Source organism: Lolium perenne, chromosome 7 (genome assembly GCF_019359855.2).
Source record: "Lolium perenne isolate Kyuss_39 chromosome 7, Kyuss_2.0, whole genome shotgun sequence".
NCBI lineage: Eukaryota > Viridiplantae > Streptophyta > Magnoliopsida > Poales > Poaceae > Lolium > Lolium perenne.
Window position 1 is genome coordinate 209,349,484 of NC_067250.2, and position 72,089 is coordinate 209,421,572.

General features: G+C 45.9%; 1 protein-coding gene across 1 annotated transcript; it reads right to left on the reverse strand.

Moving 5' to 3' along the window:
* Nucleotides 1–420: 420 nt before the first annotated feature.
* LOC127314353 (replication factor C subunit 1) lies at nucleotides 421–15,391 on the reverse strand. Its single transcript, XM_051344809.2, has 22 exons — nucleotides 15,249–15,391; nucleotides 15,011–15,151; nucleotides 14,106–14,816; nucleotides 13,963–14,030; nucleotides 13,744–13,819; nucleotides 13,602–13,663; nucleotides 13,364–13,515; nucleotides 12,965–13,125; nucleotides 12,696–12,884; nucleotides 12,472–12,593; nucleotides 12,175–12,382; nucleotides 11,750–11,803; nucleotides 11,401–11,570; nucleotides 10,433–10,523; nucleotides 9,526–9,707; nucleotides 9,404–9,443; nucleotides 9,194–9,318; nucleotides 3,225–3,297; nucleotides 2,414–2,506; nucleotides 1,484–1,727; nucleotides 1,015–1,074; nucleotides 421–921 (listed from the first exon to the last, which is right to left on the reverse strand). Exons 1-22 carry the CDS (start codon nucleotides 15,249–15,251, stop codon nucleotides 791–793), a joined length of 3,156 nt encoding a protein of 1,051 aa, XP_051200769.1. The 5' UTR covers nucleotides 15,252–15,391; the 3' UTR covers nucleotides 421–790.
* Nucleotides 15,392–72,089: the final 56,698 nt, after the last annotated feature.

Genomic DNA, 72,089 nt, shown 5'->3' on the forward strand with positions numbered 1-72,089 from the left:
CTTCGTTGCTATGCGCCAGGAAATTCGAGACTCTACAATGCATCAACAACTGCAAGATGATCTGGTGGAGCACATATGGACGCTCCAAGGCAGCGCCAACGCGGACGCCAACTAGTCTATCTTAATTTATTTCAAAACTTGTGAAATTGTGTGCTTCATTTGTTTCAGCACTTGTTAAACATTGTACTGATTTTCGCCGATTTTGTTTCAGCAATTTTCTGACTCTTGTTCACCGAACTTGTTAAATTTTATGTCGAATTTGTTTGAAATATGTCAAATGGCCGAGGTTGGGGGTATCCTGCCGGGGGGACGGCTAGAACTTCAGCGCTCCCCAGGCCAAATTTTCCTCCAATCCGGAGGAAAATTTCGCCGAATTTGGACGTAGGGAGCGCCAACGAGTGGAGATGCTCTAAGGACCTGTTTGGTTTGTGGCCCCAACTCACCCTAACAAAAAATTGGTCATGCCAAACATCTTTCCACATGTTTGGTTCATTACCAATTATTTGGCTGCCTTTGGACTACTTGTAGTTTTCTTCATTGATTCTTGCCAAAATTTTGGCAACCTGTGGGTGGCAGAATTCCACGCCAAAAAATTGGCTAACCAATTTTGGTAGGGCAGCTGTAGGCACAATCCAAACACACCCTAAATGCCAATACAGTGAAGCACAACTACTACGGGCCGAGGTAACGAACATCTGGAGCAGATACACCGTTGCCTACTCCCTACAAGGATATGTACAAGACAAATTTTGAACCCCATCCTGCTCCAGCACCTCAGACTCGCTGCGGACTACCTCTTTCTCTTCCCGGCTGAGCCTCCCGCAGCCTTCCCTGCAGACCCTGAAGCTTTTGATTTTGCTGGCGCCTTCTTTGCGCTTGACCCGTTGCCATTGGTCTTCAGGTCCAGCTGCACTTGAATTCCTATGGGAGTAGGATCAAAATTACAAATTAGTTAGAGCCACTTATATGCCGAGACAACACTGGCGACAAAAAAGGCAGAAAATGACAAGTAACCTTTCTTCTTATCACTCTGCAGGTCCAGTGTCGGCTTCGAGTCACCAGGAGCAAGTTCATCTGATAGACAAACAGAGCAGCGGTTAAACAACAACACACGCTGCAGAAATTATTGATCAGAACAGCATGCTGCTACTTGAATCACAACAGCAGCTCCATTGTAGTTTGGCTGGCTAAAGGCCTACATGCCATGTTACAGATTAAAGAACAAAAAAATGTTACAGATTAGTGTACAGATACATCCAAATTTAGACAAATCTAAGACATCCTTTTATGGATGGAGGGAGTATACAATGATGGTATGGCAGTACATACTGGCACCAAATGCATGTAAAGATATAAATTCATCCCTGGTCAAACAGATTACTCAAAGCATACAAGTGTTAAGCATCAACAATTCTACTTATGCATTATGTTTATCCTTACCTTAAAATCCTTATCTGTTTATTGACCAAGAAGAAAGACATACCATCATTTTCAGCATCAGAAGCTTCGTCTTCATCACCTTCAGCTGATGCTCCATTTTCTTCAGGCAAACTCTCATCCAATGGCTCCAAGATTGCTGCTACTCGTTTCTTTAATGTTTTTTTCATGCCTGGGATATTTATTTGATCTGCTGATCGAATAACACGACAACTACTTCCTTGTTTGTAAGCCTTCGTCAAGGCACTTTTAACAGCTGGTTGAATACCATCCATAGGATTTGGATGACCCTGCCAAACAAAAAACATATTGAGCAGCACCATCAGAAGGAAAGATGGCAACACCAATTATATTCAAACAAGTTTACTCAACTAAGACATTAGCCTGCATGCATGCTCACAGTTTGAGTATACTGAGTGTTAGTTATAAACTTCTAAACTGAACTTTTGTAACGAAACTACTTTTTAAATCACCAATACAACCCTAGAAACAGGCTACAAGTCTGTGGACCTAATACCCAATTACCGTGACACTACACATGCACGATACAACCAAGAAGATTCACGGTATCGTTATTGTATTTTACTTTTGCAACCGCATTGTCATCTCTATTGCATGAGTTTTCATTTCAAAAGCTTAATATTTCATTGATGTACTCAAGCAATTTTCAGTCCATATGATGAACTTGAATACACACTCACAGGCTTAATATTTCACTGATGTACTCAAACAATTTTCAGTCCATATGATGAACTTGAATACACACCACAAAAGATAAACGCAACAGTTGCAACTATCTCAAACAAGTCATCAAAATGAATTCAGAAGTCCTCATTGGCACAATGCAACATATAGAGTTACAGAAAAGCTACTCGCAAAACTTATTTGTATTATGTAACATTGCCACTCAAAGAGACGGTTAATGAATACCATTAGATGGAGGAAAACATCAAGAGCTTTTAGAATAATCACCAACCTTAAATTTGGATAATTCAACAAGTGTGTCAAAGTCTTCCTGGGTTAAACAGTAAGTATCCATAAACTCCACCACTTTTTGGACAGCTTCATCCTGCACGAATTAACAAATATGAGATCACCACTAGAGTTATAAAATAAAAGTTCCTGCACAGGAAATGCACTGCACGATTACTGCACTACAAAAAAAAGGTTGGACTACAGCACTAAGTTGTTAAACTAAAGTGTCAAGTGCATGTAGAGTGTGGAAAAATGTTCCCCATACTTTGCCAACAAACAAAGCCAACAACAACAACAACAACAACAACAACAACAACAAAGCCTTTATTCCCAAACAAGTTGGGGTAGGCTAGAGGTGAAACCCATAAGATCTCGTAACCAACTCATGGTGCTTGCACATGGATAGCAAGCTTCCACGCGGCTCTTTCCAAAATCTAAGATGGTAATAGTTGAATTAAGAAAGCACATGGGTGCAAGCCGCCTTTGTGTCAAATTAACCAGCTCTTTGCCAAAATTATTAAATAAGAAAAAATATTACGTTTAAAAATGAGCTAATTCATCACGCAGTATTTCCTCATGAGAAGCACATCTGTAAGATATGCAATTCAAACAATATGCAACAGTACGTTTGAACCAGCCCAGCAGTTGACAGATAATACTTAATGAATCTTCTATGGAAGCTTTGAACAAAAATCTTTTCATGCTTCACTAATTCAGTGAATGATCACGATAAGTCCGAAAAGGAACATTTTAAGTATACTGGAATACAATGACAAATGGAGTCTATTCATATAGCACATCATTAACAATACCTTAGGCATTGTCTTCAGTGGGCCAGTCAATTGTCTCAAGAGAAGAGTGAGATAATCCAGCCTCAACGCCTCCCTGCAGTTGCCAACAATTATAAAACTTAGACTACAATAAAACATAGCACAGATCCAGTTTAAGATCAAATTATGTTCTTTCAAGTTAAAACATTGTCAAAAGATCCCAAGTTTTGGTCAATGCTTGCCACACAAACGATGAGCGCCATGGTTTGAGTAGAAAAACATGATCCCTGATCCCTCTGATCCATATGTATCAGATGGAGTAGTTTTTATCTTTTAAATGCCAGCTAGGCAGGTTAAGAGAAGGGTAAGGCACCCTTTAATTCGCTCACTATGAAGGCAATTGTTCAAAAGTAATTACATCAGGAAGGCCCGTACATTTTTCCTAGCAGGTGACACTATGGTCCTGATAGTTTCATTGTGGTCCCCGGTGATAAAGCAACCGATCAAGAAAATAATCGATATATTTTTGATTTATCAATGTTCATTGAGTTATTACTCCCTCCGATCCGAAAAAGCGTCAGAACAGCGATTTTGCAAAATAACCCATGAGGTTTTTCTTTATCGACCCGCACTCCACTATAACGTCCGCCGCGCGAATGGAGGCTCGGGGCCGCGCCGTTTCCAGAACATGGCGACGAGAAAGCCTGGGTGGGGGATTGGAAGGAGCTGGACTGCGGCACAAGTGCGAGAGTCCCGGCGGCGGCGGAGAATGGGGGCAGGGAGGGTGTCGCTGGAGGTCTGGGCTTTTCCGGCTTCAATGGGAATGCGGGGGACGTCTCCTTCTGGCCGGCCGCGTCGGGAGCTGAAGGGAAGATGGCGGCCGGAGTAGGATTCAGGGGGTGCCGAGTGTGGAGAGATGGCGGCAGTGTGCGGGATTGGGACGAGGGGAGTGGGGTTAGGGATGGGGGCCCAGGGCAGATGGTCTGTATTCATCGGGTGGTGACCTGTGGTGCGGCCTGGTACGGGATTAGAATTTTATTTCCTGATTTGAGAAGGGTTAATTAGAAAACGCTAATTGTACTAGCCATCCGACACTTTTTTCGGATTGGAGGGAGTAATAATTTTACAAGCAATGTACATAAGTAGCATACTTTTACCAGTGAAGAACATGGTTTCTTGTGGTTAAAGGAAAGAACAGATTTTATGGTAGGGGCTAGGGTCCTACCGGGTCTAGGGCGGAGATTGTAAGGGTGGAAGTGAGGGCGGAGAGGCTGGGGAGCTCGGCGCCGGCGGCTGGGCGCCGTCGCGGAGGAAGAAGGCGGCGGCTAGGGTTGGTGCGGCGGGGGCGCAGGGGTCTCCCGTCTCCCTTCAGGAGACGAGACAGTAATGATATTGAATATTGTCTGATTAATCTCGAAGGGGTACAAGTGTTTATATAGGAGGACGGCCTCCTCTAAACCCAAATTTACTTGGGCTAAGCCCCTAATTTACTTGGGCTAAGCCCACAACTAGCCACTAGTGGGCTTCCTGCGTGTATAGGTCAGACCGACCATAACATCTCTCCCCGCCTTCTCAAACAGCTCGTCCTCGAGCTGAACTTCTAGAAACTGCTGGCGGGGATCTTCAAGGTTCTCCCAAGTCGCCTCGTCCTCTGGCAGGCCTGTCCAATGCACCAAGACATGCCAAACACCACGGCGCTGCTGGGCCTTCAACACGCGAGCCACACTCGCCGGGGCAGGCTCGAGACGCCCATCCGAAGTAGGTGGAAGAGCTGGTGGTGCAGAAGGAGGGTAGCCCCTGTAGGCCTTCAGAAGGCCGGCGTTGAAGACGTCGTGGAGGCGCGAGCCCGCAGGCAACTCAAGGCGGTAGGCGAGCTTGCCGATGCGCTCCAGCACACGGAAAGGACCGGCGTAACGAGGTCCCAACTTGCGCCTGGAGCGCGGGTCCAAGGACTGGGTCGTCCGGTGAAGAAGGCGTAGCCAGACCCAGTCGCCCACCGCAAACTCCGCCTCACGATGATGTGCATCATAGTACCTCCTAGCTAGCTGCTGAGCCTGAAGAAGTCGCTGGCGCGCCTCAGCCAGTATCTCGTCGCGGGTACGCAGCAGGTCATCCGCCGTCTCAGTACGGGCCGTGCCAGACGCATAGGGAAGCATCGCCGGTGGTGGCCTCCCGTAGACCACCTCAAAGGGAGTAGCGTGCAGCGCAGAGTGGTAGGACGTGTTGTAGCAGTACTCGGCCCACGCCAGCCAGTCCACCCAAGCTCGTGGACGATCCCCGGTGATGCAGCGCAGGTACATGGCGATGATCTTGTTGACGACCTCGGACTGGCCGTCCGTCTGAGGATGAAACGCCGTGCTCATGCGGAGCTTCACGCCCGCCAACCCAAAGAGGTCCCTCCATACGTGACCCGTGAACACAGGATCACGATCACTGACGATGGAGGACGGAAACCCGTGGAGGCGAACGATGCCGTCGAAGAAGGCGCGTGCCACGGACGCCGCCGTATAGGGATGGCCGAGGGCGATGAAGTGCGCGTACTTGGAGAAGCGGTCAACCACCGTGAGGATGACGGACTTGCCGCCAACCTTCGGCAGCCCCTCGATGAAGTCCATGGAGATGTCCGCCCACACCTGGGACGGCACGTCCAGCGGCTGTAGCAAGCCTGCCGGACGGAGCATCTCCGTCTTGTTCCGCTGGCATGTGACACACGCCCGCACCCAGTCTCGCATTAGGGCTCCATCCCCTGGAATGTAAAAGTCAACGCGGAGACGGTGCAGGGTCTTCTGGACGCCCTCGTGACCTGCAGAATGCGCCAAGGACAAGGCCTGGTGGCGCAGGTCTCCATGATCCGGCACGAAGATGCGGCATCCATGGAGGAGTAGTCCCTCGTCCAGGCGCCATGGCGCGGCCAGCTCGCCGTCGGCCAAGCGCTGGCGCAGCTGCTGCGCATCCGCAGCCGTGGCAGTAGCGCGGCGAACCTCGTCGATGAAGGCGAAAGATGGCCCGGAGTGGATGCAGAGGGCTGCACCGACTGTGGGCGCGTCCGCAGTGTCGTCAACGTCTCGGTGGGACAGGGCGTCGGCGACTGTGTTGAGGCGGCCGGGGCGGTACTCGACGGTGAAGTCGAAGCCGAAGAGCTTGCTGATCCACTGGTGTTGCGGCACAGCTACGGGTGCCGTGTTTGGCAGCAGGTGGATGCGGTGGTCACAGGGTCGCGAGGGAGGGAGGCCCGGCGGCTCGTCGAAGAGGTCGCCGTGCTGCTGCAGTAAGTCGGCCAGGAGCGGATGCGCCTCGTCTAGCGCGGCGGCCATCAGGTGGAGCTGCGGGGATGTGCCAGTGCTGCCCACGCTCGTCCAGTGAACACGGCGGCCGCCCTCGCGCCAGAAGATGAGGGACAGCACGTCGAGGTCCCACAGGATGGGGCCTAAGGTGCTCAGGAAGTCGAGGCCGAGGATGAAGTCGTAGCAGCCCAAGTCGATGCCGACGCAGTCGATGGAGAACGGCTCGTCGCCCACGAGCACGGGAACCTGTCGCGCCACGCCCTGGCACGTAAGACGATCCCCGTTGGCGACGGTGACGCTGTACTTCTCCGATCCCGCCGGCTGGAGAGCGAGGCGGCGCATGGCGATGTTGGACAGGAAGTTGTGTGTGGAGCCCGTGTCCACCAGCGCAGTAAGACGCTCCCCATTGATCGTCACCGGGAGTAGCATCGTCTTTGCCGTCTTGATGCCCGCCATAGCATGAAGAGACGACGAAGGCAGACGCGTCGACTGGCGCGTAGGTCGTGACACCGGCCTCAGTGACGGTGGCGGCTGCGAGCTCGGCGGTGAGGGCCTCAACGTCGGCGTCGTCGACGGTCTCCAGGTAGAAGAGGCGGGCGCACGTGTGGCCCGGTGCGTACTTCTCGTCGCAGTTGAAGCGCACGGCCCACGGCGGCGCCGCTCAAGCTGCTCCGCGCCGTCGCCCGCTTGAAGGCGAGTCGGCGCAGAGGAGAACTGCGGGCGCAGCAGCCGGCGCGGGGCGCGGCGGGCGGTGGGCGTCGGGAGGGTCGGGGCGCGGGACGAGCGCCGCCACGTTGCGCGTAGACCCGCCGCATGGCGAGGCGCGCGCCGCTCGTAGGCTCGTGCGTAGTACATGGCCGTCTGCAGTCCGCGGCTCGCGCATCTCGACGTCAACGCGGATGTAGTCGGGAGGCCGCCGACGAAGAGATCGGCGCGCCGCCGCACCGAGACGCCGGGGCATGGCACGCTAGCGCTCGAAAGCGGTCGGCGAAGTCCGGACCGTGGTGGTGAAGGCGAGGCGTCCCGGCTCGGCGGCGGGCCGCCGCGGAGGGTTGGCCCAAACCGCCGGAGGCACAGGGTCGCGGAAACGCTCCTGTGGCGGCATCCCGCCCTCGTCCCGCTCGAGGGCGTAGTACCAAGTCTGCGCGGCGCCCGTAGGTGATAGGAGGCGATCCACGTGCGGTCGGCGCCGAGCGTCCGCTGCCCCGAAAAACCGCTCACACTAGTTCGGCCGATTCAGGGATCGGTGGCGCCGTCGTAGGTGGCGAACTCCGCCTTGGTGAAGCGGGGCGGCTGCGTGCCGAGGCGGGACCTCGGGGCGCCTCCTGGCGGCCCGGGTTGAAGGACGTGCTCGCAGCGAAGGGGGCCGCAAACCCGCCAGGACCGCCAAAGGGGTGGGCGGGCTGCTGAACCGTCGTCCGCGCCGCAGTCTGAGTGTAGACGAGCGACGCGTCGATCCATGTGGGAATTGGCGAAGGCGATGGCGGCCACCACGCGGGGCGGCCGTTCTTGCGCGAAGGCGGCCGGTGGGGCGGTGGCGAACGGCGGCCGGTGGGGCGGCGGCGGAACGGCGGCCGGTGGGCGGCGGCGAACGGCGGCCGGTGGGCGGCGGGTGCGGCCGGCCTTGATCTCCGCGAGCTCGAAGCGGATGGCGCGGAGATCGCCGGCGAGGTCCGCCAAAGTGGCGGGCAGGAGGTCGAGGCCCGTGGGGGCGGCGGCGGCCTGGTCTCCGTTGGCGGCGGCGGCGGCCTGGTCTCCGTTGGCGGCGGCGGCGGCCCCTGCAGCGCGTGGGCGCCTGTCATGGCGGCGGGGATGGTGTTGGTGGCGGCGGCGGACGTGGTGGCGATGGGGTCGACGGGGGGGCTGTTGGAGCCCATGAGACCTAGGCAATCTGATACCAAAGTGGTAGGGGCTAGGGTCCTACCGGGTCTAGGGCGGAGATTGTAAGGGTGGAAGTGAGGGCGGAGAGGCTGGGGAGCTCGGCGCCGGCGGCTGGGCGCCGTCGCGGAGGAAGAAGGCGGCGGCTAGGGTTGGTGCGGCGGGGGCGCAGGGGTCTCCCGTCTCCCTTCAGGAGACGAGACAGTAATGATACTGAATATTGTCTGATTAATCTCGAAGGGGTACAAGTGTTTATATAGGAGGACGGCCTCCTCTAAACCCTAATTTACTTGGGCTAAGCCCCTAATTTACTTGGGCTAAGCCCACAACTAGCCACTAGTGGGCTTCCTGCGTGTATAGGTCAGACCGACCATAACATTTTACCATTAATACATGAACTTAAGTAGGATTCAGCAGGACAAGCTGGTTATGGAATGAAACACTGAGTTATGCTTCCCCTATCATGCAAAATATCAATGTGAAATGATGCATTCAATGCCGATAATGACATGAAGTGTGCCTGCCTAGTCAAATCAGCAGTCTCACTTCTTACTTCTGGAGTTCGTAAAACTTAGTGGCTAACCTTAATTTATTTCAGCTCATTGACAGCCACAAAGATTAAAAAGGTTATTAATTTCTTAGCAAACATAGAAGATAGGGTTCACCAAACGACTAATATGCAAAATTAAGATTGGGCATATTATTCATGACAGGTTACCAGATAAGAAACAAGTAGGCGGCCTGTCTTAACCAACAATTACATAATACATTGGAAATGAGAATATTAAAAGAAAGCCGCAGAAGACCAGTCAAACAGTGGTAAAACTCAAGTTGTGTAAAAGTACCCACCTGTCCACATTTGCTTGCTGCGATGCAAGAATATGACTATGGACATCTTCCATTAGTCTTTTGTTTTTGTTGGTAGTTGAGTACTTGCCCAACCATCCACCAAACCTATTAAAGTTCCGTTCACCCTGCAAAAAAATCCAATTCATTCTTCAAAAAACAAGAAAAAAAAGTAGAAATAATGATAATGGATGGTTAGGGTTTGAACTTTACTGCTTCAAGGACTTCTCTATTTCCATGCATCAAAGCAGCACTGGAATTGTTTTAAAGAGATTAGTAATCTTGGTTGGAACATTTGGATAAATCAAATCATCTGGATAAATCAATGTACATACGGTACTATAGATGAAGCAAAACAAGCAGCTTGGGACAGCTGCCACTGCCGATATCTTCTTATTTGTACATTAACAATATCACCGTCTGCTAGAGACTCAGCGGCACGGGCAAGATAGTTCATTCTTTTAACTCCACTATCATCCTTCCCCACAGCGCTAGGCCGATAATTGATATAATTTTCCTATAACGGGCACATGTTAGCACATGAATGTAGTCGGGCATACCACAGAAGCAACAGAGAATGGGTGCATCATCAGCTTTGAATTGGGAAAAAATAACTACTGTCAGGACAATTAAAAGACAAAATCAGCCTTAGAGCATAAATTTGTACGCAGCTCTAGCACACACCAACTCAGCTAAATATTTGAGTTCAGTACAGCCAACAATGGCGGGAACTTTTCTTCATATAAAAACTGGGATGATAGAAACTTGGAAGCAAGCATCCAGCCTTCCAGAAGAAAAAGTCTAGCCTCTGATGGCACAAACTTAAGTTATCTGATTCTCAATTCGTTCAGAGGCGCGATTGTGGGCTTCAGCAGGAGCAACGGGCCTCCAAGCGTCACTGCCAGCTAAGCTTAGCACTTAGGGGTGTGGCATGTGGCTGCCTACTTGTAGGATTGGAAATAACTTATTCTGTCAGGAAAATAAGTGATTTGATTCACAAAATATGAAATTTGCAACAGAAAACGTAGGATGCGTTTTAGGCTTATCACTCAAGGTAGGATTTGATTGCACAAATGAGAGTTCAGATTCTAGATTGAAAGCCATGATACACTATTATTATTAATTAATAGCTCTGCATTAAGTATGTAGAAAAGAAATCCATAGAAACCCAAAATCTCATGATGCAAACAAGGATGCGCTTGTACAGATGAGTAAACAAATTTGCACTATCGAATTCCAAACCTGTATAATCAAGGGAACTAAATCAGGATCGCTCATGCTCAAATCCATTCTCTCATCCATCCTTAGTCTCCCACCATTGAAACCGAACAGCCTGGAAGTTCAATATATAGCCATGAACATAAAGGCGGCATGCAAAAAATGCTAATTAACCAATTATAACCGCAAATATATTTAATCTGGTAGGAGCTAAAAAAAAACAGCTGATTAAATCCCTATCAAATCCAAAAACAAATAGAAGTGAACGAACGAATTACAGGAGCAAACAATTCCAACTTCGAGTGTCTATAATTGGGAAATTACACGTTAGCCGCTACAAAACTAACAAATTGCAGGAGCAAATAGTTCCAACTTCGAGTGTCTAAAATAGTTGGGAATTTGCATGCTTAGCCGCTACAAAAAAAACTATTTTAAAATATTTTTATACTACAATCACCAAATTCTCTAGGGCTACAACTCAGTACATGTACAAAGGTCTTATCCTAAATCTATTTAGCACGGAATGAAACCGTCAACTGAATTTTATCATACGCAGCAGCATTATGTGTTTTTGCAATGGATAAACAGTACGGACCTAGAAAAGGGTGAACTTTGGTTCAAAACTCAATAGAAAATATTTCCATATAAAATGCAAAAACATGAACAATATAGTTTCATTCTTCCCTGAAACAAAGAGCACAAAAGCATGAACAAACTATACCCATCTACCCTGCCATTATGTGATATAGTTTCCAACCCAAATCAGTAGTCATCCCTATAGGATATTAGAAATATCAAAAAAAGAGCGAGCAGTAGAGTAGAGTAATCAGGAACTTTGGTCATCTTTAATACTTACCAAATTAGACAGGACACTTTTATGACACCACAGGCATATTAATCAATAAACATGAACAGATCATAGAAAAACTGACTATAAAAATACTAAATAACTCCATAGAATACAATCTGATACACTAAAGAAGGGATCATACTTGTCCACAGCCGTGAATGGAGAGATATCTTCATCTTTGGCACTACTATTAAGGCGTAATCTTATATCATCATATTTGACCACAGACTGTGAGAGACTCATGTATTGCAAATGGTTGAGTGCCATGCGAATATCTCCATGTACTCTTTCTGCAAGCTCTTCCATCGCATTCTAGCAGATGAGAAAACCATATATTAGCAACTGAAACTGAAAAGCATAGTAATGGAAACATACACGTAAAGGAAGCTATATTTAATTTAAGTTCAAATTAATTGTGATACTATTCATGTGTTTTTGAAGTTTTGATCAATGATTGGAATAACAGAACTCTGAGAGCATATTGAGCACACCTCTTGAGCTTGAATACCTTCTTTTCTGGCAATCTCCATCAACCTCTTACCCATCTGTTGAGTATAGAAGTTAGAACCAACCCCAAAGTACAAGCTTTTGTGCAAATAGCAGTAAGCATGTTCCATCTTAATATATATAGTGTGAGGAGATGGAAAAATTAAACCAGGAAGAACCTTTACATGAGATAACCATGTTTTCTTATGTTCAGGAAAACAAGATTAAACAGACGATTTGTATGGGATAAAATGAGTAGCAGCACGCTAATAACATCTCTGCCTAGATATTGCAAGCAACTTAGAAGTGAGAACAGCATGTCACTTGTCAAAGTCAGCAGTAAGGGCAATAACAAGGTAATAGACAACAGTAGGAAAACTAATAATACTTTACAGAAATCATTATTAATACCAATGTGGCATGAAATAACCTGTTGCTTTGTTGGTTTCCTGAAGTTGAGTAGCAAACAGTAATTTACAAGGCTCTTCAATTTCTGGCTAAAACGGTCATTGCAAATGCAAACTATAGGAATCTTGGATATCTTGATGCTGGCAATAAGATCAGCAACTCCACCCCTATCGCCAGCAGACATACCGTCAACTTCATCCATGATTAGTACAGCCTTAGGCTTCTTTGTCCTGTGAAATTGTTCGACACTTTATTATCACAAAAATACAATCAAGGGTCAAGGGTACAAAAAGTTCATCATATGTTCTATGGTACAGACCGGTTGTCACTATAATTGAGGGTGGCATTGCTGATAAGCTCTTTGATAGAATTTGATGTGCTCCCCCCAACACCTTTCTCGATCTTGGAGTCTGCTTTACCGCGGCTATCACTTGCATTAACCTGTTATGAATACATCATTTTAATTTATGTCTCAGAGGTAAATAAAGAACAAATAGTTGTCCGAAAGATAAATAAGTATTATAGGTAAGAACAAAGACAAACCTCAATGGCCTGCAATCCAAGCATCTGACTGACAACTTTTGCAGTTGTGGTCTTACCAATACCTGGAGGTCCACTCAGCAATACAGCCTTTTTAGCTCCACCATCGGTTTGCTTCTTTCCTTTACCCTTTTGGCCAGGATGGAGGAATTGTTCCTCCCAACTTTTCAACCAATCATGAAGTTGTTTAACCTATGTATCAAAAGTTTATTCAAACTAAGTTGCTTGTCCATACATGTACATGACCAAAAACCAAAAGCGAAACTTCTCACCATTGATTGGTTGCCTACTATGTCGTTCGGAACTTTTGGCCGATATTTTTCTGTCCATTGCAAAGAACCACGGTCAACAACCTTGGCCTTTTGGTTGTTAGTGGAAGCAATTTCACTCTTTGATGCAATACTCTTGTCCATGGTACTGACTTGCTCAACAGCTGAAGATTCAAAAACCATATTTGCATAAGCATTAACAACATGAGAAGTGATAAATATGAAGAAAAAATCATACAAATGGATATGGTATTTGTAAGATCAAAGTAACATACACGGTGTTAGAGAGAAAGAAGACAGAACAAACACTACAATCACGTTTCAAGTTCATGCAACTAAGCAGGAATGTGTATGTGCAATATAGAACTATAGATTCATTACAATTCAGAAGTTCCTGGTTACCTCTTTTTTCAACTTTAACTGGAGAGCTCTTCGTCTGTGATTTCTGTAGCTTCTCAGAGTTGCTGTTATTTTCATGTTTGTTTGCAGGAGCCTTTGCAGGCTTTGATTTCCGGATCATATCAAATAAACCGTCTTCAGTCAAGAATGGGACCCTGCAACAAACGTGAGCATGTATGAAGAGGTGACAACTTAAACAAGCTCGCAGCATTCTTTTCAAAACAAAGCTATCAAGTAATACCCCAGATCTTTTGCTTTGTTAGATTTCACACCACCAACGTCTTCATCAGCCAACAGGTAATTCTGTCAACAAGCAATGTCAACACTCAGCAATGATAGACAATTAACACTTACAGCAGCTAGCTATATAGTGCTACACATACCGTCTTTTTACTAATAGAGCCAGTCACACGGCCACCATAACGCTTTATTACATCACCTGCTTCCTCCCGTTCAAGACTGCAAAAAAAGAGAAGTATGATGGTTTATTGTAAGTATGATCTCAATCAGGAAAGCTGGAAGTTCTAGAATAGTTATGCATACTGGTAGTTGCATGATCATAAGACAAATCACTTGATATCAACGAAGAAAGTAACCCGCACCTGTCAAGAGTGCCACTTATGACAAATGTCAGACCAGCTAAACAGTCAGGGGCACCCTCTGGGACTTCCTACAGAACATGGAATAAAATGTTTGCCGTTGGGTTTATTCAGAAACTAGTGATGTGACAACAATTATGATTTACCTTCTCCCCTTTGTGAGGAGGATCCTTCCTTTCACCAAAATTCATGAAACCTCTCCCGCCCCCTCCTCTCCCTCTTCCCCCAGGAGTAGATCCTGCTCCTCTTCCTCCCCTTCCCCTTCCAGCTGCTTTGGAAGGGGTCTTATCATCTTCATCCATCCTGTCCTCCTCGGCATCATCATCAAGACCAGTAGTCTTTCCATGAGCTGTTCCTCCGCCTCTTCCACCCCTTCCCCTTCCTCTTCCCCTTCCAGTTGATTTGGAGGGAGTCTTAGCATCTTCATCCATCCTGTCCTCCCCACCACCAACATCATCATCAGGAGTAGCAGTCTTTGCATGGACTGCTCCTCTTCCTCCCCTTCCCCTGCCTCTTCCCCTTCCAGCTGCTTTGGAAGGGGTCTTGGCATCTTCATCCATCCTTTCATCCTCGTCATCATCATTAGATGCAGCCTTCAACTTCTTTGATGGCGGTGGCTTCACAGGGGTTTTCCTTTTGGAAGGCGTCACAAAGTCATCATCATCGTCGTCTTCTTCTTCATCCTTAGGGACTCTGTTAGCTGCCAAAGGCTTGCTGTCATCCTCAAGTTGGTCGCTGCTTTTGTGAAGTTTTCTTTTAGGCAAACTCTTGCCGGTAACATCTGAATCTTTTTCTGTTTTGGGTGCGAAGTACTTGCTTGTCTTCCTTCTAGCTGAAGCATCTTGACTGCCAGACACCTGCACAATCCAGTATTCATCATCCTCGGATTAATAATGATTCACATGAACTGAGAGACGTCAAACATCAAATGTGGAAGCCAATTCATGAGCTTTATAGTGTGTATAATGTACTACTCCTAACAACTTTTAATCTAGAATCCTTGCATAGTCTGTAAGCGTAAGAACATTATCAAGGGTATGAAGCATTGTACCGAAGATGGCGCGGGCTTCTCTGGAATGCTGAGCACGGGCTTCTTGGCCGCGGCGGCGGCGCCAGTACCGGTGCCGGATGGCTTGGCCGCACCAGCATTCTTGTCGTGCGGCTTCATGAACCATTTCCTGATGTCCGACGACTGCGCCACGAGGAAAGCAAGAACGGCGGGAAAAAAAAAAGGTCAGGCCCGCATCGAACCAAGAACCCTCGGGGGAGGAAGAAACCCAAGAACTCACCATCTCCTACCCGGCGAAATCCCGGATCTTTCCCTCTCTGGCCCCGGAGCGCGAATGGGGCCCAAATTGGAGGAGGGCGGCCGGAGTGGGGCCGGAGGGGAGGAGGAGGGCGGAGGAGGGCGGCCGGAGTGGGGCCGGAGGGGAGGAGGAGGGCGGAGGTGGGCGGCCGGAGTGGGGCCGGAGGAGAGGAGGGCGGCCGGAGTGGGGCCGGAGGAGAGGAGGAGGGCGGAGGAGGGCGGCCGGAGTGGGGCCGGAGGGGAGGAGGAGGGCGGAGGTGGGCGGCGACGTATCGACGGGGACGGAGTTTCGCGAGCCACGCTCGGTTCGGGAGAGGAGAGCGAGCAGTCGCTCGATTCCGAGCGAATACGGAGGTCCAGACCTCCGAATTGGGCTACGGGTTAAGTTGCCCCGCGCGGACCTCTCTTTAGAATTGGGCAACAATTTCAAACATCAATATCTAGCACATCCAAACAGCAGAATTGGACCCTCAATTCTAGATTTCCCAATTCAGAGCCCAATTCATTGCAACCAAACACAGCAGATTTTTTTTGTGCGTAGAAACAATATTCTTGCCCAGCTTGCCCATACACCAAAGACCCACTTTTCAACTATGGAATGCACTTCTCAACGAATTTGCCCTAGTTGGCCACGTGATGAAAAGGAAACACTCCCATAAATTTAAAGATAGGCTAAGCACGACGACAACTAATATTAAACGGAGAGTAGCTTTCTAAATTTCTTGGTAACATTGTCCTTTGTAAATGACTTATTTCTTCATTGTACTTCGTATAAAATTTACAGCGGGAAACTCTCCCACCGTTTTCCCCTAAAAAAACATTCTTGGTTGTGCAACCAACAGGCTAAGCCCAAAGAAAAGAAAAGGTACTCTCTAACTCTGATGCTCCTAGCACGAGCAGACCCTCCACTGTCCTAAATTCTCTATGATCTGAGAAATCAGAGCTACCACGCTGCGTTGTAGGGACACATCGTGAAAAACTCCAGCATTTCTCGATTTCCAGAGACTCTGTTTGTTTATGCTTAAACACCGGAAGCACACATAGTCGACTGCTTGCTACCACGCCCTCTTCATAGTGTGACGACAAAACAAATCCATATCCCAATATTTGTTCCCTGCGCGAAACGGACATGCGGGTCGGTCACCGGTATACCTGGGCATACTTAGGGCCAGGCCGGGCTTCGGCAGGGCCTTACGCAAAAACCCAGGCCCAGGTCCGGCCATCGGGCCTGAAATTTTGGTTCAAGCCCGGCCCATCACATGAAATACCCATCGGGTCTCGGGCTGGGCATTTTCCTTATTTGACGCATTTCTCGAGCCCAGGTCTGGCCCAGCACGACCATCGGGCCTAAATATGTGGCCTAGGCATGTTGGAGCTGGCCCAAGCTTGGGAATTTCGGGCCGGGCCGAGCCGGGCCGGTCGGGCCGGGCTTTCCATGGTCAGGTATGGTCACCGGCCAGGAACCTAGCAGAGCCTTTTTTGTTTTTCTTTTTTGAGCTCATGGCATTGACGCGTTTGATTTCAGATACTAAATGTATTTGTTTTGATTCGTTACATAAAATAGGTTGTCCGATCAAAAGTGTCTGTTTAGGCCGGGTAGTCCAGCGACCCGACGTATTTGGTTCGACCTACACCTGGGCAAAGTTTGGGCCAGGCCGGGCTTCGGGCCGGGCTTAAAAAAGCCCGCATGTAAAAAAGTCAGGCCCGAGCTCGGCCCGACCCAACCATCGGGCCTATAATTTAATCCCGAACCCGGCCCAAACAAGCAAAAAGCCTGGCCTGGCCAAGAAGCCCGGCCCGACCAGGCTAAAATGTGCAAAAATGAAGGCTCGAGCTCGGCCCAGCCCGACGTTCGGGCTCAGATTTTAGGCCTGAGCCTGGACCGAAGTGCAAGCCCGACCCGGCCCGGCCCGGGTTTTCGGGCCGGACCGTCTGGGCCGGGCTGCCCATGCCCAGCTGTAGTCCGACCTAACCGGTTTGTAAGTTATTTATCAAAGTTCACTAAATAGGCTAATACATGAGGAAAAGAGGGCATGCAAACCGAAAATATAGCAAACCAAACATGGCCAAATTTAGGGAACCACATAGTTCACATGCATTAGTATCGAATAGTGTTAAACAATAAAAGTTTCATGCGAAGTAGAAAGATACGTGAGAAAGACCACACATCGCGTTGGAATATGATGGTTCGCTTCTTCTCTAACCAAGCCTTTGTTCCAGCTCCCATGAGGCTCAAGTCCACGAGCATTATTTGGCTCTCCTCCGTGAGCAAGTTGGCATTGGCCTCATTCTTCTGGACTTGCATGGATTGTTTTGTTAGGTCGATGAAGGTGGCGCATGTGGCCTCTTTGTCTCGGCGCCGCTTCTCCTTCCTCTTGACAATGTCCTTCTCCTTATCAGCCATCATTGGCTTCAAGGTCCCACTCAATGCAAGTGTCGAAGCATCGCGCTTGAGATTGTCTATGGTAGCCTTGTGGCCTCATGGCCGAGATGGAAGGGCACTATTGCATGGGTCTTCCTCTGCAAGATCAATGGCCATTGTCACTCCCGCATTGTCGTTCTTGATTCTTAGTTTGTAGGCCTCATAGTCTGCCCTCTACTTTGGGAAATCCTTGAACTCCCTCCAACAATGAACCATGTGGTATCCCCTTTTCAAATAACCGAGAAGTACTCCAAAGCACGGGGTACCTACACATGCACAAACCGTTAGATGCACTAACATGTGAAGCCATGTACACAACCGGATTGGGAATGGCCTTACCATATCAACAACGTCAAGGCCACTAACGAGGCAGGAAACCACATGATCGATCATTGCATCTCTTTTGGATTGATATTTGGTGCCGATCACTATGGATTCAGAAGGGAGCATGTCGCCGTTGTTCATGGAATTCTTGGGTGACCTTTCTCCAATAAGAATTGCCCTTCTGCTCGGCACCGCGAATAAGACCGAGCAAAGCCTAGAGTTCACGCTTTCACCACTCCCTATGTTTTTCACTTTCTTGTTTTGGTTTAATAAAGTTCGAGCTTTGTAAAATTTAACCGAAAATATAGGAGGATATATCAACATCCACAATATCAAAATCATACAATATGAAATCATACTTCATAAGGATTCTAATATTATAGATGTTATATTGTAGATGCTGGTAATTAACTTTACCAAGTTTGACTTTGACTAAACCTATGAGACAAAGTAATAACAAAAAAAGTACTATATGTGGTTAACCGTCTAGGTGTCGTCGCATGCGCTCGTGGAACTCTGCTGATCCTTGGTCTCAAAATAAAAGCCTCTAGTAATCCTTCAAGAGTAGTATCCGCCAAGGCGAGGGCGCCGCATCGCCAGCGCCAGTCTACTCAGCCGTCCCGCCAGAGCGCGAGGCTGGCTAGGTCTCGCTCCGGGACGGAGGCGGTGGAGCCGACTGTGGTAGAGCAGGCAGAGATGCGGGCTGCGGCCCGCAACCTCGACTCAGGTACCCGTCCTACCTCTCGCCCCCCTCCCTCTGTTCCTCCCCCCTATGGCTCCCTTTTTCTGTTCTTTCCACGGCGTCGCTGGACCACCTTGGTGAGATGGCGTCGGATTGTGGTGTGATTTTCAGGGGGGAACGCGGCCCTCGGGTTGAACAGCTGGCGGCGATTCAGGCCAAGGAGGTCTATGATGGCGTGCTCGCAGCCTCTCGTGCTCAGCTGGAGCACGAGTGGGCGACCACCGCTACCCCGACCGACCCTGTTCAGTTGGCACCTGGGTCTGGTCCGGAGGCCTCCAATGGCACTAACCCCCTGGAGGGGTCTGCCGCGGCCCCTCAGTTGGGGGGGCGTGTGGGAGACCTCCTAGGCCCCCGTACGGACCCTCGACGCGTAGTAGGGCTCGTTCGGTTCCCAATAGGGGAACCACCAAATCTGATGATATCCAATGAGTGTTCCCTTCTTTTCACTTATTTGGAACATCAGGAGGTTCGAGGCCCCAGGACGCCAACAACAATTGAAGGAATACATGCGGCGCGAGAATATGGATATTGTGGGGCTCCAAGAGACGATCAAGGAGTCGTTCCTCCTTCACGAGCTGGAAGGCATTAGTAGACACAAGTTTGCCTGGCATTGGCGCTCGGCCTCGGGCCACTCTGGCGGCATTCTGAAAGTGCATGGAACCCCCATGTGTGGTTTTGGTAATTAATGACAATCCCTATGGACTAATGTTTGCATTGAGTTATATTTGTAGGAGTTGTCCATAGGCAATTCTTGAACCATATGTTGGCTTCAAGGTTGCAATAAGAAGAATTTGATGAAGGATATCAAGTGTCAAGTATGTCTTGAAGATGAAGATGAAGTGAGCCCTCAAGTTACTTCAAGACATCAAAATGTTTGTATTAGGTTGAAATAAGAAGAAATTGATGAAGGATATCAAGTGTCAAGTATGTCTTGAAGATGAAGTGAGCCCTCAAGTTACTTCAAGACATCAACATGATGAAGAATGATGAAATGAAGTGCAAGTTCAAGATGAGCCATCTCGAAGAGATCCTTTGCTTGAGTATTGCCATCCAAATGAACAAGATCAAGTCTCAAGTATGTCTTGAAGATGAAGATGAAGTGAGCTCTCAAGGTTAACTTCAAGACATCAACGAAATGAAGTGCATGTTCAAGATGAGCCATCTCGAAGAGATCCTTTGCTTGAGTCTTGCCATCCTTATGGTGATCATGGATATGTGAAGATGCGCCGAAGAAGAAGCTCTCCCATGGTGGATTATGGGGGAGCAATCCACAAGACTTCATCAAGCAAGCACAATCAAGAAAGGCGTTCCATCTTGTTGAGGTCAAGATCGTCGTCATCGAGCTCAAGTGGAATGTGCAACTATAAGGTTTGCTCTTGATAGGGTTTCTTTCTCACCGGTCTCATAGTGTAGTTGGAGACCGGTTTATAGTTTAGTTGCCGTACTATCAAGAGGGCTCTCGAGTGAGTAACTCGATCGTATTGTTCGGAGAGAGCACAAACCTTTGCATCATTGCATCATCTTTCTTGGTTGTTATTTGGACCTTATCCATGTGATGTTTTAGAGCTTGTGCTTATTCTCATGACAAGCTCTAGTTCATCGAAAACGGATTTCGCATAGATCACTTGTTGCGTTTTCGAGTTTGGTTCATCATCTTTCTTAGTTTTAGTTGGATCTTATCCATGTGATGTTTTAGAGCTTGTTCTTATTCTCATGACAAGCTCTAGTTCATTGAGAATGGTTTTTGCATGGGCAACTTGTTGCATTTTCGAGATTGGAGGTTTTACCGGTATGTCTTTTTTAGATAGGTCAAACTGTCGTTGCCTAATCGACGGTACCTCGGAGGAGGGATCCTCACGAGGGGAAGAAGAAGTAGGGGCCATAGGGCGGAGTGCACACGGGACGGTGGTACGCGATTTACCCAGCTTCGGAACACCTGCATGATGACAGGGCCTACTGTTGCTTGTCTGGAATTATCTGGGCGCTTTCGCGTTGTTACAATGAGTTGTGGTTGTGCCTCTAGGGCTCCCGGGATCCGGCTTATAAAGGTGCACGGATCTAGGGTTTACATGGAGAGTCCTAGCCGGATACAGGTTGCCTAACTACGATACAATATCTTGCCGTGCACGTTAAGGATCCGCCTTCCCATCTATGTCGTACCGGATCCGGGTTCCTTAATGGGCCTTCATGGATCCGGGTTCCTCCTCAAGGTCGGTCGGATCCGGCTCCCTCTGCCTGGGCCGGACTTCATCCGTCAGGATCAACAGCAACTGGGCCACCCGATGGGCCACATGCCACATCACCATCTGTGGGCCACCCGGGCTTGCCGGATCTAGGCACTTTCGATGGTACACCCATGAAGTATACCCACAACAGTAGCCTCCAGAGTTCTCTGAGTTTCGCCTGCTGTTTCCGCCTTGCTAGCCCATCATGGTCTCCGGCAATGTTGGTAACGCGGAGAAATTTGAAGAACTCCAGCCTCTTATTTTCTTCTTTCTCAACCTTTAGTCGGAAAAAATATTCCCATCCTGTGGGACTTCATCCATCGACGGTTCAAGACACGTTTCCGGGTTACTTCCCTGCTTGCGAACGAGAACTGCTTATCTTCGCGTGATTACCCGAAATCTTAAAAGACTCAAACGGTTCCGCCAATTCTGGCGCCATTTTCGTGCAATTTGCGCGGTAACTTATCCTTAGCCATTTTTACCGTTTAGGGTTGGGACACGTGTCACGCATCCAACGGTGCGACGCTTGCGTTTCGACCACAGGATGCGGAGCACGAATCTCCTCCCTCCAGCCTATAAATATCCACCGTCAACCCTAATTTCCCATTCACCCCCCTTTCTCACCTCTCTGCGAAGCGCCGCCCGCGAGCTCCTCCTCCGCCGTGCCGGAATCTGCCGGAAAACTCGCCGGAGCTTCGCCGGAGCGATTTCACCACCGTGGTGTTCATCGAGTTCTTAACTCCGGCGAGCCACCGTACGAAAACCTCGTCGCCGGCGACTCCGACCACCGCGGAATCCATTACGGTAAGTTCTCCGAGCTTCGACCCTTCGCCATAGCTGGTAGGGGTGATCCTTAGGACGAAGACGTGGATCCGACTAAGTCTTGTTTTTCCGCGACTTCTCTGTCTTCAGATGTCTTCTGCGACTCTGCCTCCAACCTCCGAGCCGATCATGGCGACGCCACTCTCCTCTGCCCCTCCTCCCTTCGTCCCAGTCCAGCTGGATCCTACAAAGGATTCCGGCAAGGACGCCGAAGGCACCTCAGCTATCCCGGAAAAAACCTCCGTGGCGGAGCAAGCAGAAAAGAAGGCGGAAGAAATCGCCGCCAAGAAATCCAAGGCCCGCCAGCGAGACTCGGAATCCAAAGGGAAATGGTGGCCCTGCACCACCACAGAAACGGAGCTGAAGAACTTGGAGGGGGAAGGCTTCCTGCAACCCGGAAGCTGGAGGACAGTTCCGAATTCCTTAGCTCCAGCTCCCCAAGACAACGAGATGGTGCTGACTAAAGCGCTAGTGGAGCGAGGCTTCTCATTTCCACCTTCGGACTTCTTCTCGGAAATCCTGAAGGTATATGGGCTCCAGCCCCACAACATCTCTCCAAATAGTGTGCTAGCTATTAGCAATCACGTCACCCTCTGCGAGGGCCATCTCCGGGTACTTCTCGAACTCTCTCTGTTCCAGTATTATTTCTCCGTCAAGAAGGAGAAGATCCGCCAGACCTCCGAGCTGGCGACGTGCGGATCCATTACCTTTATGATCCGCCCTGGCCGCGTCTACCCACATACCGACCGCCACGAATCCTCGCGGTACTGGTCAGGGGGTTTCTTCTATTTGAAGGACGTCTCCAACCCGGCGAGCGAAAGGAAATTGCCGCCATTCAAGAACTGCCCCGCCAGCGAGACTCCGGCATGGACGCAGTGCCCCCATCTCTCCGAGTCGCCCGAACTGACCCGCGCCGTTAGGCGGATCTGCAAGCTCACGGAGGAGGGGCTGACAGGGAAGGATCTCACCTTGTCCTGGTTCACCAAGCGGATCCAGCCGCTCCAACACAGGGACCGCCTGATGTTCCACTATACAGGGCGCGACGACCCAATGCGCGCCACGAAAGACAATCTCTCCGCCGACGCCATCGACAAGAGGATCCGGCTCCTCATCAAGATTCCGCGTGAACTTCATGTTCACGTGTGTAACAAAGACATCAACATCAACGGTTCCGGAACCGCGGTATGTTATCTCGACTTGTCCATTGTTTCCTTTGCATTCAAATTTTTGTCTAAGTGTTGGCTCTGTGTCTTAGCTCGAAGCCCTCGAGGAAGGTCAACTCGGAACCCTCGTCAGGGTCCCTTCTACGGGCAACACGGATCCGGAGGCCGGATCGGAGGCGGAAACTCATGACGCTCCGCGCCCTTCCAAGAGGAAGAGGGCTGCTCCCTCCAGTCCTGCAGCAAAACGCGCCCGCGAAGTGCTCAGCACTGCGGCTACTCGGAAAGCAGAGGCGGAGAAGAAGCACCTCAAGCTTATTGATACCAGCAACAGAGGCCAGCCTGACATCCAACAATTCTTCAAGCCTTCCAGGTAAGTGCTTGGTTCCCGGAATCCAAAATCTTCTGTTTTCATGAGCAAACCCTTACGTATTTGCTATGCTTTTTCCTTTTACTGAAGTTCCGGAAGCCAGCCCCCCAAGGCTCCAAGAGCCCTCAAGAAGAAGGTCAAGCCGTCTTCGGCTTCTATCCCCGTTACACCTGAGGTGGAGGTTCCGCCCAAAGCCTCATCTGCCAGCAAGCCGGATCCCAAGGATGTCATCAACATCGATGACCTTTCCGAAGACCCCGCTGGCGATTCCGGCAAGGGCGCCTCCTCGTCTGCACCTCCGCCTGATCAACCGAGCGCCACCTTTGCCGAGCCCACGGCGAAGGAGTATGAGCAGAAGGTGCAGCTTATTCATGCCTCCAGCACGCTTCAAGCTAACCCTCAACCAGCTCCATCTCTGCAAAAGCTTTCCCTTGCACAGCGCCACGCGGAAGTTTCCGCCATGATGGACAAGGTGTGGGGGACGGCGAACACGGAGATGCAGGAGCTCACCGACCTGGAGAACGACCTCAAGGTCTTTTTCGCTAAGCACAAGGACGTGCGCCAGGTAACACTAGCCCCCAAGCATTGGGTCAGACATTTTTTCTGTGTAACATGTGTTAGCAGATGCTTTCTTCAATATGTACCTTTAGGCGGAAATTTAAAATTTTATACCTCCAAGACTTTGAATTCCTCGCCAGCCCCCAAGATTTTAAATATCCGACTAATTCCTGACTGCTTCTCAGACCACGCGGAAACTGCACGAAGATCTGCGCGTTCACGTGCTGGAGCAGATAACAGAGATTGAGGGGCTGCGCCAGAACGCGGAGAATAGCCAGAAAGCTATCCAGCATCTGGAGACCCGCCTTCGGGGTATGAAATCCGAATTTTGATCTGTATGTTGATATAACTGTTCATGATGCATAATATGTGCGACTTTCCACCTGCAGAAGAAACTGCCAAGCGCTCCTCCTTTGATGATCTGTCCGCCAAAGTCAAGGTGCTCGAGGCGGAGAACGAATCCCTCAAGACCTTTATCAAGGAATCCTCCGACAAGGAGAATGAGGCGAGGAAGGAGCTCTCCGAGAAGCATGCCCGCGACATGGCGGAACTGAATGATAAACTAAAGAAGAGCCAACAACGGGTAACTTCCTTAGTGGCCAAGAATAAGGTTCAAGAAGCGGAGGCGGAAGCCATTGACAAGCTCATCTTCCGTAAGCGTTTTTTCCTTGTTGTTGCTCCGACTACATCATATGCTGTTCTGTCCGCGAGGGAACTGAACCCCATTTTTCCACAGCGAGCCTTGGCTTCGAGTGGACGAAAGAGTCAACCCTCAAGAGGACGGAGGCATATGACGAAGCGCGGAGTTCCATCGACGCGCTATTCGCAGCCTGTCGCGGAATCGCCAAGACCCTGTCCTTGAAGAGGGCCAAAACCACAGTTATTGACACAATGACCAAGCTGATGGAGCAAGTGCCGGAGTTCATCAAGGATTGGCAGGAGTCTTTCGCTCGCGGAGTCGCCTCCCTGGTCTTAGCCACTTGCAAGGCTCACTTTCCTTCGCTCAATTTCGCGGATGTTGCGCGTGGCACTCCAGAGGGTTCCGACATGCACGCCATCCTTTCGGAAACCAAAGGATTTGAACAGCTGTTTGTCAGGCGAGTTAACCACTCGTTCTGGTATCACAAGTATGATCTGCCCAAGGGATTTTCCGACGCGGAAGAGGAGGAAGGCGAGCCGGAGTACTACGCGGAGGGTTCCGGGTCAAGCATCGAGCTTTCCGGAAAAGGCTCCGACGACGACTCCGAAGCTGGCTCCGGCGATAGCGATGGCGATGGCTCCGCCTATGAAGAATCTGAAGAGGAGGACTCCGAGTAGAGTTCCTGTGAAACAATAAAACTGTTGCATCATTTTGGCCCCTGAGTGGGTTTGTAATATAACTTAAATTCTTAAGTAGCTAGGGACGAAACAACTATGCATGGGCGGAAACACTTATCCTGCTATCCTTTAAGATTATTTGCATGTTTCGTTTTGTGTCGGAAAGCAAGTGCTGATTTCATTGTTTTCCGGCTTGCTCGCTTGACCTTCCGCGAGCCGGAAGACCTTAGCCGGAAACACTCGCCAGCGGCGACGAAGCCCAATGGCAATCCGTCAATAACCGCGGAAACAAGCCCCCAAGCATAGGTGCCGGAAATCGCTACTAGGAATCCACGAGTTCGCAACAGAAAACACTTCCATCAGAAAACTTAAGCTTACGCCCTAAAGGACGATTTTTTAAAATCACAACTTTTATACACGCCTAGGCGGAAAAATCCAGCTCTGCGGTTTTAGTCGCAAAACATACACGATCTAAAAATGAACAAGTAAAGGAGGTAAAAGACTCAGAGAGTGAACCACAAGCTTTATTTTCATTGATCATGTATAACTATTACAGAGTTTGTAACTCGGAAAACTATGCTAAGTGTAGAAAGGACGTAGATGTGCAATGTTCCAAGGGCGATCTGTCTCGTCGTAGATGTCATCCGGATCCTCACGCTTGCGTTTCCGGTACCAATTAGCAGGTCTGTCCTTCAGCTCCCGGAAATCAACAAGGTAGTATGACCCGTTATGAAGCACTTTGCTAACGACAAAGGGTCCTTCCCATGGAGATTGCAGCTTATGGTCTTTCACCTGCCGAAGGCGGAGGACCAGGTCTCCTGCCATGAAAGAGCGATTCCGAACTCGACGACTGTGATAGCGTCGGAGCTTCTGCTGGTAAATGGCGGAGCGCTGGTCAGCTAAATTCCGAGCTTCCTCGATCAGGTCCACAGATAGCTGTCTGGCCTCGTCAGCTGTTTCTTCATCATAGGCGGAAACTCGCGGTGAATCGTGGATGATGTCGGAGGGAAGCACGGCTTCGGATCCGTATACCAGGAAGAAAGGGGTAAATCATGTTGATCTATTAGGGGTAGTTCGTAAACTCCACAAGACAGCTTCCAACTCGTCAGCCCAAGCTCCAGCTGCTCGTCGCAGCGGTTCTTCAAGGCGTGGCTTAATTCCTGATAATATGAGGCTGTTAGCCCTTTCAACTTGACCATTGGATTGTGGGTGAGCCACAGATGCAAGGTCCAGTCGAATCCCTACTATCTCGCAATAATCCTTCAATTCTCCCTGTGCGAAGTTTGTGCCATTATCTGTGATTATGCTATGTGGGATGCCGAATCTCATCACGAGGCTGCAGACAAATTTTAGTGCCGTAGCACCGTCGACTTTTCTCACTGGCTTTGCCTCGATCCACTTACTGAACTTGTCAACAGCGACCAAGAGGTATTCAAAACCGCCAGGAGATGATCTTTTTAACTTACCAACCATATCGAGCCCCCAGACCGCAAACGGCCTGGTGATAGGTATGGTCTTCAGCTCTTGGGCTGGAGCGTTTGGTTGAGTAGCGTAGTACTGACAACCTCGGCAGGTCTTGACTATTTTGTCAGCATCTTCTTTAGCTGTGAGCCAGTAGAAACCTAGCCGAAAAGCTTTTGCAACGAGTGACCTGGGAGCGGCATGATGCCCGCAATCCCCTGCATGGATCTCTCTGAGGATTTCAATGCCATCTTGATTGGAGACACATTTGAGAAATACCCCTGTTGCACTTCGTTTGTAGAGCTGTCCATCAACAATTGTGTAGGATCTCGCTCGTCTGATGATCTGTCGTGCGAGGACCTCGTCCTCTGGCAACTTCTGATCGATGAGGTAGTCCAGGAAAGGCTGTGTCCAAGCCGGAATGATAGCCATCACTTCTCTGGCCGGAGAGACTGCCACCTCTGGATTTTCCGGGTTAGCGCCCTTCACCGAGGGTATCCGTAGATGCTCCAGGAAAATACCAGGCGGAATTGGCTTCCTGCCGGATCCGAGCTTGGCTGTGTTGTCGTCTCGCCTGACGTACTTGACTTCGTATCCGAGGAAATATTTGGCGATCTCGTCAACTTCGTCTCTGTAAGCCGCCATGACGGAGTTTCTGGCGTTCCAGGTTCCGGCTACTTGCTGTGCCACCAGGTCTGAATCTCCGCAACATATGATGTGCTTGATCCCTATCTCCTTGGCAATGCGCAATCCGTGTAGTAGAGCCTCATATTCCGCCATATTGTTTGTAGCTTCGAAGTGGATCTGCAGAACGTACTGCACTTCTTCTCCGGTAGGGGACTTCAGGGTGACTCCGGCTCCTGAGCCTTGGTGCTGCTTGGATCCATCGAAGTGCATAACCCATGTCTCTGGTTCCGGCTCCAAATTCATATCCGGAGCTTATGTCCAATCTGCGACGAAATCTGCCAAGACCTGGGATTTGACCGCGGTCCTGGCTTTATAGTTGATGTCGAAGGCGGATAATTCAATGCCCCATTTTGCTGTGCGTCCTGTTGCGTCAGCGTTGTTGAGAATCGTTGCCAGCGGAGCTTTGCTCACAACTGTTACTGGATGCTCCTGGAAGTAGTGTCTTAGCTTCCTGCTACCTAGGAATTCTCCATAGGCTAGCTTCTGAAAGTGAGGGTAGCGTTGTTTGGACTCCGTAAGGACTTCGCTAATATAGTAGACTGGCGTTTGGACTCCATACTCATGACCTTCTTCCTGTCGCTCCACGACGATGACGAGGCTGATGACTCTGTTGGTGGCTGCGAGGTAAAGGAGCATAGGCTCTGACTCTCCTGGAGCTGCTAGGATAGGTGGGGAGGTGAGTATTTCCTTCAACCCTTGAAGTGCTGCATCTGCTGCCTCATCCCAGACAAATTTTTCTATTTTCTTCAATAGTTTGTACAGGGGTAGTGCCTTCTCGCCAAGACGGCTAACAAACCTGCTGATTGCTGCGACACAACCAGTTAGTCGTTGCACATCTTTGAGACAAGTTGGCCTTTTGATGCACAGGATTGCCTTGATTTTCTCCGGGTTAACTTCAATGCCCCTATTAGAGACAATGAAGCCAAGGAGTTTTCCAGCTGGTACGCCAAAGATGCACTTTAGCGGATTCAACATCATCTTGTACCGACGGAGGTTCTCAAAGGTTTCTGTAAGGTCGCTGATCAAGTCGGATCCTTTCCGGGTCATGACCGTGATGTCGTCGACATAGGCGTGTACGTTCCGGCCAATCTGGTCCTTCAAGCACCGCTGCATCGTACGTTGGTAGGTGGCACCTGCGTTTTTCAAGCCAAAAGGCATAGTAACATAGCAGTAAGTGCCAAATGGGGTGATGAATGAGGTCGCCTTTTGGTCGGACTCCTTCATCCGGATCTGGTGATACCCGGAATACGCATCAAGAAAACACAGAAGTTCCGCCCCTGCCGTCGAATCAATGACTTGGTCAATGCGCGGCAGGGGAAACGGATATTTCGGGCAATGTTTGTTCAAGCCAGAGTAATCGATGCACATTCTTAGTATTTCAGAATTCTTTTTGGGTACAAGGACGGGATTTGCGATCCAATCAGTGTGGATAACTTCTATTACAAAACCTGCCTCTAGTAACTTTGCTAACTCCATTCCTATGGCGCGGCGCTTCTTGTCTCCAAAGCGTCGCATAGCTTGCTTCACCGGTTTAGCCCCCGGGTTTATGTTGAGGTAGTGCTCGGCGAGTTCCCTTGGTACTCCGGACATGTCAGAAGGCTGCCACGCGAAGATATCCATGTTAGCGCGGAGGAACTCGACGAGCGAGTCTTCCTATTTGGGGTCCATGTTGGCGCCGACTGAGACCTGCTTGGAATCGTCGCCTTCCTTGAAGTTGACTTTCTTGGTCTCTATCGCGGCCTTGAAGGAGTTTTTGTGCTCGGAGATCTGCTTCTTGGTGGTCTGCATTTCAGTCGGATCCACCGCGGCTCTGTAGCCTTTCAGCTCCTCTCCGGATATCACAGACTCTGCGAAGGCGGCTTCGCCCAACTCGCACTCATGAGCCTTTTTGTAGTCTCCGGATATGGTAATCATACCATTAGGACCCGGAATCTTGAGCTTGTTGTAGATGTAGCACGCCCTTGCGTGAAACTTGTGGTAGGTGGGCCTGCCGAAGATGACGTGGTAGGAGCTCTTGAAGGGCACAACTTCAAACTTGATCTTTTCTTCGCGGAAATTGTGAACATCGCCGAAGGCCACGGGAAGTGTAATGCTGCCGAGGGAATTCGCCTTTTTACCCGGAACTACGCCATGAAACTCAGTGTTGTTGTGTTTGAGCTGTTCCTTGGTGAGGTTCATCCGCTCTAGAGTCTCCAGGTACATGATGTTCAAGCTGGCTCCACCATCCATGAGGCACTTGGAGAAGTCATACCCGTATATGCGGGGACTTACAACCAAGGCGTAGCACTCTTTTGGCACAATGGTAGGGTGATCCTCCCTGTCAAATGTGCATGGGACTTCCGACCACCTGACATACTGCGGCACAGCCGGAACTGTGGCGTTCAGGATTCGGATGGCTGACTTGGTAGCGCAGACTGTTGGGGTTCCGAGGAAGGTGTGGTACGTGCCCACACTCTTTTTCTCGAATGGGTTGGATTTACCTGCGGATCCTGCCTTGGGATCCGCCGAGTTATCATCCTCGTCCATCGCCTCGAAACTTCCCTCCTCTTTGTCCTTATTCTTGCCCTTGCCTCCTTTGCCGCGTGGGCGGTGCTTCTGGGCTCGCTTGTATCCTGCTTCCGGGTCGTTCTTCAAATCATTGACCCACTTGCAGTTGCGGTTGGTGTGAGTGGACTTCCCCGTAGCCGGATCCAGGTGGGCCAGGCAGGACATGTCTCTGTATTCCTCGTAGGTTTGCGGGGCGCGGGATCCGGCAGCTGTGACCTCAGTGCCATGCTGCTGGCCCCTGCCGGCTCCGCCTCCACGGCCGCGTCCTCTTCCGCCTCCTGGACCTCCGCGTTGGAACGCCATGGCGACCATTGATGGCGTGTATTTCACACGTTCGTTGGGCAACCCCAAGAGGAAGGTATGATGCGCACAGCAGCAAGTTTTCCCTCAGAAAGAAACCAAGGTTTATCGAACCAGGAGGAGCCAAGAAGCACGTTGAAGGTTGATGGCGGCGAGATGTAGTGCGGCGCAACACCAGGGATTCCGGCGCCAACGTGGAACCTGCACAACACAACCAAAGTACTTTGCCCCAACGAAACAGTGAGGTTGTCAATCTCACCGGCTTGCTGTAACAAAGAGTTAACCGTATTGTGTGGAAGATGATTGTTTGCGTAAAACAAGAGAACAAGTATTGCAGTAGATTGTATTTCAAGAAAGAGAATTGGACCGGGTCCACAGTTCACTAGAGGTGTCTCTCCCATAAGACGAACAGCATGTTGGGTGAACAAATTACAGTTGGGCAATTGACAAATAAAGAGAGCATGACAATGCACATACATATCATGATGAGTATAGTGAGATTTAATTGGGCATTACGACAAAGTACATAGACCGCCATCCAACTGCATCTATGCCTAAAAAGTCCACCTTCAGGTTATCATCCGAACCCCCTCCAGTATTAAGTTGCAAGCAACAGACAATTGCATTAAGTATGGTGCGTAATGTAATCAACAACTACATCCTTAGACATAGCATCAATGTTTTATCCCTAGTGGCAACAGCACAACACAACCTTAGAACTTTCTGTCATTGTCCCTGTGTCAATGCGAGCATGAACCCACTATCGAGCATAAGTACTCCCTCTTGGAGTTACAAGCATCTACTTGGCCAGAGCATCTACTAGTAACGGAGAGCATGCAAGATCATAAACAACACATAAGCATAACTTTGATAATCAACATAACAAGTATTCTCTATTCATCGGATCCCAACAAACGCAACATATAGAATTACAGATAGATGATCTTGATCATGTTAGGCAGCTCACAAGATCCGACAATGATAGCACAATGGGGAGAAGACAACCATCTAGCTACTGCTATGGACCCATAGTCCAGGGGTAGACTACTCACACATCACACCGGAGGCGACCATGGCGGCGTAGAGTCCTCCGGGAGATGATTCCCCTCTCCGGCAGGTGCCGGAGGCGATCTCCTGGATCCCCGAGATGGGATCGGCGGCGGCGGCGTCTGGAAGGTTTTCCGTATCGTGGTTCTCGATCGGGGTTTTCGTCACGGAGGCTATTTGTAGGCGGAAGGGCAGAGTCGGGGGCCGGACGAGGGGCCACACCATAGGGCGGCGCGGGCCCCCTCGGGCCGCGCCGCCACGTGGTGTCGCCACCTCGTGGCCCCACTTCGTGTGTTCTTCGGTCTTAGAAGCTCCGTGGAAAAATAGGCCCCCGGGCTTTGATTTCGTCCAATTCCGAGAATATTTCCTTACTAGGATTTCTGAAACCAAAAACAGCAGAAAACAAAGAATCGGCACTTCGGCATCTTGTTAATAGGTTAGTTCCAAATGCACGCATATGACAGAACGTCTGCATAAAACAAGTCGAAAACATCAATACTGCGGCACGGAACATCAGAAATGAACGATACGTCCGCGACGTATCAGCATCCCCAACCATAGTTCTGCACGCCCCGAGCAGGAAAAACGATAACACGTATAATTTCTGGAGTGACATGCCATCATAATCTTGATCATACTATTTGTAAAGCATATGTAGTGAATGCAGCGATCAAAACAATGTGTATGACATGAGTAAACAAGTGAATCATATAGCAAAGACTTTTCATGAATAGCACTTCAAGACAAGCATCAATAAGTCTTGCATAAAAGTTAACTCATAAAGCAATAATTCAAAGTAAAGGCATTGAAGCAACACAAAAGAAGATTAAGTTTCAGCGGTTGCTTTCAACTTGTAACATGTATATCTCATGGATATTGTCAACATAGAGTAATATAATAAGTGCAATAAGCAAGTATGTAGGAATCAATGCACAGTTCACACAAGTGTTTGCTTCTTGAGGTGGAGAGAAATAGGTGAACTGACTCAACATTGAAAGTAAAAGAATGGTCCTCATAGAGGAAAAGCATCGATTGCTATATTTGTGCTAGAGCTTTGATTTTGAAAACATGAAACAATTTTGTCAACGGTAGTAATAAAGCATATGCATCATGTAAATTATATCTTATAAGTTGCAAGCCTCATGCATAGTGTACTAATAGTGCCCGCACCTTGTCCTAATTAGCTTGGACTACCTGGATTATCACCGCAATACATATGCTTTAACCAAGTATCACAAAGGGGTACCTCTATGCCGCCTGTACAAAGGTCTAAGGAGAAAGATCGCATCTGGATTTATCGCTATTGATTATTCTCAACTTAGACATCCATACCGGACAACATAGACAACAGATAATGGACTCCTCTTTTAATGCTTTAAGCATTCAACAACAATTAATTCTTTTCTCATTAGAGATTTGAGGATGTTTGTCCAAAACTGAAACTTCCACCATGGAACATGGCTTCGGTTAGCGGCCCAATGTTCTTCTCTCACAATATGCATGCTCAAACCATTCAACTCGTAGTAGATCGCCCTTACTTCAGACAAGACGAACATGCATAGCAACTCACATGAAATTCAACAATGAGTTGATGGCGTTCCCCGATAAACATGGTTATCGCACAACAAGCAACTTAATAAGAGATAAAGTGCATAATTACATATTCAATACCACAATAGTTTTTAAGCTATTTGTCCCATGAGCTATATATTGCAAAGGTGAATGATGGAATTTTAAAGGTAGCACTCAAGCAATTTACTTTGGAATGGCGGAAAATACCATGTAGCATAGGTAGGTATGGTGGACACAAATGGCATAGTGGTTGGCTCAAGTATTTTGGATGCATGAGAAGTATTCCCTCTCGATACAAGGTTTAGGCTAGCAAGGCTTATTTGAAACAAACACAAGGATGAACCGGTGCAGCAAAACTCACATAAAAGACATATTGAAAACATTATAAGACTCCACACCATCTTCCTTGTTGTTCAAACCCAATACTAGAAATTATCTAGACCTTAGAGAAACCAAATATGCAAACCAATTTTAGCATGCTCTATGTATTTCTTCATTAATGGGTGCAAAGTATATGATGCAAGAGCTTAATCATGAGCACAACAATTGCCAAGTATCACATTACCCAAGACATTTATAGCAATTACTACATGTATCATTTTCCAATTCCAACCATATAACAATTTAACGAAGGAGAAACTTCGCCATGAATACTATGAGTAGAAACCAAGGACATACTTGTCCATATGCTACAGCGGAGCGTGTCTCTCTCCCATAAAGTGAATGCTAGGATCCATTTTATTCAAACAAAACAAAAAACAAAAACAAACCGACGCTCCAAGAAAAAGCACATAAGATGTGATGGAATAAAAATATAGTTTCAGGGGAGGAACCTGATAATGTTGTCGATGAAGAAGGGGATGCCTTGGGCATCCCCAAGCTTAGACGCTTGAGTCTTCTTGATATATGCAGGGGTGAACCACCGGGTGCATCCCCAAGCTTAGAGCTTTCACTCTCCTTGATCATGTTGCATCATACTCCTCTCTTGATCCTTGAAAACTTCCTCCACACCAAACTCGAAACAACTCATTAGAGGGTTAGTGCACATTATAAATTGACATATTCAGAGGTGACACAATCATTCTTAACACTTCTGGACATTGCATAATGCTACTGGACATTAGTGGATCAAAGAAATTCATCCAACATAGCGAAAGAGGCAATGCGAAATAAAAGGCAGAATCTGTCAAAACAGAACAGTTCGTATTGACGAATTTTAAAATGGCACCAGACTTGCTCAAATGAAAATGCTCAAATTGAATGAAAGTTGCATACATATCTGAGGATCATGCACGTAAATTGGCTTAATTTTCTGAGCTACCTACAGGGAGGTGGACCCAGATTCGTGACAGCAAAGAAATCTGGAACTGTGCAGTAATCCAAATCTAGTACTTACTTTTCTATCAACGGCTTAACTTGGCACAACAAAACACAAAACTAAGATAAGGAGAGGTTGCTACAGTAGTAAACAACTTCCAAGACACAAAATAAAAACAAAGTACTGTAGGTAAAAACATGGGTTGTCTCCCATAAGCGCTTTTCTTTAACGCCTTTCAGCTAGGCGCGAGAAAGTGTGTATCAAGTATTATCAAGAGATGAAGTGTCAACATCATAATTTGTTCTCATAATAGAATCAAAAGGTACCTTCATTCTCTTTCTAGGGAAGTGTTCCATACCTTTCTTGAGAGGAAATTGATATTTTATATTACCTTCCTTCATATCAATGGTAGCACCAACGATTCGAAGAAAAGGTCTTCCCAATATAATGGGACAAGATGCATTGCATTCAATATCCAAGACAACAAAATCAACAGGAACAAGGTTATTGTTAACGGTAATGCGAACATTATCAACTTTACCCAAAGGTTTCTTTGTAGAATGATCAGCAAGATTAACATCCAAATAACAATTTTTCAGATTTGGCAAGTCAAGCATATTATAAATTTTCTTAGGCATAACAGAAATACTTGCACCAAGATCACATAAAGCATTACAATCAAAATCTTTAACTTTCATCTTAATGATGGGCTCCCAACCATCCTCTAGCTTTTTAGGAATAGAGGCTTCACGCTCTAGTTTCTCTTCTCTAGCTTTTATGAGGGCATTTGTAATATGATGCGTGAAAGCCAAATTTATAGCACTAGCATTAGGACTTTTAGCAAGTTTTTGCAAGAACTTTATAACTTCAGAGATGTGGCAATCATCAAAATTCAAACCATTATAATCTAAAGCAATGGGATCATCATCCCCAATGTTGGAAAAAATTTCAGCAGCTTTATCACAGCAGCTTTCAGCAGTTTTAGCAGTTTCAGGCAGTTTTTCGCGCTTTGCATTAGAAGTGGAAACATTGCTAACACCAATTCTTTTATTAGTATGAGTAGAAGGTGCAACAACATGTGTAGCATTAGCATTACTAGTGGTGGTAATAGTCCAAACTTTAGCTATATTCTTCTCTTTAGCTAGTTTTTCATTTTCTTCTCTATCCCACCTAGCACGCAGTTCAGCCATTAATCTTATATTCTCATTAATTCTAACTTGAATGGCATTTGTTGTAGTAGTAATTTTATTATGATGATTCTCATTAGGCAAAACTTTTGATTTCAAAAGATCAACATCAGCAGCAAGACTATCGACTTTAGAAGCAAGTATATCAATTTTCCCAAGCTTTTCTTCAACAGATTTGTTAAAAGCAGTTTGTGTACTAATAAATTCTTTAAGCATGGCTTCAAGTCCAGGGGGTGAACTCCTATTATTGTTGTAAGAATTTCCATAAGAATTACCATAGCCGTTGCCATTATTATAAGGATATGGCCTATAGTTGTTACTAGAATTGTTCCGGTAAGCATTGTTGTTGAAATTATTATTTTTAATGAAGTTTACATCAACATGTTCTTCTTGTGCAACCAATGAAGCTAATGGAACATTATTAGGATCAATATTAGTCCTATCATTCACAAACATAGACATAATAGCATCAATCTTATCACTCAAGGAGGAGGTTTCTTCGACAGAATTTACCTTCTTACCTTGTGGAGCTCTCTCCGTGTGCCATTCAGAGTAGTTGATCATCATATTATCAAGAAGCTTTGTTGCTTCACCAAGAGTGATGGACATAAAGGTACCTCCAGCAGCTGAATCCAATAAATTCCGTGAAGAAAAATTTAGTCCTGCATAGAAGGTTTGGATGATCATCCAAGTAGTCAGTCCATGGGTTGGGCAATTTTTAACCAGAGATTTCATTCTTTCCCAAGCTTGAGCAACATGTTCAGTATCTAATTGTTTAAAATTCATTATGCTACTCCTCAAAGATATAATTTTAGCAGGGGGATAATATCTACCAATAAAAGCATCCTTGCATTTAGTCCATGAATCAATACTATTCTTAGGCAGAGATAGCAACCAATCTTTAGCTCTTCCTCTTAATGAGAAAGGGAACAATTTTAGTTCAATAATATCACCATCTACATCTTTATATTTTTGCATTTCACATAGTTCAACAAAATTATTAAGATGGGCAGCAGCATCATCAGAACTAATTCCAGAAAATTGATCTTTCATGACAAGATTCAGTAAAGCAGGTTTAATTTCAAAGAATTCTGCTGTAGTAGCAGGTGGAGCAATAGGTGTGCATAAGAAATCATTATTATTTGTGGTTGTGAAGTCACACAACTTAGTATTTTCAGCGTTGGCCATTTTAGCAACAAGAAATAAAGCAAACTAGATAAAGTAAATGCAAGTAAACTAATTTTTTTGTGTTTTTGATATAGCGAACAAGATAGCAAATAAAGTAAAACTAGCAACTAATTTTTTTGTATTTTGATTTAGTGCAGCAAACAAAGTAGTAAATAAAACTAAGCAAGACAAAAACAAAGTAAAGAGATTGAGAAGTGGAGACTCCCCTTGCAGCGTGTCTTGATCTCCCGGCAACGGCGCCGTAAAAAGAGCTTGATGGCGTGTATTTCACACGTTCGTTGGGCAACCCCAAGAGGAAGGTATGATGCGCACAGCAGCAAGTTTTCCTCGAAAGAAACCAAGGTTTATCGAACCAGGAGGAGCCAAGAAGCACGTTGAAGGTTGATGGCGGCGAGATGTAGTGCGGCGCAACACCAGGGATTCCGGCGCCAACGTGGAACCTGCACAACACAACCAAAGTACTTTGCCCCAACGAAACAAAGTGAGGTTGTCAATCTCACCGGCTTGTTGTAACAAAGAGTTAACCGTATTGTGTGGAAGATGATTGTTTGCAGAAACAAGAGAACAAGTATTGCAAGAGATTGTATTTCAAGAAAGAGAATTGGACCGGGGTCCACAGTTCACTAGAGGTGTCTCTCCCATAAGACGAACAGCATGTTGGGTGAACAAATTACGCTTGGGCAATTGACAAATAAAGAGAGCATGACAATGCACATACATATCATGATGAGTATAGTGAGATTTAATTGGGCATTACGACAAAGTACATAGACCGCCATCCAACCGCATCTATGCCTAAAAGTCCACCTTCAAGTTATCATCCGAACCCCTCCAAAGATTAAGTTGCAAGCAACAGCAGACAATTGCATTAAGTATGGTGCGTAATGTAATCAACAACTACATCCTTAGACATAGCATCAATGTTTTATCCCTAGTGGCAACAAGACAACACAACCTTAGAACTTTCATCACATCGTCCAGGTGTCAATGCAGGCATGAACCCACTATCGAGCATAAGTACTCCCTCTTGGAGTTACAAGCATCTACTTGGCCAGAGCATCTACTAGTAACGAAGAGCATGCAAGATCATAAACAACACATAAGCATAACTTTGATAATCAACATAACAAGTATTCTCTATTCATCGGATCCCAACAAACGCAACATATAGAATTACAGATAGATGATCTTGATCATGTTAGGCAGCTCACAAGATCCGACAATGATAGCACAATGGGGAGAAGACAACCATCTAGCTACTGCTATGGACCCATAGTCCAGGGGTAGACTACTCACACATCACACCGGAGGCGACCATGGCGGCGTAGAGTCCTCCGGAGATGATTCCCCTCTCCGGGTGGTGCCGGAGGCGATCTCCTGGATCCCCGAGATGGGATCGGCGGCGGCGGCGTCTCCGGGAAGGTTTTCCGTATCGTGGTTCTCAGACCGGGTTTTCGCCACGGAGGCTATTTGTAGGCGGAAGGGCAGAGTCGGGGCCGTACGAGGGGCCACACCATAGGGCGGCGCGGGCCCCCCCTGGGCCGCGCCGCCACGTGGTGTCGCCACCTCGTGGCCCCACTTCGTGTGTTCTTCGGTCTTCTGGAAGCTCCGTGGAAAAATAGGCCCCTGGGCTTTGATTTCGTCCAATTCCGAGAATATTTCCTTACTAGGATTTCTGAAACCAAAAACAGCAAAAACAAAGAATCGGCACTTCGGCATCTTGTTAATAGGTTAGTTCCAGAAAATGCACGAATATGACATAAAGTGTGCATAAAACATGTAGATAACATCAATAATGTGGCATGGAACATAAGAAATTATCGATACGTCGGAGACGTATCAACCATCTCGGATCCGCCACTCTTCTGGTCACCAGGGTTCTTCCGCTTGTGGCTGCTGCTGTTGTCGTTATCACGGTTCTTCTTTTGTTGGTGTAGGGGGATTGCTGTAGCTGCGAGATCTCCGCCTGCGTCATCATCGGCGGCAGTGTGATCACTGGCAATGGAGATCATGTCATCCAAAGTCAGTTTATTTGCGTTAACCAAACAAGTGAGCTTGTGCCTCAGCAACCCTCCTCTCTGCAGTCCACCAATAAAGGCGTACATAGCGGTGGTGTGGTCGACATTTTCGCACTCGTTCCTGCATGCCAACCATCGTGTGAGGAAGTGTCTTGAGGATTCTCCCTTCTTCTGAATACATGCTTGTAAGTCGCTTGCTGTGGCAGGTCTTTTGTAGGTGCCCCTGAAGTGTTTCTCGAAGGCAGTCTTCAGGTCAAACCAGCAAAAGATGGAGTTCTTCTCGAGGTCACTGAGCCAGATCCGGGCTGGACCTACAAGGTACAGCTGAAGCATGCGGCAGGCGATATTAGGGGTTCCTCCGGCAAAGGTTACTGCATTGTAGTAATCCTCTATCCAGGTATCCGGCCTTTCGGTGCCATCATAATGTTTCAGGTTTCCGGGTAGCTTGAGGTTCATCCTTGGCTTTGGTTCCTCTCGAATCATCCTGCCGAAGCACTTCGGACCGATGTAGTCAGTTCTGTATTCGTTGAGGCGTTCCCGTGCGTCACGTGAGCCGTGGCGAGGAGATTGTGAGCGAGAGCGGGATCTCCGGCCGCCCCCTCCGCCTCCACCTCCGCCGCCACCGCTAGGTGGTGGTGAGGGAGACCTGCGGGGGGGGGGGGGGCGGTCCGACTTGTTGCTTCCGCCATCAGATTCTCCTCGCCCCTCCCGATGTTGGCTCCGGCTTCTATGGCTGCCTTCACCTTGGCGCTGGCTGCCATGGCTGTTCCGGCTCCGGCGAGGCTCCGGGTCGCGGTCTTCATTCCGACTCCTCCTAGGCTCGGGCTCACGATCATTGTTATGGCTCCGGTGGGGTTCCGGCGTGCGCTCCCTGTTCCTGTTTCTTGAGGCCAGCACATTGTCGCGGGTGATGATTCCGCCAGGCCCATGGGGCCTGGTGTTTCCGGCTGGACTACGGCGGCGAGGGGGACGCGGGTATCCGTTAGGCGGAGGAGAGGGGTTACGGTACTTGTCCCTTCCAGAGTACATAGCATCCTTTCCCTTTCTTGGATCTGACGGAGGCATCTTTGATGGTACGGGGATTGGATTTGGGTGTTCTCTGGCTTTCCTTCTACGTTCCGAGGATCCGGTTCGCGATTCGTCATCTCGATGGCGATTGTCGTAGGCGTCCATCTGTGCAGTGGAGACGCAATGCTCTGGGTTAGATTCCAGTTTGCGCGAAGTGTCTGCCTTGCTCTGCTGCCTCATTGCTGAAGCGACGAGCGTGCGGACGTAGTCGATGTCGATCTCCTCGTCCTTTTTCTTCAAGATCTCCGCAGCCTTCTTCATATTGTCCTTTGGAGTGGCGTATGGCTGCTGCTCAGTCGGAGTTGCGAAGGTGATCTTGCGGGGAGCTATCAACTCTCGCCGGACTCTTTCGACCACCTGATGAGCTTCAACGATCTTGTCCTCCCAATGCTTCCGGAGTTCCTTGACCTTTGCCAATCCTTCGTCTACCTCCTGCTCGCACTGGATGAAGTCCTCCACAAAAACTGCGGCGTGTTTCCTTTCATCAAGCATTGCAGCTGCGGTGTCGGCGAACTTCTTGGCTGTGGCCAGCATCTCCAGTCTCTTAGCTTCTAGCGCTTCTACGTCTTCGAGAGTGATGGGTTTGTTAAGAATATCCGAGTGATAGATTGCATCCATGTCTGCTTGTGCAACCATCTCCTCAGGCGACAGGAGGTCCTCGGAGGAAGGATCCTTACGAGGGCGTTCCCGCGACATTGGAGATCCTTGACGGGATGGCTGGGGGTCGGACTGGGTGTTTGCATCTTCTGATTCAGGTTGCCCCAGCGCCGCCAAAGTCGCAAGTACCTGCTTAGGCTGGGCGGATTCAACTTCAGGCTGATCACCATATCCGTATTCCCCTAGCTTGCGGTTGAACTCTTCAGTGTCCATGGAGGGGGTATCCCCGGAAATTGGGCTTAGGTTCCCCAAAATCGACTCTTCGGCCGGAGTTCCGCTTTCTCCGACAGGCTCGTCCTGATCCGGAGCAGCGTTGTTTTTCGGTGCCTCGACCTGCTCGGGACCAGGTCCGACTTCTTGAGGGGCGGTTCCGGCGGTATGGGCCAAGAAGTGTACGAAGTGACACCTCTGCTTTTCTAACACCTGGGAGACCCAGGCGGATCTGCATTGGTCTTCCACCGTTATTTCCTGCTCAGGGGAGGATTGGGTGGGCTTTGAAATTTCCAGATCCGGGGCGGAATCTTCCTTGGGAAGCTCCTGCATCTCAAATCGGATCTTCGCGACTGCGTCCAGCTCAGCGGCGGTCGCGTCTGCGTTACTTACCAGTGGGTTTCCGTCGGAATCGACGGTTTCCCCGATGAAGATGTGTATGCCGCCAACTGGGACGATGAAGAGCTTGACGGGGTTTGTCTTAGCCGGAATCCAACACTCATCCGGAGGGACGAACGGCAGATTTCCGGCGTAAAGGACGCGCCCCACAGCGATGGTGTCGTCGTAGCTTCCCATGGCGGAGCCCTCCCGGTTCCGGCCTCCAGACGCCGCAGGCCCCACGGTGGGCGCCAACTGTCGTTGCCTAATCGACGGTACCTCGGAGGAGGGATCCTCACGAGGGGAAGAAGAAGTAGGGGCCATAGGGCGGAGTGCACACGGGACGGTGGTACGCGATTTACCCAGCTTCGGAACACCTGCACGATGACAGGGCCTACTGCTGCTTGTCTGGAATTATCTGGGCGCTTTCGCGTTGTTACAATGAGTTGTGGTTGTGCCTCTAGGGCTCCCGGGATCCAGCTTATAAAGGCGCACGGATCTAGGGTTTACATGGAGAGTCCTAGCCGGATACAGGTTGCCTAACTACGATACAATATCTTGCCGTGCACGTTAAGGATCCGCCTTCCCATCTATGTCGTACCGGATCCGGGTTCCTTAATGGGCCTTCATGGATCCGGGTTCCTCCTCAAGGTCGGTCGGATCCGGCTCCCTCTGCCTGGGCCGGACTTCATCCGTCAGGATCAACAGCAACTGGGCCGCCCGATGGGCCACATGCCACATCACCATCTGTGGGCCACCTGGGCTTGCCGGATCTAGGCACTGTCGATGGTACACCCATGAAGTATACCCACAACACAAACTTTTCATCATTTTTTTCTATCCTCCCTTGTTGGACTATGATGGTTTCCTGCATGATCTTGTATAGCTTGTTCCTAGCTTCAAAACAAGCCCAATATCATCAAAATCGTTGTCCGGATGCTAAAGTTATGCCCGTTTTAGTTTTGGTGTTTCTGCAGTTTTCAGGGGGGCGGATAATCCGGCCCGGATGCCAATTCCGGGCAAATATCCGGCCAAATATCCGGCCCGAGTCCAGGGGCGATTTTCGGGGGGCGGATTTTCCGGCCTGGGAGGTCCCAAACGGTCATATTTCGTTGGGAGGGGGTATATAAGACCCCCTTCTTCCTCCTTGGGCTGGTTGGTTCACTCTCTCTCTCTTCCCTCCATTGTTGTCCTTCAAAGCTTGCCCTAGTTCTTGATTCCTCCCATGATTTTTGCATATTCTTGAGGGAAAAGAGAGAGGAGATCTAGATCTACATCTTGACCAATCAAATCCCTCTCTTTGTGAGGGGAATCCACTAGATCTAGATCTTGGAGAAATTTGGTGTTTGATACGTCTCAAACATATCTATAATTTCTTATGTTCCATGCTACTTTTATGATGATACTCACATGTTTTATACACACTTTATGTCATTATTATGCATTTTCCGGCACTAACCAATTGACGAGATGCCGAAGAGCCAGTTGTTGTTTTCTGCTGTTTTTGGTTTCGGAAATCCTACAAAGGAAATATTCTCAGAATTGGACGAAATCAACGCCCAGGGTCTTATTTTTCCACGGAGCTTCCAGAAGACCGAAGGGGATACAAAGTGGGGCAACGAGGCGCCGACACCACAGGGCCACGCGGCCTGGGTGGGGCTCGCGTTGCCCTATGGTGTGGGCCCCTCGTCAGCCCTTCGACTCTGCCCTTCCGCCTATTTATTCCGTCCGTCGCGAAAACCCTATTATCGAGAGCCACGATACGGAAATACTTCCAGAGATGCAGCCGCCGCCAATCCCATCTCAGGGGATTCAGGAGATCGCCTCCGGCACCCTGACGGAGAGGGGAATCATCTCCCGGAGGACTCTTCATCACCATGATCGCCTCCGGATTGATGTGTGAGTAGTTCATCCTTGGACTATGGGTCCATAGCAGTAGCTAGATGGTTGTCTTCTCCTCATTGTGCTATCATGTTAGATCTTGTGAGCTGCCTATCATGATCAAGATCATCTATTTGTAATGCTACATGTTGTGTTTGTTGGGATCCGATGAATATGGAATACTATGTCAAGTTGATTATCAATCTATCATATATGTGTTGTTTATGTTCTTGCATGCTCTCCGTTGCTAGTAGAGGCTCTGGCCAAGTTGATACTTGTAACTCCAAGAGGGAGTATTTATGCTCGATAGTGGGTTCATGCCTCCATTGAATCTGGGACAGTGACAGAAAGTTCTAAGGTTGTGGATATGTTGTTGCCACTAGGGATAAAACATCAATGCTTTGTCTAAGGATATTTGTGTTGATTACATTACGCACCATACTTAATGCAATTGTCTGTTGTTTGCAACTTAATACTGGAAGGGGTGCGGATGCTAACCCGAAGGTGGACTTTTTAGGCATAGATGCATGCTGGATAGCGGTCTATGTACTTTGTCGTAATGCCCTAATTAAATCTCATAGTAGTCATCATGATATGTATGTGCATTGTTATGCCCTCTCTATTTGTCAATTGCCCAACTGTAATTTGTTCACCCAACATGCTATTTCTTATTGGAGAGACACCACTAGTGAACTGTGGACCCCGGTTCATTCTTTTACATCTGAATACAATCTACTGCAATACTTGTTCTTTACTGTTCTTCGCAAACAAACATCATCTTCCACACTATACATTTAATCCTTTGTTTACAGCAAGCCGGTGAGATTGACAACCTCACTGTTACGTTGGGGCAAAGTATTTTGATTGTGTTGTGCAGGTTCCACGTTGGCGCCGGAATCCCTGGTGTTGCGCCGCACTACACTCCGTCACCAACGACCTTTGTGGTGACCCGGCATACCACTGCATGGTGTAGTATGCAAGTCTGATATAACACCAATGAAACATCGTTCCACTAGTATTATATCGCTCAGAGTGGTACAACAGAAACATATGCGGGTCCAAGGCATGTCTATAGAATTACATACAGACTCTGTTACATAAGATCAGCACAGCCTCCTACTTTACAATGAGGTAAATCTGCAAATAAACTCCAGAAGAACGACTCGTAGCCTAATCCTATCACGAACTCTATTTGTAGAGTATTTGACTAGCTATAGGGGCTATGAACAGATTCTAGCTAACTAGGAGCTAGGTTTAGGAAACGAGTTCCTTTCTATTGCTAATCTAGGTTTTCTCCTTTTTGGGTGAGGTATCTGACTCCTCTGAGAGGGTCCTGTCTCTTGAAGTAGTCGTTGACTCCTTGGCCTTCGAGTTGCACTGTAGATCCTCATTCGATGCCTCCATATCTAAGCAGGGGATTTAAGAGTGGGATGAGTACGAGCGTACTCAACAAGTTCATTATAGGAAAGAGGTGTTTAATGCACTAGCTACAGCATTAGACCAGAAAGTCTAATACCAATGCAGGTTTTCATAATCATTTCTTCAAAAGGTTGCTTTTATTCAGAAGAACTATGTCCGTCAGCCTTCACCGGTTTACTAGAACTTCATGGAGCTCCTTTCCGGCCGCGTTCGCAGTTCCATATCCCGGAATAGGGAGTGACAGGTCACGGTTCTTTACACTCTGCAGAGGTGCGTTGCTTTACCCATAAGAGATCTTAACCTTGGTGCCAACCGGGCGTACACCCCGTCCACACTTCCTTTGGTGTGAGGCCCGGTATAAGGTCATACCCAATCATATTCCTCCGCTACCTCATACACCCACCCTTTGCTGCAAACTCCGACCCTGGGTCCTCGCCGGTCCCATTATTCCCACTTACGGGTGGACCCCGACCACGACAACAGTTCAGGTCTCTACCATGAACTCCTTCGCCGGCAGCTGCAACCCATCATAGACCGCAATTACCGTGGGGACTTCATCGAGACCCCCACCCTACCACTTGTCCTCTCTTGGATCAAGGGTACCACTTGTCCTCTCTTGGATCAAGGGTCTAAGGTAAAGCGCATCCGTTGATGTACAAGAGGTGGAAATACAATTGACTATTCCGTCCCACCTGCATCTTATGGTTAACACGGGTATTACGGCACAAGAATCACTGGCGACATTTGTTGTTTAATCCTAGATGGATATAAACCCTTGCAATGGAACCTCCACCATATCAACACAATCCATGGTTCCATTGCCCACCACATAGTCATATTCATAGTTATGAAAGTAGTGGTTTTGGTTTTTATGCAATAGTGATAACCATAATACTTTGCAAGTAATTTGATAGAAATACTCAAATGATATGAGCAAGCGATGAACTTGCCTTTCTTGACTGCAAGATTATGCAGGCAAGGTCTTCGATACGCAATAACTCCAAATTCTAAAATAGCATCATCGTCCGGTAAGGACGATGTTTAAAAGATTGCAAGGATGCAATAATGCATAAGTATGAGATGCAATCGCTCTAAGCGTGACCTAACCCCGATGATTTAGGATTAGTGAGTTGGTATGATTGGTGTAGGGTGTGTTGCACTTTTAGTGTGGTTCACAAACAAGGTTCTTATTAGGGTTTTGTTGTCTTAGAATTATAAACAAGTGGTATATTAAAGCATAGTAATCAATGTAGCACATAAGGAAAAGTATTTGGCATAATGTTAATAAGTAAAAAACACTTGTCGGTTTAGGTACTATATGATATGGTTAATGATTACTTATCATATACTTCAAAAGAATAACTTTTGAAGAACATGTTCTTTAATAAAGAACAGGGATGATAATTAGGTTTGTGGGTTTTTATGGTTTACTATGATTCCAAGTTAGCTCAGTAAGTATTAGATGGATCACAACAAAGTTGGATTCATCAATAGCTAGAGTTTGCATGGTTTGAGTTAAGCAATAGAATCTTAAGCAATTAGTTATAAATGGTTGCTATCAAGGTTGTTTCATTCAGTTGGTGATAGCTAGCTATTGGCGATAGTTCCTATTAGGCAGGGTTGATGACTACTTTTTAATTACTTCAAAAGAATAACTTTTGAAGAACATATTACTTCAGTAATAAGAAGTATTTTAATTAAGGCTTATGGTTTCTAGGGTTGCTTTAGGATTCACTAAGTGAGGAATAGTTGGTTCCTAAACAAGATAGTTCAACATTATTTTTTAGTACTTCTAAGGTTTAGTTGGGTATGAATACATAAAGGGAATTGCTACATGACATTGCTATTCTGGTTGATTACATTAATTTTATACTAAGAGTGGTGTTTAGTGTTGATGACATGTAATGAACAAGCTAGGATTTACTATCACTTCATTATGTAAAGTTCTTTCAAAATGAATACATGAAATGAAAACTTATTAGCATTAGCCTTGTAGCATTTAAAAAGAACATGAGCATGCATTTAGTTACCAAGGATGGATCCATGGCAAAGGTTAAGGTATTAGGATCATATTTCATGAGTTCCTAGGTTTTTAGAGTTCACATGAAATTATGGAACTAGGGTTTAAATAGAATTAGGGTTTCAAATCATCAAGACTTTAAGTGATGATATTTTAGGTTAGAAATTGCTCATGGTTCACTATAATTTATAGAACAATTTGTGAAAAAGAATTGAAGTTAAGAAATAATATTTAAATATAAGTTGTTGTTAATTTAACAATTTCCTTACTTTTTTTGCTTGCCTTAAATAATTAGGATACTATCCTTTTAGGGTTTAAGTCTTACTCATTGACCACACAGAAAGATAATTTTTCTAGAACTAGAAAATAATTTCATATAGTTGTTCCTTTGGGCTATAAAGTATCTCTTACTATTTTATTTACTCAAGTGGTAGCAATTTCTTGGTAATAAATTATTTTACTAATTTTGATTCTCTCTTTTTTTTTAAATTGATTTTTTTTATTTTATTTAAAGGGTTTCCTATATAGAAAATGATATATTGGGCAGGCCAAATGGACTGGCCGGCTGGCCCAAATCGACTGGGTCGACCCCCAATCCGATCCATCCTCTCCCTCACTACTCTCTTCCTCTCGCTCGTCCTTCTCACGCGCACGCACACACGCCTCTCGTTCTCTCCCTCGACCTCTCCATGGCATGCTGCCGCGCCGCTTGCAATGGGCCTCTCCCAGCCAACTCAGGCGTCGGCGAGTTAGGGCTCTGGTTCGTCTCGACGTGCTCTACCACTCCACCAATTCGATTTGAGTTTCGTGGCTCCTCTCATTCGTCCCCAACCTGAAACCCTAGCTGATATTGGTGTTGGTTCTGGCCACCGCCGACCTCGGCGAACACCGCCGCCTGCCGTCGCGCCGCCGCCACGGAATTCTCCGTCGTCCCTCTCTACCTCAACTCCACCCTGCATCCCCAAGCGCGCCCCTAGTCCGCATTGGTTCTGCTTGCTGCTGGCCGCTGGCCGCCGACCGCTACTGGCGTGGCTCCGACGACCTTGTCCGCCTACCTGCTCGGCCACCACGACGCTCGCCCCTACTGCGTGTGTGGCCACGCGAAACCCTAGCCGGTGTGGCTTAGTACTGCCGGCATGGCCGCAGCTGCCTTGCCTCTGGTTGCCCGTCTCGTTGACTACCATATCGACGCTGGTAGGATGGCGCCGCGGGCGCAACCCTGGCGTCCACGATCTCGTTTCCTCCACTGCAGTAATGTAAGCTAAATCCTCTCTCCTTTCTGTACTGTCCATGTCCAAGAATTTAGAAATCAGGTGCTGCAAGGTTACTACTACTTCATAACTTGTGCTCTTGGTGGTACATATTTGGGTTATAGTGGAGCGAAATACTGGTTTTCAGTTGATCATGTCTTAGTAATTATATGTGATGACTATTGTGCTCTGTGACTTGAGTTAGTCAAGTACTAAATTCACTGATATGTGGGATACGCTTAATTTGTTGTCTCCATTTGATTGAGCACTCATCTCGGCACATGTAATTTTAGTGGTACCTTAACTTTGCCAAAACTGAATGTTTACATTCAGTTGACTGTTCTTGGTGGGTTTAATTATTTAAGGAGCAAGTCTTGTTTCACAGTTGCATGGTTTACTTGAGCTTGACAAGTATTAATGCAATAGCTAGGCAATGCTACAGGGTAATGCTTGAATTTGGATGGGTTGCTCATTCCTGGAAGATAAAGCTTGTTGGTTTGCTACTACTGTCCAAACAGAATATTTATTATACTGAAACTCTAGTTACACACCTATGCAACTTATTGATGAGTGCAAATGTATAAGATGCAAATATGATGGCTACAAGACGATAATTTACATGATGGTTATAGCCTGGAGGCTTGTTGTGTGAGTTGGTATGCTTATGATTCCTCTGTTTGCTGCTAGGGTTCTACTTGGTTGGCCTGAGAATAATTCTTGGACCCTAAGTAGTTCCCTATGGCATGCTGAATTGTTGATTAACATTGGATGCTTATGGTGATGACTGAATCATGTGCATAAATGATATTGGACAATAGCTGTGTTGGTGGTGTATTGAGATGCATCCAATGGACATATCTGCTGTTTATAAATGGATGATTTATTTGATGGCTTAATTACTTGTGCTTAGGCTGATGATCTTGTAGCTTACTGTTGATGTCCTTTCTTTCTTTGCATAAGTGCCCATGTGCTTCTCACTAACATAATTATCATGTGGTGCCTCAAATGAGTGTGCACATGATAATGATATGTTGGATTAGAATCTTGTGCTGTAGGTGCTTATGTAGAGTTAGAAATAGGCATTGATCATGCTGCAGGGTCAGATGATGCAATCTGTCCATCTCAAACTACTGATGTTGCTTGGGTTACTTTTAATGGACATATCTATGTTTGCTTTAGCCGATGATGCGAAGGCTGAGGCATAGATTTAAAATAAGAACAGATACTATGATGTGGCTTTTCTTCTCTGTGATGACTTTGAATAGCACCTCTATTCAGGACTGAGAGAAATCCATCTCTCCATCCTCCTAGGTAAAACCTAGTTGAAGGGTAGTGAGATTGGACATATTTATATTATTCCCCTGATTTACTTGATATGACTATGCAAAAGATAGGAACATAAACTGCAAGATCTGTTCTCTCAATTGCTACCTGTTGTACTTGGTAGACTATCTTCTAGATGCTGACTGCTTCTTGTGATTAGCCTGCACCTCCTTTCTTCTTCTTCTTCTTCTTCTTCCTAATGATCTAGCTGATGATTTCAGTGGTTTATTTAGTGGGAGATTCTAGTGGATCATGAGGTGTTCTGGCCGATACCTGATGAATAGATGACTGCTAGGAACTTCTGTATGAACAGGTTATTTGACTAGTGCATATCATTGGTGAATGGGCAGAAGATGAGAATCGGCTGGGGTGCTCAAAGAAATCTACTAGTGCTACGGTTGATGTGTTGCTTATACATAGCTCTGCAGGTTGCTGTGTGTGTGTGACAGCACACCACCTGCATGCGATGAATGTGCTGCTAGGTAGGTTGCTAGGCAAGGTATGGTGTATGTACTAGATTCATCCCCCCTGTACAAGCAATGGATGATCATGTAGTTGTCAAAAGTCTTTTCCCTTCCTCCTCATGGAAGCTTACGGCTGGTTGGAGATTTATCCATGGCTGGCATTTGTTATTTGTTTTCTCTTTTTGTTCGACAGAAAGAGGTTCAAGAGATGGAGAGATCAAGATTAGTTTAGGTTTTCCTTTTATTCTTTTGTAATCTTTATCTAGGACTTTGTAATATTCTTTGTTATGTAATAAATACTTGTAAAATATTTTCTTTACTATTGTATTAGTTATTCCTCATTTGATTTAAATTGTTCCTGGAATGAAATGTATTCTTCTTCTATTCCTTTCTATTTATTTTGTAACTTGTAATCTTCACTAATTGTTGGAATAAAAATATTGTAATGTTGGATACTCATTTCCTATTTGCTTTACTTTACACAGTTATATTCTATATGATTGTTTAGAATTCAAATTCCAATTCAAGTTCTTGTTTGATTTCAAGTCTTTATAAATTTGAGTTGAATTTGAATTACTTTGCCTCAAGACATGAATTCTATGAAGGTCATGTCAAGAATTGTTGCCCTCACGTCGATGACCTAACTCAATTCCACCGATGCAAGAGAAACCTCGATCACTTTAATAATTTTAAACAAAAGCGCGAAAATTCCCCGGATTTTCTATGCATGAATGCAATGCACACATCTGTTTACTCTATTTTTGTAACCCCAAATACTGGGATATTACAACCTTCACGTGTTCCTTGACTCCTACTGGTTCGATAAACCTTGGTTTCTTACTGAGGGAAACTTTGCTGCTGTACGCATCACATCTTCCACTTGGGGTTCCCAACGGGCGTGTGCTCTACACGTCATCAAGCTAAATTTCTGGCGCCGTTGCCGGGGAGATCAAGACACGCTGCAAGGGAGTCTCCCACATCCAATCTCTTTACTTTGTTTTTGTCTTACTTTACTTTATTTTATTTACTGCTTTGTTTGTTTTCTTTGTATCCAAAATACAAAAAAAATTAGTTACTTGTTTTACTTTATTTACTATCTTGTTTGCGTTCTCCATATTAAAAACACAAAAAAAATTAGTTACTTGCATTTACTTTATTCTGTTATCATGACTAGTGTTGTAGCTGTTACTCTATCACCGGAGGAATCAATCTTTACTTTTAAACAAGGGAGTGAGGAGAGTTTTAAAGAAGCTTGGTCTAGAATTTTTTATTCTTATAGCAAAACTGAACCTAAAATGACTCTAAGTTTGCTTCTTAGTAACTTTTATTTTGGGATTATTCTTCGCTATAGATATGCCTTGGATTCTGTAGTGGGAGGAGATTTCCTTCACTGTGATGGGGATCAAGCTTTTAATGCCATAAGAAAAGTGGTTACACCATCTATGCGGTGACCCAGCATACCACTGCATGTTGTAGTATACAAGTCGTTGATATGATCTTTGTGAAGGGACTTCTTCACAATTGCCATATCCCTCAGAGTGGTACAACAGAAACATTGCAGGTCATAACCCTCCATATATTATTACAAACATTGTCTTAACAAGTTGGTATTCTCACAGGTCCTATGAGAACACCCTAAGATACTACTTAAGTACGATTACAACTCATAACCATATATAAAAGAGAGCTCAACAACTTATTTAGGTAAGTTCTACGTTGCTCGGCTCTATGATGCTAGGGTATATCACTACTCCTCCACCTCCGTGTCATCGGGTCCATAGACTATCCCATAGTCTACTCCTTCAACTCCGCCGGTAAGATCAGGTTCCTCGTAGACCAGCTCGTAGCTTCCTTCTGGTGCTCCATCGTTGATGGCCTCCACTTCTGGAACAAGGGTGTCGAAAGAAAGTGAGTACAGAGGTACTCAGCAAGTTCTAAAAGAGTAAAGGTGTTTGATGCATTAGCTACGACCATTGATCAGGAAATCGCAGGTCAATGCATGTTTTGAAATCATTTCTTCAAAAGGTTGCTTTTATTATGAAAACTATGCCCATCGGTCTTCACAGGTTGACCAGAACTTCGTGGAGTTCCTTTCCTGCCGCGTTTGCAGTTCCCTTCCCGGAACAAGGAGTGACAGCCATAATTTGATACACTCTGCAGAGGTGCGTTACTTTTCCCACAAGAGATCCCACCCTTTTTGCCATCCGCAGGGACTTGCCCCCGTTCACACTTCCTTCGGTGTGAGGCCAGGTATAAAGATCCAAGCCCACACCGCCTTCTCCGCGACCCTGCAAACCCACCCTTTTGTCCACCCGTACACCCCCAGTAGACTTCTCCCGATAATACGGCTTTACTCACGGTGTACTTTGGACAATCCATCATAGACCGTAGAGCTCAACATCACAAATGGATGGGGATTTAAAAGACTATCCCAACCTACGGCAGTGCCTCCAACACCCCGCAGCTCTACCAGTCCGTTGGCGTGCAGGAGGGAAAAGATACGGCTGGCTTCCCTAGAGCCATTATAGATCTCATGGTTAACGCGGTTTGTACGGCGCTAGAATCACTGGATGGCATTGGTAATTAATCCTAGGTTAATATAACCCATGCAATGGAACCTCCACCATATCAACACATACCATGGTTCCATTGCCAGCCACATAGTCATATTCATAGTTGGAAAGTAACATTTTATTTGCGATGCAGGAATGATAAGTATATAGCTTTGCATTAAAGTAATGGAAAATACTCAAGATGACATGAGCAAGGGTGAACTTGCCTGTGGACTGTGAGATAGTGCAGTTCAATGCAGTTGATGGAACCTGGACCTCGGGTTCTGTAAGAAGCATCATTGTCCGGTAAGGACAATGTTATAAAATCCAAATAATGCAATCATGAATGTATTATTTTATGTGTAATCCCTTTACCCTAATGAGTTATTATAATTTAGGGTTGAGTTAAGATTTATGCATTTGGCAGTAATTTGCAATTGCTTTAATGTGTAAACCACTTTGATTCTCATAACGTAAAATGATTCAAAGTAAACCTACTTTACCTTGGTGATTCATTATTCATTCCAAAAATGAGTTGAATAATAGAGTTGCCTTTATATTTTTGGAATAAAAATGAATAGAATATTTTCCTTTGGAAAATACCTTTCTCAAATAGAAATGACTTGGAATAATAGAATTTCATTTTGAAATGTTTGAAAATAAGTATTTGAACTTATTTGAGATTTTTCCTTGATTTTTAAATACAAGGAAATAATAGTTTGAAATTCCAAGTTATTATTTTAAATTCCTCAAATTCATAAATTTGAATTTGTTTCTTAAATTCTATTTCATATTTTATTCTGGATAAGAATAATTTTTCATTCACAAATCCAATTTTTAATGGATTTTTAGAGTTGTATTTTATTTACTAAAAATTGGTGAAATTCTGGCCTTTTTCTTAATTATGAAATGACCAGAATACCCCCTGGCCCCTATTGGGCCAGCCCACTAACTAAGCCCATGGGACAGCCCACTAAGGCATGCCCCATAACGGGTCGGTGGCGCCGAAGCGGCCCACCTCACTCATTCACTCGTCTCTCTCACTCGTTCGCCCTAACCCTAACTCCTGGCGACACGCGAGGCGCTGGCGTCGCCGCCATGGCCGCCGCCGTGCTCCGGCCACCTCCTGGCTTCCCTGACCTCGCCACCTACCTGATCTGGACCGCCGCGAGACGATCTATCGATCTGTCTGCGTGGTTTCTCCGATTGCTTCCTCTCCTGGTGAATCGCCTCCTCTCTGGATCTACTAGAGAATCGCCATGGGCGATTGGGTGATCTCCGACGAGCTCTCATCCTCGCCGTCGATGTGTGCGCCCTGAGACCGACCTGGCGCGAGTGCTGCTCGCAGTACTTGTGCCGTCGTCTCCGTGCCGTGTTGCTGTGGTGGTGTTCGTGTTCGTCGGCGTAACGCCGGCGACTTCCCTGGGTTTTGCAGCTGCTATGGCCGCGTGAGCACTGCCTCGCCATGCCATAGCCTCTGCCACCAGGCGCGTGTAAGTTGTTCTGCTCCTTCTCCTTCTCCTCTCCATGCATGTGCGCCTCCCAAGCTATTGTGCTTCTTCTTCCTCTTGTTCTACTGCTCTCTGATGATCCTGTGATCATACAGAGTCTTGCTATTGCTGCCTAGGCTACCTGTGCTTCCATTTCCTGCAAGCTCTGGCCAATCTACCAATTTCTGGTACTGGCCAGTGTTGCCTTGCTTGCTGTACATGCCATGTGTTGCTTGCCTACTGCTCCTATCCTGCTCTGATCTTGCTATGCTATGCTGTACTTGCTTATAAGCTTGCTATGCCATGTTGTTCATGCTTATGAGCTTGCTATGCTTACTGGCAATTTACACTTGCTTGTCTAGGTGTACTCCTATGCATCTGTGACACTTGTGAATGCCAATGATGCCTGTGAGGTGCTTCTGTGCCTCCTGTGTAATCCAATGATCCATTGGATCAACCATTTCTTGTTGGCTAGCTTATCTGTGTGGCTTGACTTGATTCAATTGATCCATTTGATCAATTAAAGGTCAGTGGCTTGGTTGCTGATTAATTCCTGTGGCTAAGTGAATTATTTCCTTACTGATGGTGATGCTCAAGCATTACTATGCTACTGTATGTATGTGTTGTTGCTCTTCCTAGCTCACTGGACTTGATCCAGTGGCTATGATGCAGTGACTTGTGCTATGTTGCCTCACAGTGTGCTACTGTTAATGAATAGCATGGATTTGTGATGTATTCATGCTTGAATAAATTAATTCATGATGAACTGCTTATGCAGTGATGATTAAATTACTTGCTTGTGTATGAATTTGCTGTTCATGATTATTTGACAAGCAAATGAATCTGAATCCATCTCTGGATAATGATACTTTGTATTTGGCTTTACTTTGAATGGTGCTATGTGTGATGTGACCTCAGTAGCCTTGCTACTGACTGATTGCTCACATGATTGGCTGGATTTTGTTGGCTACTCATCTTTGCTTGCATATTTGGGGATCATACTAAATATGAATGCCAATATGTTTGCCTGTGAAGAAATCTAGGGTTTACTGATGGTTATATGCTTAGGATTTTCTGTGTAATCTTTATTAGCTGCTAATCATTGCAATACATCTACTGGTGCTATCTGTGCATGAGATCTTGCTAGTGTGTGCATCTGTGTATGATTGCTAGCTTCTGTGCACAAGATCTGTATCTGGATGATTTCTATTTTAGTGGCTTCTAGACTGGCAGTAATCCTTGGTGAAAACCAAGTGATGATTTACCCCTTTGAGCATCTGCTCAATCCCATGACTATGTCATGCATGATTTATGGATTAGATCCATTGGATCTTCTCCAGCAACTAGGTATACCTTGTTCCAGCTCCTAGAATGAAATATTTTGTTGTTGCAGACTTGTGGTTTGTGTCACAGCCCTTCACCTCCAGGTCTTGGTTGATCTTCTTAGGTCACCATGATTTCTGGTGGCTGAATGGTTGTGTGTGTTGGTTCTGTTCTTGAGCAAGAACTAGATGAACTATGCTGCTCTAGCTTCACCCTTACCTGGTGAATCCTTATCTGGTGGACTGTTACTGTTTCTAGGGTTTGTGCTCCTTTTATATGAGCCCTACTTCTGTTATGGCCATGACACACAAGCCTGACTTGCTTTGGTGACTAGGCTTATGCATTGCCTTGATGTGGCTTGCCCAGCACACATGAGCTGTGTGCTCTCATATGCTGAAACTTGAGCCCTCTGGTGGTGCTCAGGTTTGGTCTGCTTGCTCTTATCTTGTGATGTCCAGGATTTGGACAAGCACAAGTGTGCAGGACAGTGTGCTCTGTCCAAACTGAATTCTGTCAAACCTTCTCTCTGTCCAAACTGAATTTCTGCCTAACACTTAACATTCTGGCTAGTACTTGCTGTTTTGTTTTGCAGGTTCTGAAGTTGAATATGACCATGAAGATATTCAAGTCATTTAGTCTAGGTTTTAGTTTAGGACAATATTGTAATCTTCCTTTTTCATTTCTGTTTATTATTCATCAATTCTTGTATCAAGAATATTGTAAAGACAATGTAATCTGTGTTGATTATCAATAAAGCTCAAGTTTTTCTTATGAGCTTTTGATTTATGTAATGTTTATATTCTTGATTAAATATTGTATTCAATATTCAATTTGAAATTCAAAGTCATTTGAATTCATAAGTTGTATTTGAATTGTGAATTCAATTTCCATAGTGCTTATTGCTTATTGTTCAATGTATTATAACTTGTCAAATGAAATCATTTCCCAAATCAACAAGATACAAAAGAGATCATGTCGAAATTTCCCTAACTCACATTGCCTAACCCTAAGTGCAAAATGAGAGAGAACCTCGATCCCTCTTAGGTTTAGTTGCAATAAGGCGCGAAAATTTCCCCCGTTTTGCGATGAAATGCACATCCCATTTCTAAATCTACCCTTCGTTGCTCCTATGTTCTGGGTTATTACAATCTAGCTCCACTCTTAATTTTGATTCATCTCTTGCTAGCATTCATAATAGATTAAACACCCTCGAGACAAATATATCTTGTTTAAAAGAAGGGTACAACCAGATTCGTGAATATTATGATTATGTTCCAGTAAGTTTTGAACCTTCAATGTGGGTGCCTACTATTAAAGTTGCTATTTGTGGTGAAACTTTTCATGCCCGTTGTGATATTATGTCTGAGTTTTGCCTTATGCCTAAAAGAATTTATGAATCTTTGACACTTTGGGAACTTACTGAAGGAGGAGAAGGAATAACTCTTACTGATAACTCTGTTATAATTCCTAAGGGTATAGCTGAAGGTGTGTTCACAACCTTTCTTGGAAGAACGGTATCCACTGATTATCTCGTTGTTGAATGTGTAGGGACAGGACAAATCACACTTGGAAGGTCCCTGCTGAAACTCGTGGGAGCAATCATAGATGTGGGGAAAGGCACTCTAAATTTTACCTCTACGCCCGGATGCGGCCACGTATTCCCTAAACCAAAGAGTAGGAATAAGAGTAAGAAGGGTAGGTGCAAAGCCCCTGGTAAGAATGTTAATGCTTCATCTCTTGATAATACTTGATTCACACTTTCTGCGCCTAGCTGAAAGGCGTTAAAGAAAAAGCGCTTATGGGAGACAACCCATTATTTTACTTATGCACTTTTGTTTTATATTTGAGTCTTGGAAGTTGTTACTACTGTAGCAACCTCTCCTTATCTTTATTTTATCGTATTGTTGTGCCAAGTAAAGTCTTTGATAGTAGGGTTGATACTAGATTTGGATTACTGCGTAGAAACAGATTTTCTTACTGTCACGAAATTGAGCAGCCCCGTCTGTAGATAATTCAGAAAAATCTGCCAATTTACGTGTGTGATCCTCAGATATGTACGCAACTTTCATTCAATTTGATATTTTTCATCTGAGCAAGTTAAGTGCCCCAGAAAAATTCGTCTTTACGGACTGTTTTGTTTTGACAGATTCTGCCTTTTATTTCGCATTGCCTGTTTTGCTATGTTTGATGGATTTCTTTATTCCATTAACTTTCAGTAGCTTTGTGCAATGTCCAGAAGTGTTAAGAATGATTATGTCACCTCTGAATATGTGAATTTTCTATTATGCACTAACCCTCTAATGAGTTTGTTTTGAGTTTGGTGTGGAGGAAGTTTTCAAGGGTCAAGAGAGGAGGATGATACAATATGATCAAGAAGAGTGAAAAGTCTAAGCTTGGGGATGCTCCCGTGGTTCATCCCTGCATATTTTAAGAATACTCAAGCATCTAAGCTTGGGGATGCCCAAGGCATCCCTTCTTCATCGACAACTTATCATGTCACCTCTAGTGAAACTATATTTTTATTCCGTCACATCTTATGTGCTTACTTGGAGCGTCTGTATGTTTTTGTTTGAATAAAATCGGATCCTAGCATTCTTTGTTTGGGAGAGAGACACGCTCCGCTGTTCCATATGAACACATGTGTTCTTAGCTTTACTTTTAATGTTCATGGCGAAGGATGAAACTGCTTCGTTCATTATTATGGTTGGAAACAGAAAGTGCTTCATGTGTTAATTGGTATAATGTCTTGAATAATTTGATACTTGGCAATTGTTGTGCTCAAATAGATCATGTTTAAGCTCTTGCATCATGTACTTTGCACCTATTAATGAAGAACTACCATAGAGCTTGTTGAAATTTGGTTTGCATGATTGGTCTCTCTAGAGTCTAGATATTTTCTAGTGAGGTGTTTGAACAGAAGGAAGACAATGTAGAGTTTTATAATGCTTGCAATATGTTCTTATGTAAGTTTTGCTGTACCGGTTCATACTTGTGTTTGCTTCAAACAACCTTGCTAGCCTAAGCCTTGCATTGAGAGGGAATACTTCTTGTGCATCCAAAATCCTTGAGCCAAAAACTATGCCATTGGTGTCCACCATACCTACCTACTACATGGTATTTCTCTGCCATTCCAAAGTAAATTACTTGAGTTCTACCTTTAAAATTTCATTCCTTGTCTTTGCAATATATAGCTCATGGGAAAATAGCCTTCAAAACTATTGTGCTAAAGAATATGTAGCTTATGTATCTTATTTTTTTATAAGTTGCTTGTTGAGCGGTAACCATGTTTCTGGGGACGCCATCAACTATTACCTTTGTTGAATATCATGTGAGTTGCTATGCATGTTCGTCTTGTCTGAAGTAAGGGTGATTTATCATGATCAAACGGTTTGAGTATGCATATAGTTAGAGAAGAACATTGGGCCGCTAACTAAAGCCATGAATCATGGTGGAAGTTTCAGTTTGGACATCAATCCTCAATCTCTTATGAGAATATTATCTGTTGTTGAATGCTTATGCATTAAAGAGGAGTCCATTATCTGTTTTCTATGTTGTCCCGGTATGGATGTCTAAGTTGAGAATAATCAAAAGCGAGAAATCCAATGCGAACTTTCTCCTTAGACCTTTGTACAGGCGGCATAGAGGTACCCCTTTGTGACACTTGGTTGAAACATATGTTATGCAATGATAATCCATGTAAATCCAAGCTAATTAGGACAAGGTGCAAGCACTATTGGTAATCTATGCATGAGGCTTGCAACTTATAAGATGTCTTATGCATAACACATATGAATTATTACTACCGTTGACAAAATTGTTTCTATGTTTTCAAAATAAAAGCTCTAACACAAAAATAGTAATCCATGCTTCCCTCTGCGAAGGGCCATTCTTTTACTTTATGTTGAGTCAGTTTACCTACTTCTTTCTATCTTAGAAGCAAACACTTGTGTCAACTGTGTGCATTGATTCCTACATACTTGCTTATTTGCATTCATCATATTACTTTGTGTTGAAAATTATCCATGAAATATACATGTTGAAGTTGAAAGCAACCGCTGAAACTTATATCTTCCTTTGTGTTGCTTCAAAGCTTTCTACTAAGAATCTATTGCTTTATGAGTTAACTCTTATGCAAGTCTTATTGATGCTTGTCTTGAAAGTACTATTCATGAAAAGTCTTTGTTATATGATTCAGTTGTTTAATCATTGTCTTTACCAATGCTTCGAATCACTGCATTCATCTGATATACTTTACAATAGTATTGATCAAGATTATGATAGCATGTCACTTCAGAAATTATCTTTGTTATCGTTTACCTACTCGAGGGCGAGTAGGAACTAAGCTTGGGGATGCTTGATACGTCTCAAACGTATCTATAATTTCTTATGTTCCATGCTACTTTTATGATGATACTCACATGTTTTATACACACTTTATGTCATTATTATGCATTTTCCGTCACTAACCTATTGACGAGATGCCGAAGAGCCAGTTGCTGTTTTCTGCTGTTTTTGGTTTCAGAAATCCTACAAAGGAAATATTCTTGGAATTGGACGAAATCAACGCCCAGGGTCTTATTTTTCCACGGAGCTTCAAGAAGACCGAACGGGATACGAAGTGGGGCGACGAGGCGCCGACACCACAGGGCCGCGCAGCCTGGGTGGGGCCCGTGCCGCCCTATGGTGTGGGCCCCTCGTCAGCCCTCCGACTCTGCCCTTCCGCCTATTTATTCCCTCCGTCGCGAAAACCCTATTACCGAGAGCCACGATACGGAAATACTTCCAAAGACGCAGCCGCCGCCAATCCCATCTCGGGGGATTCAGGAGATCGCCTCCGGCACCCTGCCGGAGAGGGGGATCATCTCCCGGAGGACTCTTCATCACCATGATCGCCTCCGGATTGATGTGTGAGTAGTTCATCCTTGGACTATGGGTCCATAGCAGTAGCTAGATGGTTGTCTTCTCCTCATTGTGCTATCATGTTAGATCTTGTGAGCTGCCTATCATGATCAATAACATATATTTGTAATGCTACATGTTGTGTTTGTTGGGATCCGATGAATATGGAATACTATGTCAAGTTGATTATCAATCTATCATATATGTGTTGTTTATGTTCTTGCATGCTCTCCGTTGCTAGTAGAGGCTCTAGCCAAGTTGATACTTGTAACTCCAAGAGGGAGTATTTATGCTCGATAGTGGGTTCATGCCTCCATTGAATCTGGGACAATGACAGAAATTTCTAAGGTTGTGGATGTGTTGTTGCCACTAGGGATAAAACATCAATGTGTTGTCTAAGGATATTTGTGTTGATTACATTACACACCATACTTAATGCAATTGTCTGTTGTTTGCAACTTAATACTGGAAGGGGTGCGGATGCTAACCTGAAGGTGGACTTTTTAGGCATAGATGCATGCTGGATAGCGGTCTATGTACTTTGTCGTAATGCCCTAATTAAATCTCATAGTAGTCATCATGATATGTATGTGCATTGTTATGCCCTCTCTATTTGTCAATTTTCCAACTGTAATTTGTTCACCTAACATGCTATTTCTTATTGGAGAGACACCACTAGTGAACTGTGGACCCCGGTCCATTCTTTTACATCTGAATACAATCTACTGCAATACTTGTTCTTTACTGTTCTTCGCAAACAAATATCATCTTCCACACTATACATTTAATCCTTTGTTTACAGCAAGTCGGTGAGATTGACAACCTCACTGTTGCGTTGGGGCAAAGTATTTTGATTGTGTTGTGCAGGTTCCACGTTGGCGTCGGAATCCCTGGTGTTGCGCCGCACTACACTCCGTCACCAACGACCTTCACGTGTTCCTTGACTACTACTGGTTCGATAAACCTTGGTTTCTTACTGAGGGAAACTTGCTGATGTACGCATCACACCTTCCACTTGGGGTTCCCAACGGGCGTGTGCTCTACGCGTCATCAGTGTTCCTCCTCTTATTTTGTTCTTCCTCTCTTATTCCCCCAATAGCTTTTGTAGCTTTGTTGGAATTTGATAGAGAAGTACTTGAGCATCTTTGTGGTGTTCTTGCCATTGAATTTGGTGCATCGGTTTGAGTTTTCCATGGTGATTCGTGGAAGTGAAAGCAAGAAGGTTGTTACTCTTGGGTTCTTGGAACCCTAGACGGATTCTAGGCCTTTGTGGCATCTTTGTGGTGCTCTTGGGGACTCCAATTAAGTTGTGGAGAATCTTCAAGGGCAAGACCTTTGTGGCATCTTAGTGGTGTTCTTGGGGACTCCAATTAAGTTGTGGAGATTCTTCAAGGGCAAGGCCATTGTGGAAATTTGTTGGGAGCCTCCAATTAAGTTGTGGAGATAACCCCAAGCTTTGTGCGGGTTCGGTAACCTCCCTAAGGTTACATAGTGGTTCGAGGACATCCCTCTTGGTGGGAATTCTCGAGGAGAATACGGTGGCCCTCGTGCTTTTGGAGTGACTTGTCGTCCACACCGCTCCAAAGGAGAGTAGCACTCGCAAGAGTGTGAACTTCGGGCTACATCGTCGTCTCCTGCGTGCCTCGGTTATCTCTATACCCGAGCTCCTTACTTATGCACTTTACTTTGTGATAGCCATTGATACGTCCCCGACGTATCCATAATTTCTGTCGTTCCATGCTTGTTTTATGACAATACTTACATGTTTTGCTTGCACTTTATGATGGTTTCATGCATTTTCCAGAACTAACCTATTAACGAGATGCCACAGTGCCAGTTCCTGTTTTCTGCTGTTTTTGGTTCCAGAAAGGCTGTTCGGGCAATATTCTCGGAATTGGACGAAATCAACGCCAAACCTCCTATTTTTCCCGGAAGGCTCCAGAACACCGAAGAAGAGTCGGAGAGGGGCCAGGGGCCACCACACCACATGGCGGCGCGGGCCAGACCGTGGCCGCGCTGGCCTAGGGTGTGGCGCCCCCAGGTGCCCCCCTGCGCCGCCTCTTCGCCTATAAAATCCCTTTCGACCTAAAAACACCGTACCTTTTGACGAAACTCCAGAAAGACTCCAGGGGCGCCGCCGCCATCGCGAAACTCCAATTCGGGGGACAGAACTCTGTTTCGGCACCCTGCCGGGACGGGGAAGTGCCCCCGGAAGCCATCTCCATCAACGCCACCGCCACCGCCATGCTCCGTGAGTAGTTCCCCCATGGACTACGGGTTCTAGCAGTAGCTATGTCGGTATACTCTCCCCCATGTACTTCAATACAATGGTCTCATGAGCTGCCTTACATGATTGAGATTCATCTGATGTAATCGGTGTTGTGTTTGTTGGGATCCGATGGATGATACATTATGATTAGTCTATCTATAAAGTTTGTGAAGTTATTGTTGCTGCAATCTTGTTATGCTTAATGCTTGTCACTAGGGCCCGAGTGCCATGATCTTAGATTTAAGCTCTATATTGTTGCTTAGATTGTACCTACAAGTTGTATGCACATGTCACTGTCCGGAACCAATGGCCCCGAAGTGACAGAAATCGGGACAACCGGAGGGGATGGTAGTGATGTGAGGATCACATGTTTTCACGGTGTGTTAATGCTTTGCTCCGGTACTCTATTAAAAGGAGTACCTTAATATCCAGTAGTTTCCCTTGAGGCCCGGCTGCCACCAGCTGGTAGGACAAAAGATGTTGTGCAAGTTTCTCATTGCGAGCACGTACGACTATTATTGGAAAACATGCCTACATAATTAATAATCTTGATGTTCTAGCTTAATGCTTTGATTCCTATCAATTGCCCAACTGTAATTTGTTCACCCAACACTTGTCACTTATTGGAGAATTACCACTAGTGTAGATCGCTGGGAACCCCGGTCCATCTCTCATCATAATATACTTGTTCTACATGTCATTGGAAGTAGTATCAACTATTCTCTGGTGCCATCGCTCTCATATTGCTATTACTGCTGCTGTGTTACTGTTACTACTGCTCTCATATTACTGCTACTTTCACATCACCCCTGTTGCTAGTGCTTTTCCAGGTGCAGCTGAATTGACAACTCAGTTGTTAAGGCTTATAAGTATTCTTTACCTCCCCTTGTGTCGAATCAATAAATTTGGGTTATACTACCCTCGAAGACTGCCGCGATCCCCTATACTTATGGGTCATCAAGACTGTTTTCTGGCGCCGTTGCCGGGGAGGCATAGCTCTACTCATAAGTTCACCTGGGGAGTACACTCTACCTCTCTCTCTGTTTTATTTTATTTTGTTTTGCTTAGTTTACTTTTGTGTTTAGTTTATTTCTGTCTATTATTAGTTTGCGTAGTTTACTTTGCTTAGTTTCTTTTTGTCTTGTTTTATTTTCCTCATATACCCAAAAATCCATAAAAATTTGAAAAATCTAAAAATTAAAAACTGCTGTTATGGGAGAACCAACAACCTACTTGGAGCTTATAGAATGTTATAATAATTATAGAAAATCAAGAGCTGGTGAAGTAATGAGTGCTATGATAGAAAAAGTGAATACAATTGCTAAAATCTTGCTTAAACGCCATGATATAAACTGTTGCTCTCAACAGGATACTAAACATCTTAAATTTCAATGTGGCTTTAGTGAGGAATTTTTAATTAAGAACTATAATCGGAATTGCTATATTCATTATGTGTTCGAAGAGGTAGAACAATTTGTCGTATTTATGGGAGCTTCTGAGATCGAATCCTTCATGGTTGAGAATTATGAAACTTGTGTTGTTTGTAAGGACCTTAAAGATTATGTCTCTTCTATCCTTAATTGTTGCATAGAATGCTTCAGTGATAATCCTTATATCATTGACTATAAAGAGAGACTCATTAATGCACAAGAATGCACTCACAATTTGCAGGAACCTATGGAAGAAGAAACTGATGAACCTGAAAGCTCATTGGATGAAAAAGAGGAGGAAATTGATGAACCTGAAAGCTCATTGGATGAAAAAGAAGAGGAGAGTGATGAACAAAAGGAGGAAGAATGGATTAGCTACCCATGCCAACCTTCTAATGAGAGTAACTCTTTATCTCTTACATTATTTGATTGTCCTCCATGCTTACCGAAAGAGGTTGAATGTTATGTTCCTGTGGATTCTCTTGAAATAGTACCTATGAGTAATACTTGCGAGAATAATTATGCTACTGTTATTTATGATAATCCATGCTACTTTGATAAATCTTATGATAATGCTTTGTTTGTGCCTGATGTCAAAATGCATGGTACTAAAGAATTTTTCTTAGCAAATGTTTATGATAAAGCTCTAGATGATGGTCCTATGTTACTTGATACTATTAATTGTACTACTAATGAAAATGGGATTGGAGAGTTCTTGACTTATTCTATGAGTCCCATATCTCTTGAGATTGATCAACTACCTTGTTATATTATTAATAAAAGTAAGCTTGAAAGTTTTAATTCCACTATTCTTGAGATTGATAAAAATTATGAGTTTGTGGATCATGAAAAGTATGTTGCATGTGATAGTTATATTGTTGAGTTTATTCATGAAGCTACTGAAAATTATTATGAGAGAGGAAAATATGGTTGTAGAAATTTGCATGGTACTAAAACACCTCTCTATGTGCTTAAAATTTTGAAGTTACTCTTGTTTTATCTTCCTATGCTTGTTACTTTGCTTTTCATGAACTTGTTTATTTACAAGATTCCTTTGCATAGGAAGCATGTTAGACTTAAATGTGTTTTGGATTTGCCTCTTGATGCTCTCTTTTGTTTCAAATACTATTTCTTGCGAGTGCATCATTAAAACTGCTGAGCCCATCTTAATGGCTATAAAGAAAGCAACTTCTTGGGAGATAACCCATGTGTTATTTTGCTACAGTACTTTGTTTTATATTTGTGTCTTGGAAATTGTTTACTACTGTAGCAACCTCTCCTTATCTTAGTTTTGTGTTTTGTTGTGCCAAGTGAAGCCTCTAATCGAAGGTTGATACTAGATTTGGATTTCTGCGCAGAAACAGATTTCTATCTGTCACGAATCTGGGCTGTTTTCTCTGTAGAGAAATCAGAAAAATATGCCAATTTACGTGCGTGTTCCTCAGATATGTACGCAACTTTCGTTAGTTTTGAGTTTTCTGATTTGAGCAACGGAAGTATTTTGTTAAAATTCGTCTTTACTGGCTGTTCTGTTTTGGCAGATTCTGTCTCTGTTTTTTGCATTGTCTCTTGTGGACTTTAAGCGAGGTTTTCTAGACGTAGAGAGCTGTAGCTAATGTTATATTGAGTTCTTGCAATGTGCCACTACAGGATCAAGGTGGATTCAAATTTTTTGAGTACTAACCCCTCTAATGAAGTTTATGAGAAGTTTGTTGTGAAGGAAGTTTTCAAGGGTCAAGAGAGGAGGATGATATATGATCAAGAAGAGTGAAAAGATTAAGCTTGGGGATGCCCCCGTGGTTCATCCCTGCATATTTCAAGAAGACTCAAGCGTCTAAGCTTGGGGATGCCCAAGGCATCCCCTTCTTCATCAACTTATCAGGTTCCTCCCCTGAAACTATATTTTTATTCGGTCACATCATATGTGCTTTACTTGGAGCGTCTGTGTGTTTTTATTTTTGTTTGTGTTTGAATAAATTCGGATCCTAGCAATCCTTGTTTGGGAGAGAGACACGCTCCGCTTTTTCATATGAACACTTGTTCTTCGTTTTACTTTTAATGTTCAATGATAAAAGTTGGAAGCTACAATACTTATCTTTATTTGGTTGGAAAAGGAAAATGCCCCATATGTCTTGGATAATTTGATACTTGGCGATTGTTTTGAGCTCTCAAGTAGATCATAAGTTTTTGCATGTAGTTTAAACCTATTAGTGGAGAACTACCGTAAAGCTTGTTAAAATTGGTTTGCATAATTGGTCTCTCTTAAGGTCTAGATATTTTCTGGTAAAGTGTTTGAGCAACAAGGAAGACAGTGTAGAGTATTATAATGCTTGCGATATGTTCTTATGTAAGTTTTGCTGTACCGGTTCATACTTGTCTTTGCTTCAAATAGCCTTGCTAGCCTAAGCCTTGTATCGAGAGGGAATACTTCTCATGCATCCAAAATCCTTGAGCCAACCACTATGCCAATTGTGTCCACCATACCTACCTACTATGTGGTATTTCCTGCCATTCCAAAGTAAATTGCTTGAGTGCTACCTTTAAACAATTCAAAATGCTTCTCAATTTGTGTCAATGTTTTATAGCTCATGAGGAAGTATGTGGTGTTTAGCTTTCAACCTTGTCATTTACTTTTGACGGACTCTCATATGGACTAGTGGCACATCCGCTTATCCAATAATTTTGCAAAAAGAGCTGGCAACGGGATTCCCAGTCCCAAATTAATTAACCTAAATAGACACTCCTCCATGGTTTGTGATTGTTGGACGGCACCCGAAGGATTCGGTTAGCCATGGCTTGTGTAAGCAAAGGTTGGGAGGAGTGTCATCATCATAATAAAACTAAAATAAAAAGGCACTCCTTCATGGTATGAGATTGTTGGCAGGCACCCGAGGATTCGGTTAGCCATGGTTTGTGAAAGAAAGGTTGGAAGGAGTGCCACCCAAAAATGCAATAATTCATGGGAGCCGCTCTTGAAAGTCCGGTTGGCGAGGTAGTTAGTGTACCCATTACCATTCGTTGACAACAACAAACACCTCTCAAAACTTTACTTTTTATGCTCTCTTTATGTTTTCAAAACCAAAGCTCTAGCACAAATATAGCAATCAATGCTTCCCTCTGCGAAGGGCCATTCTTTTACTTTATGTTGAGTCAGTATACCTACTTCCTTCCATCTTAGAAGCAAACACTTGTGTTAACTGTGCATTGATTCTTACATACTTGCATATTTGCATTCATCATATTACTTTGTGTTGACAATTATCCATGAGATGTACATGTTGAAAGTTGAAAGCAACCGCTAAAACTTATATCTTCCTTTGTGTTGCTTTGATGCCTTTACTTTGAATCTATTGCTTTATGAGTTAACTCTTGTGCAATCTTTTGATGCTTGTCTTGAAAGTACTATTCATGAAAAGTTTTGCTATATGTTATCTATTTGTTAGCAACTATAGATCATTACCTTGAGTCACTTCATTCATTTCATATGCTTTGTAATAGTATGATCAAGGTTATGTAAGTAGCATGTCACTACAGAAAATATTCTTTTTATCGTTTACCTGCTCGGGACGAGCAGGAACTAAGCTTGGGGATGCTGATACGTCCCCGACGTATCCATAATTTCTGTCGTTCCATGCTTGTTTTATGACAATACTTACATGTTTTGCTTGCACTTTATGATGGTTTCATGCATTTTCCAGAACTAACCTATTAACGAGATGCCACAGTGCCAGTTCCTGTTTCTGCATTGTTTTTGGTTCCAGACAGGCTGTTCGGTCATTAGTCTCGGAATTGTACTAACTCAACGCCAAACCTCCTATTTTTCCCGGAAGGCTCCAGAACACCGAAGAAGAGTCGGAGAGGGGCCAGGGGGCCACCACACCACATGGCGGCGCGGGCCAGACCCTGGCCGCGCCGGCCTAGGGTGTGGCGCCCCCAGGTGCCCCCCTGCGCCGCCTCTTCGCCTATAAAATCCCTTTCGACCTAAAAACACCGTACCTTTTGACGAAACTCCAGAAAGACTCCAGGGGCGCCGCCGCCATCGCGAAACTCCAATTCGGGGGACAGAACTCTGTTCCGGCACCCTGCCGGGATGGGGAAGTGCCCCCGGAAGCCATCTCCATCAACGCCACCGCCACCGCCATGCTCCGTGAGTAGTTCCCCCATGGACTACAGGTTCTAGCAGTAGCTATGTCGGTATACTCTCCCCCATGTACTTCAATACAATGGTCTCATGAGCTGCCTTACATGATTGAGATTCATCTGATGTAATCGGTGTTGTGTTTGTTGGGATCCGATGGATGATACATTATGATTAGTCTATCTATAAAGTTTGTGAAGTTATTGTTGCTGCAATCTTGTTATGCTTAATGCTTGTCACTAGGGCCCGAGTGCCATGATCTTAGATTTAAGCTCTATATTGTTGCTTAGATTGTACCTACAAGTTGTATGCACATGTCACTGTCCGGAACCAATGGCCCCGAAGTGACAGAAATCGGGACAACCGGAGGGGATGGTAGTGATGTGAGGATCACATGTTTTCACGGTGTGTTAATGCTTTGCTCCGGTACTCTATTAAAAGGAGTACCTTAATATCCAGTAGTTTCCCTTGAGGCCCGGCTGCCACCGGCTGGTAGGACAAAAGATGTTGTGCAAGTTTCTCATTGCGAGCACGTACGACTATTATTGGAAAACATGCCTACATAATTAATAATCATGATGTTCTAGCTTAATGCTTTGATTCCTATCAATTGCCCAACTGTAATTTGTTCACCCAACACTTGTCACTTATTGGAGAATTACCACTAGTGTAGATCGCTGGGAACCCCGGTCCATCTCTCATCATAATATACTTGTTCTACATGTCATTGGAAGTAGTATCAACTATTCTCTGGTGCCATCGCTCTCATATTGCTATTACTGCTGTATTCTTATCATTACCGCTCTCATATTACTGCTACTTTCACATCACCCCTGTTGCTAGTGCTTTTCCAGGTGCAGCTGAATTGACAACTCAGTTGTTAAGGCTTATAAGTATTCTTTACCTCCCCTTGTGTCGAATCAATAAATTTGGGTTATACTACCCTCGAAGACTGCCGCGATCCCCTATACTTGTGGGTCATCAGCCATCGTGCTTGAAGTTATATATCTTGCTATCACATAAGTTGCTTGTATTGCTTAGCATAAGTTGTTGGTGCACATAGGTGAACCATAGTATATAGGCTTTGGGCTTGACAAAGTAAACGCTAGTTTTATTCCGCATTTGTTAAGCCCATCTCGTAAAAGTTTTAAACCGCCTATTCACCCTCCTCTAGGCGACATCCGTGTCCTTTCACATTCTCCTAGGGGTGAAGGAGGATACCTTCAAGGTGGAGGATATGGACCATGGTGAGTTCTTCGTGAGTATGGTCGTTACTCATAAACGTTCTAACCTTAGTTGGGAGGTTATTATCGTTTATGGGCCGGCGGACCATTCGAGGTCTCAGTCCTTCTTGGAGGAGCTGCGTAATAAAATCGACCGGTGCACCACCCAGTGGTTGTGGCCGGCGATTTTAACTTGATTCGCTCCCGGAGGACAAGAGCTCGACGCGTGTGGACATCCCCAGGATGAGGATGTTCAACGACTGCCTTGCGGATCTCGCCCTTAGAGAGATCACGTGTGTTGGAGCTCGGTTTACGTGGAGCAACAATTGCATTGACCCAGTCCAGAGTGTGCTGGACCGGGTCTTTGTGTCGGTTGAATGGGAGATGGAATTCCCCTTATGCTCGCTTAGGGCGGCCACAAGGATTGGGTCTGACCACCCCCCCACTTCTGTTGTCCTCGCCCCCCCCAAGGTTAAACTGCTTCCACTTTGAGAACTTCTGGCTCAGACAGCCAGGGTTCATGGAGGCGGTTGGCAGCAAATGGGAGCGGGCGGCGGACTCCCCGCCTCGGCTCTTCAATGCAGTTGATATTTGGCATCACTGCGTGAAGATAGACCGCCAGTTTATGAGAGGCTGGGGGCTAACCTAGGGGCGGAGGTACGCCAGAAGAAATACCTACTCCTTCGTCAGATTTAGGAGCTAGATCGCGCCGCAGACGAGGAGGGCCTAGCTGCTGAAGAGTGGCTTCAGTGTTATGCCCTCGAACACTTGCTTATGGAGATCTACCGGGGGAGGAGGTCTTCTGGCGACAGCGGAGTCACCAGAATTGGCTCCTCCAAGGGGATGCGGACACTGCATACTTCCACGCGATAGCCAATGGCCGTTGCCGGAAGTGCTCCATCTCCTGTCTCTGGGATGGTGATATCTTACTGGAGGAGCCCGGTGATATCACCACCCATATTTATACCTTTTATAAAGGTTTATTCGCGGCCGGCCACAGAACAGGGGTGGCCCTCGCGGTGGATCTATGGCCAGCTAGGGCATGGGTCTCTGAGGAGGAGAATGCCGCTCTCACCCTTCCGTTCCTCCCAACGGAAGTCTGGAGCGCGTTGGATGGCATGAAGGCCAACTCGGCCCCTGGTCCTGATGGACTCCCGGTTGTCTTCTTCCAGAAATTCTGGGAGAAAATCCAGGGGACTATCATGCCCATGTTTCAAGAGTTCTACGTTGGAACACTCTGGATATGGGGCGCCTGAACTACGGTGTTATTACCCTGATCCCCAAGGTAGAGGGGCCCACGGATATACGCCAGTTCAGGCCAATTACCGTCATCAATGTGATCCAACGGTTGTTCTCCAAGGTGTGCGCGGTCAGGTTGGCTCCGGTTATGGAGCGGATTACGCACCAAAACCAGTTTGCCTTCCTCAAGGGCCATCACATCCACGATGGAATTCTAGCGCTTCATGAGATTGTACATGAGATTAGGAGTCGACACCAGACGGGTGTCTTCTTAAAACTAGACTTTCAAAAGGCGTACGACCGCTTGGACTGGTCCTTCCTCCGACAGGTCCTTCAGAGGAGGGACGTTGATGATCAGATGATTGGCTTGATTATGTAGACGGTGATGACTGGCAGCACATCCATTAAAATTAATGGGGAAGTGGGTCCCTATTTTAGGCCGGTGTGTGGAATGCGACAGGGCGACCCCCTATCCCCTATCCTCTTCAATGCTGTGGTTGACTCCCTGGCCGAGATCCTGGAGAGGGCTAGGATCTCGGGCCATATTACTGGAGTGGTCGGACACCTGATCCCTGGTGGAGGGGTGACCCACCTACAGTATGCGGACGATACCATGATTATGTTCGAGGGTTTGGACCTAGATATCCAGAACACCAAGTTCCTACTCCTCTGTTTTGAGGCCATGTTGGGCCTCAAAATTAACTTTGACAAAAGTGAGGTAGTGGTCTTGGGGTACCCTCCGGAAACCCAACAGCGGATCACTGACAACCTCAACTGCAGGTTGTCATCTTTCCCTGTGAACTACCTGGGAGTACCTGTTAGGGATTCTAGGATCCTTATTAGAGACCTCGCCCCCTTGGTGGGGCGAGTTAGAGCGAAGGCTAAACCGTGGTGCGGGAGGTTCACCTCCAAGGGTAGCAAGACGGTTCTCATTGATTCGTGCCTGTCTAGTCTTCCCGTGTATATCATGGGCCTGTACATCCTTCCCGAGGAGGTAAATGCTGCCTTTGACAAAGAGCTCTCACGCTTCTTTTGGCAAGACAGGACATGCCGTCAAAAATATCACATGGTCAAATGGGCCGATGTATGCGCCCCCAAGGATCTTGGGGGCATAGGGATTATCTCCTCATGTCACATGAATGTGGCCCTCATGCTGAAATGGGTCTGGAGGATCTTATCTGACGATGGGGGACTGTGGCTTAAGTTGATTAAGGCCAATACCTACGGAGCCGGCCACTCCTTGCTTGCGACCGCCTGGAGGGATCTCAGTTTTGGAGAGCCCTCCAGGACATTAAGCATGAGATCAGAGTGGGACTATCCCTCTCCATAGGCAATGGTAGAGGGACCATGTTCTGGCTCGACCCATGGCTTGGTGACCGCCCCATTTGTCATGACTTCCCGGACCTCTTCACCATTTGCGCAGACCCCCCCATTCTTGTTGCCGACGCTGCCCAGGGGGGCTGGGATATCCTGTTCCATCGCGGTCTAACCTAGGGAGAGGCCCTGAGTCTGGCCTTGCTGCGGAACCTCCTCCCGGATGCTATTCCGGGAGGATTATACTCGCCTTCGTGGCGCTTAACGCGCTCCGGCTCATTCTTCGTGCGGACAGCTGATACGTCTCAAACGTATCTATAATTTCTTATGTTCCATGCTACTTTATGATGATACTCACATGTTTTATACACATTTTATGTCATATTTATGCGTTTTTCGGCACTAACCTATTAACGAGATGCCGAAGAGCCAATTGCTGTTTTCTGCTGTTTTTGGTTTCAGAAATCCTAGTAAGGAAATATTCTCGGAATTGGACGAAATCAACGCCCAGGGTCTTATTTTTGCACGAAGCTTCCAGAAGTCCGAAAGGGAAACGAAGTGGGGCGACGAGGCGGCGACACAGCAGGGCCGCGTGTCCAGGGCTGGGGCCGCGCCACCCTGGCGTGTGGTCCCCTCGTGACGCCCCCTGACCTACCCTTCTGCCTACTTAAAGCCTTCGTCGAGAATACCCCAGTACCGAGAGCCACGATACGGAAAACCTTCCAGAGACGCCGCCGCCAATCCCATCTCGGGGGATTCAGGAGATCGCCTCCGGCACCCTGCCGGAGAGGGGAATCATCTCCTGGAGGACTCTTCATCGCCATGGTCGCCTCCGGAGTGATGTGTGAGTAGTTCACCCCTGGACTATGGGTCCATAGCAGTAGCTAGATGGTTGTCTTCTCCTCATGTGCTATCATTGTTCGATCTTGTGAGCTGCCTAACATGATCAAGATCATCTATTTGTAATGCTACATGTTGCGTTTGTTGGGATCCGATGAATATGGAATACTAT

Coding starts and splice junctions, on each gene's coding strand:
- LOC127314353 (XM_051344809.2), bottom strand. Junction 13,664..13,743: donor GCTCTATTAGTAAAAAGACG/GTATGTGTAGCA, acceptor GCTTGTTGACAG/AATTACCTGTTGGCTGATGA. Junction 3,298..9,193: donor CAGCAAGCAAATGTGGACAG/GTGGGTACTTTT, acceptor TGGCAACTGCAG/GGAGGCGTTGAGGCTGGATT.